General features: G+C 37.3%; 5 protein-coding genes and 1 long non-coding RNA gene across 8 annotated transcripts in view; 5 read left to right on the forward strand and 1 right to left on the reverse strand.

Moving 5' to 3' along the window:
* The first annotated feature begins 228 nt into the window (after positions 1-228).
* LOC143444134 (sushi, von Willebrand factor type A, EGF and pentraxin domain-containing protein 1-like) lies at positions 229-14,223 on the forward strand. Its single transcript, XM_076943262.1, has 54 exons — positions 229-471; positions 711-796; positions 884-979; positions 1,116-1,236; positions 1,580-1,723; positions 1,905-1,991; positions 2,120-2,233; positions 2,375-2,464; positions 2,776-2,889; positions 3,112-3,204; positions 3,343-3,453; positions 3,616-3,708; positions 3,799-3,909; positions 4,025-4,117; positions 4,223-4,333; positions 4,441-4,533; positions 4,619-4,729; positions 4,976-5,068; positions 5,196-5,306; positions 5,393-5,485; positions 5,561-5,671; positions 5,738-5,830; positions 5,921-6,031; positions 6,146-6,238; positions 6,348-6,458; positions 6,551-6,643; positions 6,732-6,842; positions 7,103-7,195; positions 7,281-7,391; positions 7,484-7,576; positions 7,701-7,811; positions 7,965-8,057; positions 8,133-8,243; positions 8,424-8,516; positions 8,596-8,706; positions 8,827-8,919; positions 8,993-9,196; positions 9,284-9,394; positions 9,604-9,696; positions 9,871-9,981; positions 10,073-10,165; positions 10,333-10,443; positions 10,730-10,822; positions 10,985-11,095; positions 11,242-11,334; positions 11,416-11,526; positions 11,656-11,748; positions 11,883-11,993; positions 12,123-12,215; positions 12,385-12,570; positions 12,902-13,010; positions 13,128-13,270; positions 13,356-13,516; positions 13,751-14,223. The coding sequence occupies exons 1-54, from the start codon at positions 408-410 to the stop codon at positions 13,928-13,930; spliced, it is 5,868 nt and encodes a 1,955-aa protein (XP_076799377.1). The 5' UTR covers positions 229-407; the 3' UTR covers positions 13,931-14,223.
* A 952-nt stretch (positions 14,224-15,175) lies between these two features.
* On the forward strand, positions 15,176-21,758 carry LOC143444135 (NXPE family member 1-like). Of its 2 annotated transcripts, XM_076943264.1 has the most exons (3): positions 15,176-16,715; positions 17,791-18,685; positions 19,322-21,758. In XM_076943264.1, the coding sequence occupies exons 2-3, from the start codon at positions 17,808-17,810 to the stop codon at positions 20,280-20,282; spliced, it is 1,839 nt and encodes a 612-aa protein (XP_076799379.1). In that variant the 5' UTR covers positions 15,176-16,715; positions 17,791-17,807; the 3' UTR covers positions 20,283-21,758. The 2 variants fall into 2 exon arrangements, with proteins under 2 accessions (XP_076799379.1, XP_076799378.1); XM_076943263.1 differs by lacking the exon at positions 15,176-16,715 and having other exon boundaries at positions 16,750-18,685.
* Positions 21,759-32,443: 10,685 nt separating this feature from the next.
* LOC143447321 (uncharacterized) lies at positions 32,444-47,015 on the reverse strand. 2 transcript variants are annotated; one of them, XR_013114077.1, is made up of 3 exons: positions 46,886-47,015; positions 46,572-46,654; positions 32,444-32,546 (listed from the first exon to the last, which is right to left on the reverse strand). It is a non-coding gene; the product is annotated as an uncharacterized LOC143447321 (long non-coding RNA). The 2 variants fall into 2 exon arrangements; XR_013114075.1 differs by lacking the exon at positions 32,444-32,546 and adding an exon at positions 38,449-38,676.
* Positions 47,016-52,423: 5,408 nt separating this feature from the next.
* LOC143447311 (fibroblast growth factor receptor substrate 3-like) lies at positions 52,424-58,391 on the forward strand. Its single transcript, XM_076947364.1, has 6 exons — positions 52,424-53,693; positions 53,887-54,027; positions 54,493-54,627; positions 55,523-55,711; positions 55,954-56,045; positions 56,535-58,391. Exons 1-6 carry the CDS (start codon positions 53,591-53,593, stop codon positions 57,456-57,458), a joined length of 1,584 nt encoding a protein of 527 aa, XP_076803479.1. The 5' UTR covers positions 52,424-53,590; the 3' UTR covers positions 57,459-58,391.
* A 3,548-nt stretch (positions 58,392-61,939) lies between these two features.
* LOC143465458 (rab proteins geranylgeranyltransferase component A 2-like) lies at positions 61,940-69,796 on the forward strand. Its single transcript, XM_076963779.1, has 14 exons — positions 61,940-62,448; positions 63,212-63,376; positions 63,670-63,769; positions 64,769-65,192; positions 65,520-65,677; positions 65,800-65,885; positions 66,429-66,654; positions 66,784-66,887; positions 67,089-67,225; positions 67,374-67,467; positions 67,596-67,712; positions 67,882-68,045; positions 68,335-68,538; positions 69,452-69,796. The coding sequence occupies exons 1-14, from the start codon at positions 62,400-62,402 to the stop codon at positions 69,521-69,523; spliced, it is 2,100 nt and encodes a 699-aa protein (XP_076819894.1). The 5' UTR covers positions 61,940-62,399; the 3' UTR covers positions 69,524-69,796.
* A 1,156-nt stretch (positions 69,797-70,952) lies between these two features.
* The window catches only part of LOC143464543 (uncharacterized), a 4,638-nt gene continuing 4,340 nt past the window's right edge, over positions 70,953-71,250 (forward strand). Inside the window, exon 1 of the mRNA XM_076962379.1 lies at positions 70,953-71,250. This exon is cut by the window's right edge and continues 1,078 nt beyond it. The gene's annotated coding sequence lies outside the window, so the exon portion shown is untranslated.

Raw genomic sequence — 71,250 nt, forward strand, 5'->3', positions numbered from 1 at the left:
TTTCATGCAGACAAACACGTGTAACCGACTTTTATCTAAGAAAGATCAACTTGAAGCCGCTTAATTTATTTTGTAAAATTCTAAAACCTTATCGACTAAGAGATTGGGCTGAAAGATAAATTAAAACCTTCCTTATATTTTGGCTTACTTGGTTGTTGGTGGGTGCTTTGGTTACGCGTAAAAGAGGCTGTAGAGAAGAATGTAGAGCTGTCACTGGCAACGCATGCAGGATAAAAATATGCGAGCTATTCCGGCGGCGACGTCTCCAGTGGTTTGCTGGTGACGCATATAACAATCGCCGCCCTTGTTAATTGTGTATCATTTTGTAACTTCATTGCACGCAGAAAGTTTTGTGGAAAAAGTTAAAAAGTTGAGACTTGAATCGAGTTGATTTAACACCGACTTTCATGAAAATGAAATTTCTAGTTTGTTATATACTTTTGATATCTTTATTGCACCGACAAATAAGCGGTAAGTGTAAAACTAAAATAATAATTGTCAAGTTCTGTTTAACTTTATGCAAATTAAAGAAAGGCTTATACTGAACAAGCATCTATAGTTTTTATCTTAACGCAAACTGTGTAAGTTGCATGTGCTATTTACCTCTTACGGTGTTTCCAGAATTGCTTGATATCGAATATACTTAGCGATTTTCCAAAGAAATGCAAAACCAAAGGCGTGAATGACTATGAGTTATGTTTATATTTCAGCACTTAAATGTTGGCATTGCCACGACCAACCTACAAACGAAGCATGTATGAGAAATGGTTATTTGGAGATGTGCTTGCACAATCAGGTACAGAGTGAAGTCAAAGGGAACTACATTTGGTTTCGGGCATCAAAAGATAAGATTTAAAATAATTTGTGACTTTTCTTCCTGCAGGATGCGTGTGAAGCGGAAATCCGGGTGCACGACCATGTTATGACCGTCAATAAACGCTGTAAGCAAGCCCTCGCTTGTGGAAACAATTACATGCAGGTGATGAGATTTGCTTAGAATAGCATATTGGGTGTTTATTATAGACATTTTATTTGGCAATGAGCGAACTCGAAACTAAATTAATAACCTGGTGAAAGTTCGCCTTATTTTTACTTAAAATGCAATTTTTCATTAGAATATGCAACCAGCTTGGTTTGGAGAGCAATGTAATCCTTCCGCAAAAAATACGGTATGTCGATGTTGCTGTTCCTTCGACATGTGTAATCATCCGGAAAAGGAATGCATGCGAGAACCCGGTATTTTGTGACTTGTATGATATAGTCGTAGCTGTATACATTTATGTGGAAGAATAAAAAGCATTGCATTTGTTTCCCAAGATATATAAATAAATAGAAAAACATTTCAAAAATTTTTATTTGTTCCATGGACGTTTTAACGAGGAATTAAACCCGTAAGCAATCGGTCAACTTTATCATTTAATCTTGATTATATTATATCAATGCATATTGTAACTTATTACTATATACTATATTAATATTATTTTGTTAGTCCTGTTAAAATTTCTTTTGTAATATTCTTTATTTTGTATTATTCTTTATTCTTTTGTGTTATTAATATTATTATTATTATTTGTATCAGTTGTCGAGAGGAATCCAGAAGAAATTCGCCCTCCCTTCTGTACTGAACTTTCGAGATTGGAGAACGGGAGAACCATATGTACTCCAGAATTGAATAATGGCCAGGCCCTACCAGAAACGGTCTGCCATTTTATATGTGACGAAGGTAAAGTAATTCCAATTTTTGTTGCTTTTAAACTTTGTAACATTTTCTGAGTTTATCGGTTTTAACTTCATAATTACTTTGCTATTTTTGTTCATTATAATTGTTATTTGCTGTCAAATGTTTGCCAAAACATTTCATTGCTGCAATGCACGACATCATGGAAAGCTATTTTTAATTTTAGGATACAAAGTGGACGGGTTTGAAAGCAGCACTTGCGTAGGTTTTTCAAGCGGATACGAATTTGACAACCCGGTGCCAGTATGCCGAGGTGACATAACAAAACTAAACGTGAAAACGTGATTAATCAATGGATTTTGTTTTTCCTAGTAATTCATTTCAAACTAATCTGTATCTGCCAAACTCCGTTACCGTTTTGCATTATTTTTAACGCGACAGCAAGTCCCATGTGTAAACCATTCGCTCCTCCTGCAAATGGAAAAAAAATTTGCACGCCCGATAATGAAGGAAGCGCCGAAGTAGGAACAGTTTGCCGATTTGAATGTAACCCAGGTAAATTCGTTTTTTTACCGTCAATCTGCGTCTAATCTTTTTCAATTGAACTTTTGTTATATAGGCTACTTTACTTGCTGACTAATTTTAATGGCTTCAGTATTCAGATACTTGTTTAACATTTTCTACGACTTCACGCAGGTTATATTTTACGTGGATTTCGGACGAGAGTTTGCAAAAAGACAAGTCCGATTGTCGCCGTCTTTTCCCGCAATACGCCAATCTGCCGACGTAAGCGTTGCGTTAGCTTAACATTAGAGAACATAGGACCTATATAGTATAGTAAACCGGTGAACGAAAATAGCACAATTTCTCGTTAGCCTGATGCTATATATGTGGTCGCTCTCAGAATAATCTTTTTATAGCCCAAAGGGTTTGGTTTAGTCGCGAAAGTTCTTGCACGTCACGGCTGCATTGATTGCTATACTATTCTGTCAGACATGCTGCTTTGTATGGCATCACCGTTACTTTGCGTGTTTGCGCTACTCAGATCATCTTTATAGTTTTTTTAATGCATGAAATTACTTAAATATTTTACGTAGCTAATCCCCGTTGCCCTCCTGTTGGTATTCCTGAAGATGGAAGCGCCACTTGCAGCAGATATGTTACCGGGGGAGTCCCTCCTGGAGCAACTTGCACATTTTTATGCAACGAAGGTTAAGCAATATTTTTAGACTTGCCGTTCTGGCTATTTTTTTGCCAGCTTAAATTAGCTTACATGATGTCATAATGCTCTTATGACGTTGTTTATACTTTAATTGCTTTCATCAATGCAAAAGCTTGTATTTACATTGTTGCGAATTTAGCCATACTGCAATGTCATGGCATTCGTCTCAGCAAAGATGTTCGTTTGAACACTAATTCTTGCTTTTGTACAGGATATAAGCGGAGAGGTTCAAGGCAAACCAGGTGCCAAGTGGGAAGGAATCCAACCAGTGCCAATTACAACAACCCGGTTCCAGATTGCGAACGTAACTATTTCTAAAATCTTACTATCGCCTTTGTCATTTCACTTGTTAAATGTTTGCGCTTCAATGTCGCCACTTTAATGCTCAAAACGTTAAAAACAATGTTGACTAAACAAACTTTGTTGCACTTTGGCATGACAGCAAACCCACAATGTAAGAAGATCGAAACTCCTATCAATGGATTTAAAGGTTGCTCGCAAGAGGGCGACCGGGTTGACGTTGGCACTGAATGCTCATTCCGATGTAAAAGAGGTAAAACCACTGCTTGCTTATTATAAGTTACTGGTTATACAGTAGTAACTACTTCAAGTTGTAGTCACAGCAACCAGTCAAATTTTGCAGTAAGTTAAACTTTTCTCTACGAGTTTTGTAACCGAAACCGGACTGTTCACGTTTTTCTTTTCTATGGTGAAGGTTTCAAATTGGTTGGAGCTTTGGGTAGCACCTGTATTGCTGGACGACAACCAAATAACGCACTGTGGGACAACGAAACACCAAGATGCAGGCGTGCGTATAACGATGTTTCAGTTTTATTCATCTTTTGTTTCCAGGTTTAGCCTAAAAGCTTTGAGACTAGTTCTCATTTTTATTTTGTAGCTGATCCAAAGTGTAGTGCGTTGGAGACCCCTGTGAATGGTAGCAAAGAATGCAGTCAAGAGACGGAGTTGGTGGATCCCGGCACCATCTGTTCCTTTAGTTGTGACGTTGGTACGACAAAATATTTTTGAAGTTGATGTTATTTGTTTTGTCAATGCGACAAGCTTCACTTTTGAACTACAGCTGTATTGCCATTAAAACGCTGAAAAATGTTTTGCCTGCTTAGGCTACTTGTTGATTGGAGGACGGAGTAGCACCTGCAGAATTGGTTCGAATCCAAACAGGGCCGCCTTTGATTCCTTGGCTCCAACATGCCGACGTAAGTTAATTTCTATAATGAATATATAATTGACAACAAAATCAAGCTTTTGACGTAAATAAACACGTTTAAATCGTAATTAAAACTGTATAAAATATATTCTAGCCAACCCTAAGTGTGATAGAATTTTTGCGCCGGAGAATGGCCGTATCAGGTGCTCCGATTCGAGAGCTAGAGTGTCTCCTGGGACCTTTTGCTCATTCACATGTAATCCAGGTAAATGTTCGTGGTTTAACCTGTTACAGCATCACACACACACACACAATAATAGGAATCCGATAATTTCTCGATTTTTATTTAAAAACATTTTCAATAACCATCAGGTTATGTAAGAGTCGGTCCGGCACGAAGCACATGCGGAAGAGGGAAAAATCCCGTGGAAGCTGCTTTTAACAACAAGCCTCCAACGTGCTGGCGTAAGTGGCAACATTTTAGTAATTTACTGTATCACGACTTTCTAATGCACAAGGCTGATTTGGAAATTGTGTCACTTCCGTCTAGCAAACCCAAAATGCGATATTCCTGAAACACCAAACAATGGAACTAAGGATTGCACACAAACTGGCAGAAACGTTGACCCGGGAACAATTTGTAAATTTGATTGTGACGAAGGTGAGATGCTTAGAAAAACCTTTTCCTCTATAAGATAGTACTTTATTATGATAAGTATAGAAGTGCATGAAAAAAATGTAACAACTAAGTTATGGCCCTATATACATAGAGACAAAATTTTTTTTACAGCTGGTATAACGCATAGGTATAGGCCTAATGTAAGCCTACAGTATGCAACTATGCATGCCGGTATTATACGATTTACAGTCCACGGATATTAATTTAGTGTGCTATAACCTCTGCTAGGCTACATGTTGCTCGGGGCTGAGAGAAGTACTTGCAGGGAAGGGGAAACGCCACTTGATGCTGCATTCGACAATTTCGCTCCTGGTTGCGTTCGTGAGTCTTTCCTTCATTCGATATACAAAAGAATTGAATTTCGAAATATATGAACAAAACTGTAATATTAAGTAAGATTAGTTACTGCAAATGATGGACTGACCAGAGCGCAAAAAATCTTTTATAGCCAATCCGAAATGTTACATCATTGAAACCCCAGAATTCGGAAACAAAACTTGCTCGCAAGAGGGCGACAGAGTGGACCCGGGAACTATCTGTACCTTTGAGTGCGATAAAGGTATCTTAATGTTGGCAACATAGGACACACAGTATAATAACTTAGGGTAATTTGTTAAAACATTATAAAACAACTCTTGTTTTTAGATTACAAGCTGGTCGGTTCTCAATTCAGCATCTGCGTGGAAGGTACAACACCATTTGAGTCCGCATTCAACAACAGAGCACCGAAGTGCAACCGTACGTATCAAGGAATGTTTCAACGTTGTTTTAGTTGCCAAAAAATGAGCTGATATTAACTTATTCTGTCTTTAGCCGATCCAATGTGCAATGTCCCGGAAACTCCTGATAACGGTAGGAAGACTTGCTCACAAGCTGGCGCTAGAGTGAAACCGGGGACTACCTGCACTTTTGCATGCGATCCAGGTAAAGGTGTTGTTAGTTACAAATTGTATTTTTGTTTTTAACAATGGATGTGTTTTATCCCGGCAGGTTACCTTGTTGTTGGACACGCTACTAGCACTTGCATCCAAATTGGCAGACCTACTGAGGCACGATTCAACAGAGAAGCAGCACAATGCCAACGTAAGCTTTTATGTAAAAAAAAGTAAAACATCCAACTATGTATTCAATACTTGTAATGAATAGACTTTAACGAATTCTCAAAATCTGTAGGAAATCCCAAATGCCCCTTGATTGGAACTCCCCAGGATGGCACAAAAAATTGTACGCAGAATACTCCTCTAGTCGATCCAGGAACGAGTTGTATATTTAGTTGTAACGAAGGTGATTAAAAAATTTTCAGCTGATAAACGCTGGATGTGATTTGTGCACTATAAATTTCTTGCTATTACCATAGAATGAAGCTATAGAACTGATGATACTAAATGACGTTTTAAGGTTATTTGCTGGTTGGTGCGAGACGTAGCACATGTAGAGAAGCTGAAAATCCGTTGTACTCAGCCTTTGATAACCGAATACCTGCATGCACACGTAAGGAATATAATATTACACGTGGGAGAATATGCGTGTTTTATTTTCCTTTGCAAAAGAAGCAGACCAATCAAGAATAAATATCAAAAACTCTTGCATTGATTTACAGCGAATCCAATGTGTCCTGTCATCCAGACTCCCGAACACGGTTCCAAATCTTGCACACAGGAAGGGGATGTTGTAGAACCGGGAACAGTTTGTACATTCAACTGCGATCCTGGTACGTTAATAACTGCCAAGGTGTAAGTTAATTTCGTAAAAACTTTCGCACGTTAGCAAATTTTGTAAAACCAATTTCCTTGTGGTGTTCAGGTTACATATTGGAAGGACCACGCAGAAGTACTTGTCGCGCAGCTGATAATCCACTGAATTCTGCATTTGATAATGAAGCGCCGACTTGTGCCTGTAAGTTGCAACCGTAAATAAGATTATCCAGTTGAAATGATACCAGTTTGGCTAAACAAAATGTTAATTTACAAAAACTTCCTGTCAGCTGATCCACAATGTGATATAATTGGAACCCCAACCAACGGCAGAAAGTTTTGCACTCGACGTGGTCCCAAAGTTCCACCCGGAACTGTGTGTGTGTTTTCCTGCGAACCAGGTGAGACAGTGACAGAACGCATAGTCGTGATATTATATAGATGGTTTCTACGAATTACATTTGTACTTTTCATGTACGTGTGATCAATATCGCTTTACTGCAAAATACAAATTGTTAAGATCTTCATAAATCTTTGTGAAAGAATAAATGTATACATGCATTAATTATTGCAACCATACGGCATTGCTATACGTTGATATAGGCCAGAAAATTTATTACAACGTGCATGCAAACTCATCAAATATTTGTGAAATGTTCAGGGTACTTACTTGACGGTTTGTCGCGTAGCACATGCAGGGAAGATGAAAATCCACTGGATTCGGCGTTTGACAATCCAATGCCATCATGTGCAGGTAAATATAAAGAATTAGTCACACAACCGATTACGTACAAACTTTCTGTTGGCGCACACAAGTAATTCTGTTATATCATTTAAAGCAAATCCTCTTTGTGCCTCTCCTTCGGCTCCTGAACACGGTTCCAAAAATTGCACACAAGAAGGCTTTTTAGTTGTGCCTGGAACAATTTGCACTTTCAGCTGCGATCCTGGTAAGTTAAGAAAGGCTAAATCATACCAGTAAAAGCTCTGAGCGCTTTGTATGTATGTTCACAATTTAATAAGTTTTTTGATATTTTTTTAGGTTACCTATTGGAAGGCTCGGAAAAAAGTACATGTCAAGGTGCTGAGAATCCTCTAGACTCTGCGTTTGTTAATAAACCGCCAGTTTGCATTTGTAAGTTGTTTTGGTCATTTTTTTTAAATTCAATGACAACCTTAAATTATAAACGAGTAAGGTTCTAATTAGGTCTGAGAATCTGGACTACACTCTAACAAAAATTCCTTCTAATCAAACGCAGCTGACCCGAAATGCGCCTTGATCGCAACGCCTGAAAACGGGAAGAAATCTTGTACTCAAGATGATTCCGAAGTTCAACCTGGCACCGTTTGCACCTTTGCTTGCGACCCAGGTGAGAGAACGAGACAAGAACTCGATACTTAACAATGCAACACCTGCAACAAATGCACAATGGTGGACCTATTGCTTTCTCTACTTTTTGAGAAACATCGACATTGCATTTTATCTAGTGCTTGTACTGACAGACTCTTTCTCACTTTGTCAGGGTATTTACTTATTGGTAGAAGACGCAGCACATGCAGAGCGGCGGAAAATCCCTTGAATTCTGCTTTTGATAATCTGGTGCCGACATGTAGACGTAAGAAATATTGCTTTCACCTAAACTCATTATAACTACCAGAAAGATCGTTTTACGACAGTTATATATTTACAGCAAATCCCTTATGTCCAATAATTGATGCTCCTGAACAAGGCTCAATATCTTGCACACGCCCAGGAGATTTAGTTTTGCCGGGAACCGTCTGCAGTTTCCGCTGTAATCCAGGTATGTTATTAGACCATATATTATATAATAAGCTGCGCTAACGCTGCTCTTTCTATAAGTACTTGCCACAATCGATTTCTTGCATTCTTTTGTATGTGTTAGTTAATTTGAGAAACAGACTCAATTGCAGGAACTGTACATAATAACTATTTAGTTTATCAAAAAATCTCTTTGATTTAGGTTATATTATGGATGGTTCGCGCACAAGTACATGCCGTGCCGCAAAGAACCCAATAGATTCTGCCTTTGACAATGCTATTCCGACTTGTCTTCGTAAGCATTTTACTTCAGATTTTTTCCGAAAACCATTGCACAGTATATAACATCAAAACGCGTTTTAAAATTATTTCAGGGGACCCGAAATGTGAGTTGATTGCAACGCCTGACAACGGTAGAAAAAACTGCACGCAGAGCACACCTCAAGTTACTCCTGGTACTCGGTGCACTTTCGGTTGTAACGAAGGTAGGAAAAGTAAATGAAAAGTTACAAAAACTAAGCATTAATCGTTACCTACAACCTTATCGTTGCAATTTACGGACACATCTGTTTAATAAACGCGTAAAAAGTATATTTGCCATGAAGGTTATTTGCTGATCGGTTCAAGACGAAGCACTTGCAGAGAAGCTGAAAATCCTTTAGCGTCCGCTTTCGATAACCGAATACCTGCATGCACACGTAAATATTATTTATAGGAGTCCAAAATGATGAAAAATGTGTGACGTCATGGTTAACATCCATGTATTTGCAGCGAATCCGATGTGTCCCATAATCCCGGCCCCACAGCACGGTTCCAAATCTTGCACGCAGGATGACGATTTTGTTGAACCGGGAACAGTTTGTACTTTCAGCTGTGAACTCGGTTACATTCTGGAAGGTTCGCGAAGAAGCACATGCCGCGCTGCGGCAAACCCGCTGAACTCTGCCTTCAACAACGATACACCAACTTGCGTTCGTAAGTCGCACGAATTCGGTTAAACCTGTTGATGAAATTGAAACCGCTTGTCAAGGATCAAGCAAACGTGTTATCTTTCGCCTTTAGCTGATCCGAAATGTGACGTGCTTTTAACACCTGATAACGGAAGGAAATTCTGCACTCAGAACACTCAACAAGTCCAACCAGGAACCAGGTGTTTCTTTGAATGTGACGAAGGTGATTAAGATAATAATCTAAGTTTTTGAAAACAAACATAAACTGATAAAAATATTCTCTGCTTTCTGTGTTTTGAGCGTTTGATTTTCGATGTAGGTCAATTGCTATATCATGCCTGTAGGCCTTATGTAGCCTAAGAAAAGCTTGTAAACTCATTACTTCACAAACTTTCTTTTTAAACTGTAAGAGAACTTTCTTTGTGTCTTCAGGCTACTTCATAGAAGGAGAGAGCATGAGCATTTGCATAGAAGGAAGAACTCCAATAGAATCCGCTTTTGATAACGAGGCCCCGGTCTGCAAACGTAAGACAACCAAACGTTTACAAAACACTGAATACAAAGAAAAAATAAATGCAGCAAATACTATGCCTATAAGTCTAAGAGAAACACGAGTTGAAGAAGTATTAACATATTGAAGAAATAAACATTAAGGAGTATTAACTAAATATGACTAAACATGGGTAAATATTTGAACAGCAAAGCCAAAATGCAAGACCATTGAACCCCCCATGTTCGGTTTTGTATTTTGTTCGCAAGAAGGAGATGTTGTCGACCCGGGAACTTTCTGTACATTTGAATGCCAAGGGGGTAAGTGCTGCGCAATTGTTTAGTTTTAACTTATCATATTATTAAAATAACTAATGTTTTTTGCTTTTCTATCTGTGAAATTTTTCTCCAGGTTACATTTTGGAGGGAACCGGTGAAACTGTTTGTATCGAAGGTTCGAACCCCAATGAATCGAGATTCGATAGCCCGACACCGTCTTGCATTTGTAAGAAATTGACTTAGCGTTAATTTGTTTAAAGCTTATTTAGGTCGTGATATGCAAACGCTCTGTTGTGTGGATCGGTATGTTATACTCCAGAGTAAACACTTTTGTCATTACAAAGATATATTCTTCAGAACTATGCTAAAACTAAAAAGAACATTCTTATGCAGCCAATCCCAAATGTGATGCGATCGACGCTCCAGTCCACGGCTCGAAATCGTGTACGCAAGATGGCGTCACCGTTGATCCAGGCACCGTCTGCACATTCAGCTGCGAGCCAGGTACATCTTTTTACAGTTATTCAATTAAATCTTTAAAATGGTATTTGCAGGGGGTTTTGTAATCGCATTAGCCTACACGGTGAATCAGTCGTGACGTTAAAAGTTTTGTAAATAATTGAACTTGTTCTAGGCTAAAGCGATGCTGGGCAGACTGCGTGTTAAAATACTTTTTAGCGATTTTAGATGTAACTGCTTTAGATGATGCTAACTGATGTACGAATAAGTTTACGACATGTAATGCATTTCTACTATTGACTACCTTATTTTGATAAATATTTTCGAACAGGTTACCTTCTTCAAGGCCACGAACAAAGCGAATGTCTCTCGGCTCCAAATCCACTGGATTCGAAATTTGATAATCCAACTCCAATTTGCTCACGTAAGTATCAATCAAATTTGCTCCAAGCCCAAAAACAATTTTTACACTTATAACAAGTACGTGTTGTGCTCCAATAGCTGCAACGTACTCGAGAAAAAAATATTTTTTTATGAAAGTATACACTCGTGGTTTGTATCACATTCTTTTCATTTCCCATCACAGCGAATCCTATGTGTGATTTCATCGGGGTGCTTAGCAACGGAAAAACGGAGTGCGGCGAGGAAGGCGACAAAGTTAACCCTGGGACAGTTTGCATCTTCATTTGCGATGACGGTAATTCGATTGATTTTAATTGTTATATAATGCTATGGTTTATTAGCTGTTTTCATTGCTCTATGAACATTCGTAATATAAATGTAGATTTTTTTAAAATAGACTGTGGACGAGGTTAACTATGTGTGTAATCTTTCTCAATCTAGGCTACCTTCTTTTTGGAGAGGCAAGAAGTGAATGTAGAACTGGTGCCAGGCCTATCGAAGCGGTTTTTGACAACTCTTTGCCTGTTTGCATTCGTAAGTGATAACAGTAGTTGACTAAACTATTGGTAATACAATCTTGCCGATCTATTAGTACATTGTTTCTATCTTTTCCAGCAAATCCAAAATGTGAGATCATCAAAACACCTGAAAACGGAAGAAAGGAGTGTACGCAAAATGGCACTGAAGTCGACCCGGGAACAAAATGCGAATTTTTCTGCAATGAAGGTTAGTTAGTTCTTATAACTGTGGGACGTGATAAATTTAATTAACTTTAATCAGAATAGATTCAAACGCTTCCTTTAATTAGATTTCAATGAAAACATATTGTAATTACCAAGTTATACTTTTGTGTAGGTTATATATTAGAGGGTGCAAGAGAAAGCACTTGCGTTGAAGGGGAATCACCATTGGACGAAGCTTTTGATAACCAGCCCCCAATATGTAGACGTGAGTATTTTAAATAGACCCATTTATTATTGAGTACATCGCTTATTTAACTGATTTCAAGTGAAAACATCATGTCGGGTGTTATGCAGTTTTTATAACAATTTTGTTTTATCATTTTGTCCACATATTTGCAGCCGAACCTAAATGTGATCAAGTTGGTACCCCTGCAAACGGCCGAACAGTATGCACTGAAAACGGTGCCCAGGTTTCTCTAAATACGGAATGTCGCTTCTCGTGTGACGAAGGTATATAGCCTATAAAAGGATAGTAACAATTACGCACTCTGTTTTGTTCATTAAGAACTTAATAAAATACCACCACTGGTGTTAACAACACATTAAACCATTAACAAGAATAAACAATCTTCGTGTTAGAATACGTTCTCGTCGGGTCGTCAAGGAGCGTCTGTGTCGCATCAGAGGATATGCGAACGGCTCGATTTAACAACGACCTTCCCTTCTGCAGACGTAAGTGGTTTCGCTTGGGGCTATTTGGCGGGAAGTTGTTTTTTAACGTTAATACGTCAGAGATGGGGACGATACAAACACCATTATATGCTCGTTTTATTTTTATTATTGTTTTCGTTTGTTCTGTTTTGGTTTATTTTATTTTGCTGAATTGTTTATCTTTGTCCAGGTGGGGAGTGTGACGAACTTGAGCCTATCGCCAACGGAAGAGTAAGATGCTCTGATAAGAACAACCTCAACTCAGTGTGCAACTTTAGATGCAGAAATGGATTCATTTTGCATCCTCCGAACCGAACCAGCACCGTTTGCGATCCAAACACTGCCTTTTGGACCAACCCAAATCCTTGCTGCATCTGTGAGTGTATTTGTGTGCATGAGATTGTTTCTGTTTCCCTTACAAGAACACTCACTCAACAACGGCATCACAAAGTTAACTGCAATTTAGTGTTTAGATACCTCATAGAGGTCAGATTTTTTGCTTTTAAGTCAAAATTCAGCCGCCATAAGTTTTAAAGACATTTTAATAATGATTTTTGCCAAGCAATACATATCTTGAAACACTTCTTATGTGCTAATTAAAACATTCGGCATAGCATATATGACGTGTGGTATACCATACGTCGTTGGTTTCAAAAGTTCGAATTTTTATAACACTCTGCTTTTCAATTCTTTTTTTTTATTTCCAGCGTCTTGTCCAGCAAATGAAATGGATCTTGTTATGATCCTCGATTCCTCAGGTTCGATCGGAGCAGAAAACTGGGAAATCCTCAAATCATTTGTCCAGGGTCTTATCAAGTAAGTGGTCCCGTCAAAACCACTTATCTAAATTTTTTGAAAAGATTAAAAATAGATATTTAGTTTTTTGATAAACTTCACGAAATTAATTCGTTTCTTTCTCGCTCGCCAAAACAGCGATCTCGAAGTGCGGTTCGGTGCGACAAAGATGGGCTTGATAATGTACAGTGACGTTGTTGATCCCAAGCAACAAATACAATTGACCTTTAACAAAGATGCCGTGCTTCGACTGGTGGGAAGTCTACAATGGATGGCAGATGGTAAACTTGGCACTCCTCTGACGTAATCGGTAACGTAATACAACGACGTATGGTGTAAGTTAAAACTGATTATTTGTGCGTGAAGAAACCAACACGGGTCTGGCGTTACGATACGCAAGGAAGAGGATACTTGGTGGTAGGCAGGACAGGAAAGATATTCCCAACGTGGTCTTGGTCATGACTGACGGAAAATCAGACGACAACGCCGCCTTCCAGGCAAATAAACTGAGAGAAGATGGCGCCATTGTAAGTAATAATAGATATTTAATACTTGATCATACTAAGCTTCTATAGACTCTATACAGAAAGAAATAAAACATTATACTTCTGGCTGTTCGGTTTGCTTTTATATAATAAGATATTTCAAAATGAAGTGGAAATTTTGTTGAATACTTTGAGGTATAGTCCACAGTTGTATTGGATTTGGATAAGTTATAACCTGGTCGAAACGTACACACCAAATGGTACCTTGTCTTACAGGTCTACACCGTCGGAATCGAGCCCAGTGGTTTCAATTACATCGACATAAACGAGCTGAACGCCATAGCTGGATCCAAGGAAAGAGTCGTATTTGTCGAGGAAGGTTATCACAAGCTTAACCAACAGATAGCTGAGGAGATAAAGGAATTGATTTGTGGCAAACCGTCATGCCCTGAGTAGAGAGCCGGGTAATGTGGTAGTTTTGTTGGAATTCTTCCCAGCATTATTCTTGTACGTTTTTGTGTTTGCGCTTATTTTTGTGCGGTAATTTAAATGATATTCTTCACATTTTACGTTGCAATTTTTGTGTACGTTCACTTAACTGTTTGACGTGCTTGGTGAATTATATGCCATTATTTCACGCTCCTTTAAAATGTCACTGCTTCTTTCGACGTATTATACTTATTCGTTTTCCCGCCGTATATGATAAAACATTGGTGTAATACAAGGAATTTTGTTGAATTTTAAAACAATTTGTATTGTCGATAATATTGGTTGGTGCTAATGTTACAACTTACAACCCTGCCAATGAGGAAAAGAAACCTAGCTAGACTTTGCACGTAGATATCTAAGACTTGTTGATTGTAATGGTCACAATATTGGTCAGACTATAGGCAAGGTCAAAATATGAATTAAATATTCTTGGTTATTAATTATTCGAATTGTTGATTATGCGCGTAACGATAAACTCTGTCAGCAGATGTGAAAACGTGATCTAAAACATTCCGTTAAATGAATGACGCATATAGACTACCTGAGAAAATCAAAGTATAACGCCAACATTCTTTCTTCACGATTTATTTTTAATTTAACGAAGTTCTCTTCAAATGCTTAAGGCTTAAAATGTTTTGGCACTCCTAGACTTTACAATTTCTGAATGAAAATCTGTTATTTATATCCACAATGGATACTAGATTTTAATTGATACTAGATACTAGCTAGATACTAGCAATTGATACTAGACTAACTAGAGGATTAAGGATTAAAATTATTAAACACTAAGGATTATCTCGGCGTAAAATATTTTTATTTAAGCGTTTTTGAGATCGTTAATGTTGTACTGCTCGTCATATTCCAAAAATTAAGAGAAATCTATACGAGACAGTAATGTTTTTGAAGAGTGATGAGTTGATGTACATACATTCGACATTTGAAAGGCTGTATGTGCAATTTAGCCAGAACGATAAGGATTCTTTAAAATATTCAACGTAGATTCTAGATCAGATACAGATGATTTAAAGAAATTCAAAGCACACGCAGGTAACGCTATGCCACAGCGTTTTAGGCTAAAAAAGAAAGGTGATTGTTAGTAGATAATTTTAAACAGAGATGGCGATAGCACAGCACAAGGTTAAACAAAAATCAACATATAATATCGACGTATCTCAGGTATACTTAGGTAGGTAATTCACTTATACGATTCATTGGCGAGGTTAGTATTGAAATGCTTTTCGATTGCTGTGTAAAAAATTAAAACCGATATTATAACATCTTTCGGGTGACTTATTAAATTCCGTTCTTTGATCCAGGCCCAAGGGCAGTACAGGAATATCGTCATTAACAGAAAAATAATTGTTCTCGGACAGCAATGCTGTGCTGGAAGTAAACCATCCGTTTCGCAGTAGAATTGGATTTCAGAGTTGCGGCGTGAAACGTGCGGAAGTTTCTCTTCAAATAATTAAAAAAACGCGAATATGTAGCTTGTAACTTTTTCAGCGTGAGTATATGGATTAGAGCGAATTTAGATCCTCGCAAGTTGAGGTATTACAAACACGACTTTACCGAAAGTCACTTTTCGGCAACATTGGGTTAGGCCAATTTATTTTACTCGAAGTTGAAGGCAGATCATATCGCCATATAACATTTAAGTCGTTAGTGCTTTTCAAACAGCGATGACTTTTTTCTTAGTTAGTGCGTTGAAGGTTAAGTTTTATTCTACGTGTGACGATGTCAAGTTTATGACATTACGCTGTTGCTATATACTGCCATCACTGCGAAGTCTTATAAAATCACTTATAATGAGTAAAGTTTGAAACGATTTTATAAGAACTTTATTGATCTATAAGCAAAGAAAGTAACTACTAGTGCTGCTATCAAAGATTGCTGTGTCATTCGGGTTATTCATGAAGTAATTTTAGGTGAAAAGTTGTCTTGGGTTTAAAGGTTTTTTGACGAGTACAGGAATATTTTTCTGCTTCAGCGTTTACAGTTCCTAAAATATTTTCGACTCAGCGTAATGTGTCACGTTAATTATGCAGCTTTTTCTCCGATCTTTTTCCCGCTATAAGCTGGAAATGACTCAACAAAAATAATCTGTACCTAGCCTCATCAAGCCGGAGATCCATGTTTCAGCATTTTCGCAATATGGCAAATAGAAAACTTGTTGACGTTAGAAGTATTGTAATTTGTATCGTGTTGACAAAAATTGATTGTCATAAGAACCTTGTTGACCTTGAAAGAAAGTAATTGAAGACAGTTGCCAGGAATGTTGTCGATAAAACAATTCTTTCAGTAGTATTTTGTAATTAAGCAGTTATTGGCAAAGATGTATCGCAAATTTTGCGCTAATTATGATGGCAATAAGGTTAATTATGAGGCCAGAACGTAAAATCACCATGTTTGATATCCGGTCTTTCAATCAAGTTATAGTATGACAACAGCTAGCTAGGTAAGCTAGCTAACACATTTTGGACAGAATACAACCCTGTATGTAAGCGATTAGCTGCAGGTGATGTTTTCAGCATAAAAGTGTCACAGGTGACAGTAAATGTATTATTCTAGTGAAATATTCGTGTCTTCGATAATTATAGGTACGGGACTAGGCAGTAATGACTTGCAATGGGACCAAAAGAGACCAAATTCGAATAGATTCGCCGAATATTGCGTGAGTGGAAAATTCTGGCGAACACGATCAGGCCTGCTAGCAAATAAGATTAAGGAACCAAGAATACTAAGAATGTCACCTGTAAGTACTACATATCGACTATGGTGAGAAATGACGAAGTCGATTGAAGGCTTGATACTACAAAAACCGTGTATATAGGGCAGGCCTTACAATTAAGACCATTCACGAAACGACTTAAGGTTTGTCAAAACAATGACCATTTACTTATGTGCTTATGTGGCGACATGTTACAGGCAAAATTTGACAACATACTGATGAAATTTATTGTTTCCTGCCGATGCAAACGGGTTCGGGATTTGTTTTTGTCGACAAACATGATTTTCGAGTTCGTACGAACTGAGTAATTTTCCTTGCGGCGTTTCCTTTTTGATGACGATGACGACCAAGACTGAGACCTGTTAGCTATTAGCCATGTAGCTTAACATCACCTTTACCAATTTTAATACACCAACTGCAAGTTCAATTAGGCTGTTAGTTATTCTTATTATACACTTAAGTACGTATCAACTATGCCTAATTCTCGTAGCCTGTATAGGCCTACATGGTTACACGAGATTCATAGTTGCTTCAAACACCAGCGTTATCCACGTGATTTTCACCGAGTGATGTAATAATTGCCATTATGTTTGCCATAACTAACGCAAAAATTGCATTTCTCGCGACACATTTCGGCAACAATTTCTTACCGCTAAATACTTTGCTATAGAATATTTTTCCGAGGTATACTCACTTAATATCGACAACTCTTCGTTGGATTTAAGGTCAATTCATTTCACTTACCGCTCATTCTAAATGCCTTGAGCATTTTTAATTCGAATTTGATTAACCATTTTGGTTATGACAGCTACAGAATGCTTTAAAAGAAGTCGGGATTAATGTAGCATATGCTTTTTTACACATAACTGCTATTTTGAGAGATGTTGCTGTATGGTTTCATTCGTTGATGTTAATGAATTTTTTCGCATTACACAAGTTCCTTAGTTGTAAATTACATTTAATAGGGTAGAGTGTAAACAATAATACATTTTGTGCTATTATCAGTACCATAATGGTAGTTACTAATGATTGTATAACTTTGCCGATCCTTGTTTTAAGGATACTACTTTTTACCGTAACAAAAGGTCTTAATTTGTAGGCGACAGCTAGCTAGCGATGGCTTCAAAGCGATTCTTTGTACTTCTCGCCTTTGGATTTACTTACATTTTCGTACATCGTTACAACAGTCTGTCGAAAAAGACTTCGAATGCGTTGTACAACCTACAAGAACAATCTTTGGCACAGGACCGATTGGCAGATAATAGAATGACCATCATACTCCAACCAAAAGCTAATGGCAACAACAATGTACTTGCAGTAGGCTCAGATGATTTGTTAGACAACGCATTGGCGAACGATGAAGTGAGTTACGTGAAAAACTTTTCCATCCCGTCAGAGACTGTTGATCCAGATTCAGCGTTTTTTGCCAACATCTATAAGGATGCCTATGGACTACCTATACGTGGCCCAGGGTTGTATACTTATGAAAAGCCTGATTATAACTGGACTCAGTATTTTCCTAGTGTCATATCTTCCCTGACGTCTCTAAGGGAAATTCAGCAAATTAACCCCATAATAGATCCCATGTCTTTTACCTCTAAACGCTCAACTGTCGAAATAGATGTCAAGGATAGTTACAGGGTGGGTGATGTTCTGGTGGCCAATATTCAGGCAAAGAACATTCTCGGTGAAGACAAAGTGTTAGGCGGTGATTACTTCAGGGCCAGGTTGATTCAGAAAGACTTGTTCGGTAAAATTATCGACGGCATTGCTTGCAAAATCGAGGATCACATGAACGGAAAATATACTTTGAGGGTTCCTCTTCTTTTTGAAGGGCGCATGACACTCGAAGTTAAACTTGTTTTGCCATTAGAAGGAATCGCGTTTTATTTCGACTACACCTCCATGCGAAATCACAAAGGAAATTATTTCAATGCAACTCTGCAAACCAATGAAACAGTAGAGTGTAACATGGACTTGAACAACTTTGAAAAGTAAGAAAATTACATTGCTTATACGAATACGAATTTCTCCATAACGTCAAAAATAATATTACTTTGGAGTAAATAAAGCAAGGAACAGAGAAATATTGTAAGTTATTTAAAAATTGCTGTGTTCGTTTTTAATAAATCCAAAACCCAAAAGTGGAATGAGCCGGACGAGTATTTAATATCGCTTATACATATAACAGCAGAATCGTAACCAAATCAAGTCATTTACCTTTTAAAATTCAACTCAAATCGAGTCGATTAATATTCGAAACCAAGCCAAACAGATAGAAAAAATACCATTTCTATCAACCACAAACGTTTAGGATTAGGCCTATTACAAAACTTGCTTCATTTCGATGCACCGTACGCTGTCGTAGATAAATAATCTCATTTTAAGGTACACTTTAATTTATTCGGACCAAATAATAGAGATTTGTTTTACTTTAATGTTGAAACGCAATCAAAAAGAACTTACTCGAACGATGACTCTAGTCAAGTCAAGGTTTTTTTTATACTTTTTTAGAAAGGCACTGGAGTCAAGTCGAGTCTTTGAAAAAAGTGACTCGAGTCGAGTCATGACGATTCTGCGTAATGGACTATACTTTATTACGTATTATATTTCTTCGTTTGTTTTTGTAGGTACGATAACAAGCCAACTTGTGACTACGGCAATCCCAGGACTGGAGATACTTGGTTTTGTGCAGTGCCGCCATCTGGAAAATGCCATCCGATAACGTGGATGATCGCTGAAAAAATGTTTAGGGTTTCACCGTTTGATTATAGGGGTCGGGTTCGAAGACTTTTCGGAAATATAGTGAAAATTAGGGGATCAGGTGTTCAAATCGAAATTTTGGCTAAAACGGACGAGGCTCAGATTGAAGAAAAAAAAAGTACAATCACCTCATCTGCCCCATTTACTTACCTCCAGCAAGAGCAGTGGATTCCGACGCAGCATTCGATGCACTGCCACGACTTGAGATCCTGTAGCGAATGCTTTTCAAACAAACGTATTTATTTTATCGGTGACTCAACGATAAGGCAATTTTTCTACCTCTCCGTTACAAAATTTCGCTTGGAAATGCACGGGCCAGATCACAGTAGGATATGGCAACAACCTAAAGTAGCCTGGAGTACTGACAGTAGCAGGAATATCAGGATTTACTACAGAGCCCACGGCCCGCCACTGAGAAATCCAGGTCCACCAAACACACGGCCCTACTTAAGTGATTTTCTTGGCGTTGTACCTGGAGGCCCTGAAGTGTACATTGTGTTCAATGTCGGCTTGCACTTTCTCGAATATGAGACTTCAGTGTACCTTCGCCGATTGGTGCTCATCAAAGACGCTATCTTGCAACACCAGCAAGCGTTTCCAGGCACAAAATTTATTCTCAGAGGCATGAACGTTGTTGAGTGGCCGCAGGAATGGCTTATCTTCAGACAAGAAGTTATCCTGCGAGAAGTTTTCAAGAATATTCCAAATTTGTTCTATTTTGACTTATGGGATTTTACTACAGTATTACCTTTAAATGATTACCACCCATCCCGGCCTGTTTTAGAAAATCAAGTGTTGCTTTTCCATAATCTGCTTTGCGATATGTAGTCCTGTTGAAAATGGTAGTGCTATAGGCCTACACGACACCTATGCATCACTTTGCCTTCTGGGCTACATGCGTATTATTTGCCAATCAGACTGGCCGCAGGATTCTTCGATTTGCTTTTCTGTTCTTGGGCTGACATGATGTTTTTACCTAACATTGCATAGTTCTCGATTCTTGTAGTTTATAACTGACGTCATATAGTCACTGACACTCATATTCGAATGAGCCGTACGTTTACAGTTTACAAAGTAGCAATGTGGACTTCCAAAAACATTTTATAGTAGGCCTAACATTTCTTACAGAGTTTCATGATTTTTCAAGACGTGGACGTGTTGTTAACCAACGTCCATCGAAAAAAAGGCTAGTTTAGCTAGCCGTTTTCAGTTAAAAGCAGAGTTGTAGAATTAAATAACCGATGTTGCAAGTAACAAAGATGGTTTGTTTTGGCCAATATATTAGAGTTCCTTAACGCTGTAGCCACAGGCCCTCGCAGCTTCTAGCTGTTCTAGCATATAAGGTGAATTAACATGTATAAAAAGCGAAAACGTTGAAATGAAATTTTAAAAGAAAATGACTTCCACGAAATGGAAAAGTGGGCTTTGTTTTGTAAGCGAACAGCGACTAATTTGTTGTTCAAGTATACTAACTGGCCAATATCAAAAAGTGACTAATTCAACACATGTGATTACGTTGCTCGTTGTGAGGTAGTCGATGGGCAGTTTGTTTGGGAGAAAAGACACGTACATAAAGTTGTTTTATAGTGATTTAGGGTTTAACATGGTTAAATTTAGATTAGAAGATAAATTTTCTGGTTATTTTGATACCATCAGGTTCATGTGAATGCGTTGTCTGACTTTTGAGTTCGTATGTAGGACTGAGACAATAGCTTCAAACCTACAATGTTTTCCGAAATAATTGTGACAACCTATTTATTATTAGGCAAAGTATAACGCAAAATGGCCAAACGAGTCATTCATTTTATTCTAGTGCCTTATTATATCATGATTTACTGTACTATTTTACAACCTTTTTGTGGTGATATGTCCTTAACAGAACATTTAAAGTCTTAGCCTACAGCTGTACAACATGGCTGTGTGCACTGTGCAATATATGTTATAGCAGCAGCAGACATATTTCCAGCAAAAAAGAACGTTCTGGTAGAAAACAGCGGACTTCGTTTTATGTGTTTCTGCCAACATCACGATTAAGTTGATTAGCTTTATATTTCAAACTTTTGGAAGATCAGCATTGGAATATGACATCAATGCACGGTTGCATGTATTTTATAACTTTAACAGGATTATATAAAACGGAAATTTATTGCACCTTTTCTTATCAACAAGCGTGGTGATGATGATTTTTTATTAACTATAAAAGAAACCTTGCTATCGCCATTTAAGCTATTCAGAGTTTTTTCGCTTGTGTACATAGCTTGCTATATGCAACGATTATATTTTTAAATAAAATTTGTAATCATTTCCCTATGGTTATGATTTGTCAAATTTAACTTTGAAAACACATCGATTAAAGCAACTATTTTAGAATGTTTCGCTGAATCGTTTGGGCAGTTCAACAACTTAGCTGTTGCTTGGGATAGCCTAAGGTGACTATGAAAAGGCTTAATTTGCTCAACCGCGTAAACAAATATGCCACATATATAAATCACTTCAGTGTCATATAAATTGAATATACCTTGAAAGTTTACTGGTACTGTTAAACGTGACAGACCTAATGAAGCAACTAATCCTGAAAGGTCACAAGCAATCTTTATTATGCAGAGCTTATTTAGCCACTTAATGTAAAAAGAGAAATAGCCTATCATATTCCGAAATGACATGTTCTGGATTTAGCGTAAACTCTAATTTGATAACCAACCAATATCAGCAGCATTAATCAGGTCGCTGGATTAAACAGAGTATATTACTGATACCTGAAACCGCAACATTTTATCATTGTCTCTCTTTCTCTCTCTTATTTTCTAGGCAAAAAATACTTATAGAAAACCATTGGTTATTGTTTGTAGTTCTTACAAATTAGAAGTTAAAATTGCTCTTGATGGACATGTACAGTATACGTGTCGAGCTTATTACGATTTAACCTAATATATTTTAATCGCGTCTTTATTTCAAGATACTGTGAAAGTATTACCTGGACAACCCGGACCACACAGGCTGTTAAAACGTAAGACGATGGTTATTTCTAAATTAATAAAACCTGTAACTTTGGAATGAATTTCTAATGGCTGCGTGGCTAAAACTTCAAACTGATGTAAAGAACAGAATGTGAGAAAATATGACTCGTGAATAGGCCTATGACTATAGCTTGTAGCCTACAAATGTTTAAGGCGTAACTTGAAGCATAGGCTTTCTCGGTAAATAGTAAGCCTTTTTGTCGTGAAAGGTAGAATTCGCCTATATCGTCACCTCAAGGGGATGAAGAAAAAGTGTCGATATAGGAGAAGTGTCGATTATAGACGAATCAATATATATAAATCAATATAAATTGTTTCTAAATTCCGGTTTTAGTTCAATGTAAGATCCTGGTAAGGGTTAAATGTGTACTCTAATCAGCACTGCTGCTTAAGTTTATTTTTTTGCGTACACCACGGCAAAGAACAACACAAACAAGATCGTGAAAAACAATGGTAGTTGTATTTACACGTAATACGAACGCAGATGGTACTGATGCGGAGCAATACGGCGTTACTACAGTAAGGTACAGTGGAGTATTTACTTCCTTGCAAAAAATCGCTATTTTTTTCTGTTTTGTTTTTGCGACAGCTTTGTTCAACACATGTTGCTGAATTTTTGTTAGCGAATGTAAGACTTCTTGGTTGTCGTCGCTGCTTTAGAGATAGCGACATAGGTAGCGCATTTACATGTTGATATAAAACGGAGTAGTCAAATTCGTCGGTGAGAAGAAAGAGACTCATCAGCCGAAAAAGACGATAGCCAAACTAAAGACAGCTATTCAACATGACAATTTTTGAACACTATTTAAGCCGTAATAAGTCGTAGTGACATCATAATTACGTCAAATACGACTAGGCAACCTAAACCGTCATACGATAACGTCATAAAGTCGTAAGTTGGATTACGTCCCGGAGTGAAAAGAAGAACTAGAACTGTCACTATAAACGAACTTAATGCTTTGGGTGATCAAAAAAGGGGTTGGTATACGCGAATTCTACCGGCATAAAAGCTAGCATAAAAACTTTCGTGTCTTTCGCTTAATATGGTGATTATACAAAAAAGCTCACAAGGCACCGTAGGCAGGCTATTGCATAAGATACCTGCCTTTACGTTTTGTCTGTCACTTGTTAAATTGTTACAAATAGTTTTGTAATTATTTGTGCATTTAACTCGCTTAATATATTTCTACTGTATTTAGGCTATTCAAAGAAGCTCAGCCCAGCGCAAATCAGACCAAAGTTACCGCAGATAAATCAGGTTTGGTCTATTTAGAAGTAAGGGTAAAATTGTACATTCCTAAACCACGCAGAGTTACTTCGATGTAACGATGCACAAAGTGGCGTATAGCTATCAATGAGTGGGGAAAGCGGCCACTCACTTTGGACATATTTTTGCAATTGGCTCTTCATCAATATGTAAGTATTTCTAATCCTATGTACAAGTAGGCCTCCACGATTGTTCTAACTTCGATAAAGTTCAAATCCATCTATTTTAACTGCGTAATCTTGCAATAACATTCTGGAGAAAAATTACTGTTAGCGTAGGTTATTTCATTTTTTGTTTTTCAGTTTCTACTCAATCTCCTGAAATGTGTTGGTATCAGCTGTGCATTATTAAAAAACTAGCAGCAGCTTTTGCCGGACGTTAAGTTGTTTTGTTGCGGCAAGTAGGCTATTACGTATTAGTATATTTGGACGTAATTTTACAACAAATAGTTGGTAAAACATACGTTCTTTTAGTTAAAATTCCCAATAATAACAGTTGTAGCGGCCTGGGTGGCATTTTTAATACCATTACATCATTCTTGGAAAAGAGTTTTCCAGTTATTGATTGGAGTTTTGTTTTTTGATAACACTGCAATTATCGTTGGATATTTGAAAAATTGCTCTGAATAACTTCGTGTGAAAGCTCCTTTTAGTACGTTATCAGGTTGTTTCAAAACGCGCCAGTTTTAACTGAATGTAACCTCCATTGCCAACGCATTGTTTTTCTCGTTCACACGTTTTGAAATGTTCGTGCTTTATTTGTCGGATATTTCCGCTCACATCGCTCCACGTTTTATAAGCTCAAACTTCTACGCGAGAAATCGTCAGACGGAGAGATACACAGAGTTGTACGATCGTACTACGTTAGTCATGGTTATTGCAATTCAATAGACATCTTATTAGCAGTGGCATTACTATGTTTTTGGTTATGCGTAATATTAAGAAAGTGTACAGCCACTACAATAAAAACCTTTTCTGGTAAAAAAAAAAAAAAAAATGCCACCCAGGCCGCTACACAGTGATATTTTTTTACTGCCAAATATACAGGCAACAGTTTTGTTTGCACCAATAACAGTAGGTTGTTATACCACTTTTATGAATGATATAGTAATAATTCATTATCACACGACCCGTTGATTTTATGAGTTATGTTAAATACTACGCCAATCAGCATTAACTGCCTATAGGCTTACACGCTGCACAAACTCTTATAAGAAATAGTTGTAAAAAGTGAAAACCTTTGCAATTTTATAGCATTACGCACCTTTTATCTTTGAAAAATGATTATATTTCAAAGTCTTGTAAGTCTTACATGTAACTATAGACATGATACATTAGATCGCACTTGTTTGCTAGTTGAAGTTGAAGATTCCCGCCAAAATGCGCTTGGGACCCAAAAACAATTAAAGATAAGCGTCAAAAAGCTGAAAAGAATGCTTAGAGTGTTAAAGGTGTAAAAGCACTAAACAAAATTTCGGTAAGAAAGAGATTTTGATTGCTGAATAATTGAGTTTTAGGTAAAAAAAGTAGGTTGGAAACACTGTCAGAATTATCGATAGGCTAACCTATATTTAAATAAACAGTGGTATCGATGTAGCTTATAGCCTACAGTTTTTCGTGTCTTTACACCAATTAATTGCTGCATGTCAATGAGCTGTGCTTGTGATCAACTTTGCTGCTGTTGTGCATTGGCATGGCCTACATCCTGTCTAGGCCTATGCTTGCTACTTAGGCTACAGTTTGACAGTTAATGTTATGGTGAAAAAAATGATGACCTATAAAATATATGTAGCCTACTTCTCATCGATGCATTCAAGCTACATAAAATTTGCACGTAACACACTATTTTTTTCCTTGTAAACGAAAACCCGCTTATTTGTTTTTCATATAACGTATATGTACACCTTTGAATAAGATCAAATACTATTTCTTTTTTAATTTTATGTTGAGTATGTGCAAGCTGCTCAAACCTGCACTTTACAACAACAAATGAATCTTCATGTGGTTAATAGGCTTACTTGTTTTATTTTTGCAACAGATTTGAAGAAGGCATCGTTTTCTTCGTTGCAGTAGTGTCACCTTCAATTACAGTGTAACAAAATGTGCGTCAAAAATAGTAGGTTCAGCCTAACAAACAGCGTGAAAAACCTAACTCGTAGTGGTTACTTATAATTGCCGCAGTAAAATGACAGTAAGTTATAAGGATACATTGTTGGAGTCGTCTTCACAGTCCACATTAATCTCTGATGCTGATGAGATATATCTATTTAAAAATTAAAAGATATGATTTACTGTTAACAAAGTCACAAATAAACTTTAAGCTGTCAAACAATTTTCTCAAGAAAGTAGAGAAAATCTTTAAAAAGAATTTGTTTGACCATTATCCTTCATAAAATCTGATGTTATTTTTGAAAGAACGTTTATTGACATTACCTTTCTGTGAGTTTGAATTTGTAGTTTCTCTAGTCCAAATCTTGCCTATAAAACATGTACTGTAATTTGCTTTTGCAATTTTTCGCTTGTGATATCTATGATTCTGTGTTGTGTTTTCAACGTTGTTGTTCATGTGCTCACTTCTCACAAAAGCGTTGCGTTTTCATAGCAAGAACAGAAAAATATCACAATGGAGTAAGTTCAAAATGCCTGAATAATTACATTAAAGTGCGTGTATCTTTTTCAAATTTACTAACTGCGGCTTTGGATACTTGATCTTATTGCATCCCTTGCAGATCCAGGCTGACTTTTGTAAGCGAATATGGTTAATGATTTAGTTTCTGTGTGCCGAACAGGCGGACAGAAAGTTGTTCGTTTCTTTAAGCTGTATACAGTTTATACGGGTATACCCGTATTGGAAAAGGTCTGTCGACTAATTAATACGTTTCTTGGTTTCAAAGGATTAGTCATCAGTGTATGGTACCGACACCGGTATTTCCTAAAACTTGAGGGTCTTTTGTCGCCTACTTTTGCACGTCCGACTTGAAGGCTGGAATGGGAAGGAATTATGAGATAATAAAAAAGAAATTATGACGTAATAATTTCTGTATCTGTCAATAGTCGATCCTAATGCTTATAGGAGTGCAAAAGTAAAGGAGACCCGAATTTGGAACATATAGCCTATATATAGGCTACAAGATTTTCATAAAGTGTAGTTTAGGTTAGGTAGCACAGCATGGACTAAATTGCTTTGAATGAGTAACAGCAGCAACAGCGTTTTAGAGTTTCTGATTATAGTAATAAAGACCAGTTTAGCTAATAATGATTAAACAAAGAGTTTAGTGCATGCCATCACGCCAAAATTTTCATCTTTTGACGCTTGATTGGGGATTTCAATGTAATTTATCTCAAAACTCAAGTGTGTAATACATAAGTTTTTAGCTGCATAGTCTAGGTTATCTCTGCTTTCCACTTTATTTTGCTCATGTTAGGTAGATTTGGATCAAACAAAGTAATAATAATTAGTAATACAGTATGCTTTAATATTTATTTTACATATAAATTATTTAACTCAAAGACTTGATGCTTCATTGCATGCCATCATGCCAAAATTTGCGTCTTTGCTTGCAAGACTTTTTGTCGAAAACTACCATGCTTTCCAGTTAAGTAGCTAAGGTGCCATATTAAAAAAAGGTGCTGTTGTCTGACTTTCGCTTATGGTAAACAACAGAAAGCTGTAAAATTTGAAACATTTTTGCCAAATTATGTAAAAAGTTTGCAGGCTAAATTACAAAATTCTAAGTATTTTTGACTTGCCGTTTAGCAGCTAGGGTCTCTAGATTATTATTTAACTAATATCTGAAAACACATTATTATCTAAATATATTATATTTATGTTTTTAAATGCACCTTACGTAAGGTTAATTGTAAAATGTCACAAAAACATGTTTCACGTCTTACATACTGATTACTGACAAAGTTACTAGTGTACTATATACTACGGACTAGTTGTTCTGACAAACAATCTTTTTTATTATGGTTGATTGCAAACAAACACTGACCAATAATGACATCTTATTTTTTACCCGTGAATCAGCAGTACATCGCAAGTGGCAACTGCGTCCGATGCTTGCAATGTTTGTTGTGCTCTATACAAGCTTGGGCCGGTTGCAAAGTGTTATAAACCACAATCTGATAATGAACATAGGCTAATTCTTTTTTAATATATTCTGGAAACTTTGTGTTACACACCAAGTTGAACGCGTTTGTAATTAGAATCTTTAGTAATTGCAAGAAGGCTTTCTCACGCTTGCTTTTAGGATTGGAGATAGGAGAAACTCCTAAGATAGGAAAAATCCACAGTGCATTTATTTTAATTTGTCAGGTAGCAATGCAAAAACGTCTGTTGTTTTATTGTGTTCTTAAAATGTTTGTCAAAACATGGAAAACCGTTTTTGCTATGTTCCTTCTTTCAACATTTCTGGTTTGGAGAATTTATGTTGTTTTTGTATGAATAATTTAATCTGAGTTTTTTTAGCTTTATAAAGGTGCTGACACAGAAAATGAATTAGTTAAACATCTAAATTTTATTCTCAAAGCAAAAAATACATTGAACTGATAGAGCTTCGGGAGTCGTGGTTGTTCGCTGTTGTTACTCCCAATTACGTTCTACAACGTAAGTTTACCTGTTCAAGACAACTTAAATTTGGTCCAAATGAAAAACTGTTTGGATCTGATAGAGTACAATTAAAATATTTTGGTATTTTTGTGATTCTGTATATGCTCATTTTACTTAATCAAAATATATTTATACTTGATGAGGAAGGAAATCATCCTTAATCTGGTTACTGTGTTGGTCAGTAACAGTTGTTTGTTATTGTGAGTGCAGAATTTTCCTATTTTTGTATATATAGCATATACATATACAGAATGACTTCAAATAAATGAAATTGTAATACATGTGACCTGCCAGGGCAACTCAAGTTCAAGGATGTGCTATGAAAGATATACAACCTGTATATCCACAAACAACAAATATTTATACTTTAGCCTATATATTTATATTGCAATTTTGATGAAAAGAGTTATATTACTAAATTATCATAATTTCCTAAGTATGTATTCAACATATATATATATTTATATATGTACCAAAAACAATATAAACTACCAGTTTTACTTTCAACGTATATACAGTATATATATATATATACCTAAATTTTACTTAATTAGTTTGTATACTTTATATGGGGAATATGATATTTCATTGTTCTTTAATAGGCTCTACCTCCCAATATTTTTTGTTTGTACATATGGTTCTTTAAAATCTTTGTCTACTTATGCAGCATATATAAACCTATTTTAGATTGCTGTAATGAAATATTATGACCTTTGAAAAATGTTAATTAGTACATTTTGCAGTGATGTCATTTGTAGGAATCTCTTCACTTGTTTAACTGTTGATGTGAGCTGAGTGTTAGAAATCGAACACTTTGTTTTGCTACTACTTACAGGCTTTTTAGGTGGTCTGTACTCACAATAGCCACTTATCGGCCTTTCTTTTGTTTTGATTATCAGCCAAAGTCTTTTCAAAGGAGACAACATGATTTAGAGGAGATAATTTTAGTTGGTGATTATTTGCAGATCATGTTACTTATTTGGTCGTGCAATGATCTTTTTCTCTTTAATTTTATTTTCTGTGCAAACCACCACATTGTATGTGGTAAGTTCACATCTTTTCGTTAAATCTTTTATGCTTGACCATTCGCACTAACCCTCGCCAGTGTGAGCTTCCGAACAATACCGCTGAAAATGTGCTTTGATTGTGGGCTGGTTCTCATACATGGGCTACCATCCGTAACAAGAATTGAATGGCTTTCATGAAATTAACAGAAATGTAAACAATCACCTCTTTGCCGCTCCTCTTTTGTGTCATGCTCGTTATTGTGAGATGATTTTAGGTACAAGTGCACAAAAGAAGTTTCCCATGTACTTACTACTGTTTGTAACCTTTTCCCGCTCCTCTCTTTTTGCTTTACGGAGATAAATTTAGGTTTGGAGTTCAGTCTGAGCAGTCCGTTTGTTTGTTTAAGTGGCAGATTGTTTGGCAATGTTTGCTGATAAATGCTCAAGCTTGCAACTGATTTTGAGGATCTTTGAGCAGGTTGCATTGCCGCAAGTATAATGTCTCTGTGTTAATGTAAGGTTGAGTTAAACCATGTTGATGTTGAGGTGTAATATTTCACACACTAGGGCTTTGTCAGTCTTGTCCAGGTGTAGAATGTATGAATAGTTGATAATTTCTTTTAAACAATGATCTTGTCACATGTCATCATAGAAAGATAGAGCAATAATTCATAGATATTTATATACAGGGAGTTTCCTACTTAGGTAGGGTAGCAATAACATCACAGTGCAATCATCATTTGCGTCATATTTTGTAGGTGAGTGGTAGTTAAGGGAAAAAGTCCCACGTTGCAATTGTTTGTTCAGACATGTCAAGTGTTGTTCTGTTGTCAAACACACCTATAGTAGTGTAATATGTGTTCATCTGCCTTGGTTTGATTGCATTGTACGGAAGTTTTTGTGGCTTAATGAGTTTCCTATTGTGACAGAGTGGAAAGTATGTGTGACCAATACTACAGTAGGTATGATTGTGGAAGCCGTGGCAACCACTGTCCACTTACAACAACTATGAACAGAAGAGGATTTACAGAGTTTGACAAAATGTGCTGAGAATTTAAACGGTTTTAATGAAGGCATAATTGCGTAGACACACCTAGTGTGTTTTTCAAACTTGCCAGGTAAAGTTGGTTGTGGTTCCACAAAGAGCTTAGTTATGGTAACTTGAATGATAAATTACTCCATCTATCTTTCCCCTAAAGAAATGTAAAAACTCACTGACAACCTTATTCTGGGTTTACACAAAAGATTTTGCTGTCCTCAGTTATCATAATCTGTCTTTTGATAGTTCTTCTGGTGCATTATCCAAATTATTTTTAAAGCTGTTTTTAAACCAAGTGATCACTCACATCCAAACTTCACGGCCTAAATTTAGTTAGGCAGCTCACGCAATATAGGCATTCAAATATTTAACGGTAAATCTCTTCTATCACATACCGAAGGGTCAGATTAAGGCCACAGTTTACTGTTTGTTCTTATAGGTTTTAAGGACCACAATACCAAAATCATATTGCAGTAAATGGTGTGACGACGTCCCAAGGCTTTATACAAATTACAACTACCTCTGTATTATAGGGTTATTATTGTTGTAAGCAAATGTATCTTCTCTGACATTTCAGTAATATTAGCTTTAGTAGAAAACTTGACAGACTAGGAGAGTTCTTAAATTATTCTTTTGACAACTTATAGAACTTGTTCCTTTGGAACTTATGTGAGTTTTATGGCAGTTATGTGATTAATAGAATTATTTTATTGGACGTCTTTCACGCTCAATAAGATTTTTGCGCTCCATTAGACATTGAAACTCTGGTTGTCTGGTGTTTATATCTTACCGTTGAATCGTCGCTGTTATGAAATGCGCTTTATTCCGTTAAGTCCAATTTATTAAACGTGCTTTTTCCCTCAGTTGTTTTATTAAACCATTGCTGTACTTAAAGAACAATTTGATATACTCGATGTACACAACCCCCACACCGAAGGATAGGCGTTGTGTACTTAAAGTGTATTGTTTTTACGTGACACTCGGTCAGTTTACGTTGAAGGTCTTTGTATGCTTTACAGCTGGCCAAATATCGTTCTCGTACAATGTACTGTACAATCTTGCCGAAAGGGTGTCTGTCTTAATCTGGTCATCCAGTAGTTTCAAATTTTACCTACTGTCAACTTTTGTTGCCGCCCGGTACTGGCGGCAAGGCGGCGCCATGCAAACTTACGGCCGAATGTAATGCATTAAGCTGCATCCGCATGTCGTGTTGTTTCACAGTATAATCTTTAAGTTGCTGATGTTTTTTGTGGATTTATACTGAAAAATTTTACCAAAATATGCAACGAACATGAATATCTTCAAACGCCGATGCACTTTGGGCGTCATTAAGTCTAATTATATTCTAAACTAATGTCAGAATTGTACTGTGCTGTAAGACCACGTTTTAGGCTACCCTGTAATCGTCGATTACTTACAATTTTTGGATGAAGCGTTTTTTCCCATTTATACACTAGGAATTTGTTGAAGAACTCATGTACGAGCTCACTGATCCCCTTAATTGTTTTCTGAGCTTCTCAATTGGTTGTGAGTACCTGCCGAGCGCGCCCACTCTGGCCTTGAATTTAATTGCCCCTGAGCGCGGTTCCACGTAGTTCAGCTAAAATTCTATTACTGCATTAAAAGATCATAGGCGTAACCTGAGGTTTTCATATATATAAACACTTTTTGCTAAATTTACACCGTTTGGCGCCAATATGAACATAAACTGCCAAGAAACATATTAATAATTAATTAATGACGCTTACACCACACCAAATTAAATACCCTACCCAACATATGTGCAAGATATCGAGTTCCTTGTTACGTAATTATTCCCTAGAAAAATCGCATAAAATTATTTCCTCCGTTTTTTCTATGTTTTAGTTCACTCGCATATATTTCTTGTAGGCACTGACGATAGTCGTCAAGAGTCAAGACCACTCGCCCAAGTCAGTGATTAACCCGCGCAGAATAACACCATTCCCACTTCAACGCTGCGCGAACCAGTCAAGTGTCAGCTGAAAGAGCATTCCAGATGTTTTTCACTTCAGCGGAGTAGAACTATCTATGTCGAAAGTTATTCCTCGTTATCTCTTTTGAAGAACAGGTCATAGGGACAACTTGTTGTCGGACTTTAATGTAGCGTAGCTGCCTTCAAATTTCGGAACCCTAAAGTTTTGAACTAGTTTAGAAAAAGATGAAAACCTTTAGCTTTATAATATAGCTACATAGCCCTTGTTCTCTGAGTATGCCGAAGGAGTCCCTTGTTAAAGTTGACGGACGTTTGTAAAAAGGGCGCTGTGTTTAAAGGTTTATTATTACGTGGGTGTAAGAAGTTATTTATTGCACCTTGCCTTGCCCGATTGAGTGATATTTGTATGCGCTCATTATAACAACAAGGTGGAGTTTAGATTTTTGTCACTTTTGCTTTGAATGATAATTTTTAGTTTATTTTTCGTTTAAAGTTTACCGTTTCTAACTCGCGTTTCATTTAAAAACGTTTGAGCCCGTTTTACCTTCTTCACTCTCAACTATATCATATGTTACAAATTAATTGTTGCGTCTAAAACTACTTACTGATTTTTGGTAAAATCAAAATCGTGCGTACGAAATTTTTCAAGACCAGACGATCATGTAACTTCATGCGGAGTATTTTTGACTCATTACATGGTATATATATATATCTACATCTTTTAACTTTTTCCGCAAACAAACTAGAAACAAATGTAATTTAATTACTTCTTGCGGTAAGTTACGCGATCCCTGAACGCAGCAGCGCATAAAAAAACTTTGTTGAGGCGTGACGACACCCCACGTCATCGAACTTATCCCGTTCCTCTGTATTGCCTGTGGGGGCATCGGCGGAAAGCTACGTAGCAGTTTGACGCCAGCCGGTCTGCTGGTAACAAGAAATTAATCATGTTTTTGCTGCCGCTTTCAGCCACAGATTACAATCATGTGAAGCTTTGTTTAGTTCTGTTAAAGTGCTATATTATGATTGCGTGTAGATCACTGCGAATAGAAATAAAATACAAGAGCAGTCGCGGTTAGCAGCAATGGATTTTAACATTCCTCATGCCTCGACTTTAGGTTAAAGTTTTGATATAGTTGTAATGTTCAGGTTTTTGGAAGGTTGCTACAAGCAGTTTATTATTTTGGAATTTCGAACGACTGTTGTAGCGCCACTCTATGTGAAATAAGTTTTATAAGCACATTTCTACAAAACAGCGACACATGTCTTTGTTTTTGTAAAAACTGCAGGCATGAAATTAATGCAAGCTTGCTGGGGATATTAGGTTTTGTATGAAGCATCCAGTGATTACAAAAGTTAGGTAGGAGGAAAACAGTTGGAACAAAGTGGTCATGTATATACATCTATGCAAGACTGCAGCGGTTTCAGCGAGAATACAATACGTCATTACTCATTATACTTGTACGTTGTAAACCCCATTTGTTGAAAGCGTGGCTCGTCCCTTCTGAAATGCGCAAACAAGGGAATGTTTCTAACGCAAGATTCGATTAGGTGTTGTCAATGATGCATAATTTATGACGGGCATTAATTTGCGACGTATGTTGTCATTTACAACGTGCAGTTCCACTTTAACTTTTAGACGGCACTGACGTGAGGTACTTTCCACCGCTTGTCGCGAGTTTCCTATTTCGTTTCCGATTACAACTATCTTACATCCTGCACACTACATTGTCACAAGTTAGTTATTTTACTAGTGGCCGACAATGCAGCTAGATAAATCTCCCCAGTGGGTTGTTGTTCCGTGAGATAGCGACCCTCGACTTGGTCACACGTTTATTGTTGAACGGCAAAACACTCGTTTGAATAAACAGAAACAGCATATCTACGCGTAGATCGCTACTTTGCTTGGTGTTGTTCATAACAACTAGACAGGTTATGAGACATGCAAATCAAACTCTGCATTGAGTGTACTGAGTTATCGGCCTTGACAGCGCCGAGTTCAGAAATACTTGGATCATGTTGATGTTGAGTCGCTTTATCTTTCTGTTTCATTTTGAATGGCCAGATTCAAATAACTTGCTTTCTGTTTCATGTTGCTTTCCAATTTCAATTTCATTGGAGTTATTAGTAATATACTGCATTTTGACTTGCAGAATGCACCAGTTGTTTCTGTTCATGTTTCTTTAGCTTAAATAGTTTCGTTAAGGTTAACTATTATGTGTATCGAAGTATGTTTTGCACAGAATACGTTTTCATCTAAATATACTTGTAACGGTATTCGCGATCAGGGCTTTCAGAAGCGAATTTTACGCCAGCATTACGAACTAAGAAGATATCAGTTATTTAACTTCTTTACTGGTGCGTAGAAGTACTATAGATTTTAAGTAAACAGGGCTCAGTGTCTCTATAGGTCACAGTTCAAGCGAAAAACAAAGAAAATTCGAGCCTTAGATTTGCGTTCTCGTTAATCAGATCTGCGACCTGGTTTTAAATTCAATCCTATTCTCCACGCTTCCACGAAATCTTCATAGTAAAGACAATTCTTGAGTTTTCGGCCATTTTCGAAACGATTATGCGACCTTAATCCATGTCAGATCGCTTTAAGTATTTAGTTTGTGGTTGTTCGCATTACAGAAATGTATTATAGCATAGCAATATAAGGATTAAATCGTCGTTTACAAGGCAATACTCGGTATTAGATAGTGGATAATTTCAAATTGCTTAAGCCCAGCTATTGTTCGAGGTTTTGGAGGCAAGCGGTGTATGCAAACTTGCATTAGTGTTTATCAATTTCATTTGTGCATTTCTTCGTTTGCATTCCTTTGAGACTCATTCTCGTTATACGAGGTACTTAAGCAGCTATCGTACTATAGTCAACTATTTGTATGTTTAGGTTTGATTACTAGAATAGTCGCACCCAACAATAACATTTTTCCATCCATTACATTGTGTCCATCTGACGTAAAAATCCCATTCGGGATATATTTAGCACAGAATAAAAGATTTGCATGGTTGATGTTTTGTTTACTTATATTTTGGCTTAGTTTGCGCAAATGCTGTCTGGTATGCTGAATTGAAATAAAAAAATAACAAAGGTTAGTGAACAACTATTTAGTAATGGTATGCAAACTACCGCACTATCTTCAAATAGCAGCAATTGCTAAAGGTTACCGATGGGTATGTCTTCTCGGCATGCACTAAATTTACTTTCAAAAATATTTACTTTGAGCGCGACGATCAGATTGTCTTGGCCGCATTGCTCAATTATAAATTTCTTTGCACTTCTCATTGCATTTTTGGCAATTTGAAGGTTATTTTGGGATACTGCTCAATTTGGAGAAAACGGTGAGGAGTGATTGCACTAGCAAAGAAAAAGGCCGCAATAACTTTAACCTTCCACGATCCACGGATAAAAATATCCCCTTCTTCAACCGTTCGATTCACACAACGTGCAACTCACAGTGGCAAGTTGGAAGCAATAGTGGTTGACTGGTTGGCATAAAACGGGGAGCACAGTCGGTTTTATCTTCTCTCATGCACTTGGTAGAAACAATGCATTATATACTGTGCAATGTTCTGTTGGTTACAAGTTAGACCATAAAAGTTGGTCGAAAGTACAGTAGAGGAGGTCTGTGCCACCAGTCATTCGTATCAATTGCGTGCGGTTCATTGTTTGGAATGCAGCCGTAATGGTTGCCAGTGGTTGAATGGATACTTCCCTGGAGAGTTCATTCGACTTAGATATGGTTAACTATGCATTACCATCATGACATGTTTTTACAATGCCACCGCTGCAGCAGTCGCTGAGCTGGGATTCTTTCACGCCTGCTTATAAAACCAATCATTTAATTATAAGTAATTGCTGAGTTTTGAATGCTAGGGTCGTAGTAAAGGCGTGAACAGTTGGTTTTAGTTGGTTAAACGTGCTCAGTCGTAGCATTCTTTGTTTCAGTTACTTAGAGCCAGAACTTGGGTGGCATTATTGCAGGTAATAAGAAAAAAAGCCTGTCTTATTATGTTAGACTTTGCTCTTTGCAGCTTATCTATTTGTGTGTGGTCCTCCTAATATTGCAGTTGCTGTAATATGTGTTATGTAGAAGGCGTATTTAAACTGAAAGTTTTTGTATTTTGATCTGTTGCGTGATCAGTGGAAAAATCATTACTTCTGTTTAATAAATTAAACTGCTAGATTTTGAAATTAGTTAAAAGATACCAGAAAGCAGCAGTAATACTTTTGTATATTTGGAGTTTCAAGCAGCAAAAGATAGCCAATTCATATTTTTGTATGCTGTGCTAGATGATGCATCCACTTTATCTGAAGCACATCGTTTTAGAACAAAATGTGTTTTACTGCAATGTGCGAGTCGCTCTGTGCAGTGTTTTTGGCTTTTACCATGTTCAGAAGCTTCAATGCATGGGTCCACACACCTCTTTTGTGTTGGGTTAAATTTGTGCCACACGCCGTTGAAAAGTTGCCCATGTTTACTGGGATTTACCGATAGCTGTTTCAGTTTGTCCATTATCTACAGATACGTTATTTAGTGTAAATATATCAAATAAAGCTGATCGGTTGACGTCATTCCTATTTTTGGACCAGGTTGTTGCTGTTGAACTGTATTATTCCCTACAAAATTCGTTTAGCTCAAAAGAGAGCTCATCTTAAGTGGAACTGATCGAAATGTATCAAATTAGGCCCTTTCTTTTATTTTTGATCTCGGCACCTCCGTTACGAGCTCATACTGAATCCTTAAGGCTGTTCTGAACTAGCATAAACAAAAATCTTTTTCTGCACCGCACTCATCCGTTCAAAACATCTTTCTGCGTATTAGGCACCTAAAGCTAATAACAACGCTGGCACAATAAGTAGTGGTTCATACTCTTGGAATTGCCTACAAGTTGGATTAGCGACGGAAAAGTTGTAGCGTAAAAAATGTCTGGATTTCAACTATTTTTTAGCTGAAGTGGATTTAGTTCAACCACGTTTTAACTTTTAGTTTTTCAGATCATCGTAGGATTGTGGTTGCATGTTTTTTCTTTTTTATGTATTTTCAAGCTTGAAAGTTTAAACCGGGCCAGGTTGAAACTGCCATTGTAGGTACCAATCGCTGTGTATCCTAATAGACGGCATAAGCCATAGAGTTTTATGTTTATTCAATGTAGTTTGCTTAAATTATGCTGATGCGTGATGACGTACAAGATATTGTTTGAATATTTGTCCCTTGCATGTTCTATTTCTGTGTTTGCTTTAAAAGATATAAATCAGTGGGTGTGTTTGACAAAAATTTATCGCGACTCCAGTGTCAATAAGGCTTTTGTAAACTTTATATAGGGTGCGAATATGTAAATACAGCTCCCAAACCAAGCAATTGCAGAAGCAGAATTGTTCGCTACATTTTTTCTACGTAGCACATGTGTTATTCGCCAAGTTCCTATTGTTTATTATTGTTTAGTCGCAAGTATCATTATGAGACAGTCGGTCGCCCATCGTTTCAACACTTTACCATTTAGCACCTCGCCAAATGGGGAAGATAAGTTTGGCCGATGGCCCTGTGACCTTGTTTCATTAAAGCGTGAATTCTTTCGCCTATTTTAGCCAGCGAAAAGGCTAAACCAATTAAAGACAAACCCAAAGATTCCTTTCTTCTAACTGTATCGCACCACATCATTTCACGTTCTCGTTATACAACAACAAAACGCTTAATACCGCTCTACTCTTTTAATGTTACGAGTATAGCGTTTAACCACTGAATCTACTTCACCTGTGCACGCCAACATGAATGAAGTCCTGAGTCGAAAAGTTATTATGACCTTGCAATCTGTATGGCCTGCATCAGTGATCTTGTCTCAACCTGTTTTATACGGTGAGAATCCAGTTTCGGATTTACGCGTTCATCATACCACGGGGTTTTAAAACAGTAGCGTATTCCCTACCACTGCTTTCCACGCCAGTGTCAAACTTTGATTGGCTTGCGTCAGGTGTATAAATTACTTGCTATTATCCGCGGTTGCAATTTCGAATGGAATGTTGGGAAGCCACTGACATTCTGTTTTGTCGGCAGTCAGTGAAACCATTGTCACGACTATACTTAATTGCTTGCTTGACGAACAGATGAAAATGTATTGTACTAAGCAAATTAAGTTGTCTAATACCTTAAAGATTGCCTAACCTATGGTGTAAATGCTGATTAATAGAACATTTTTCCGTAACATGGTTTTTTTGGTTTTATTTTAGAACTCACACTCAACGTCATTGTGGAGGTGCTAGCATTTGTGGTTGTCGTTGATTGTATCAGCTAGCCAGATCAAATTCCAAGGGTGATCCATTTTCTAAAAAAGTTGCGTTTTTCATTTTTTCTGTTACCATGTTTGGCTAAAAAGGACCGGGGACAGTTTAATTAAAGGATAAGAAAGCTTTAGAAATCGGTTTCACAACCCTTATCGCTTTTCGCGCCTGTCTGTGAGCAGACTGCAAAGAACGCCAACGTTCAGTAGCTGAACTGATTAAATATTTGGACTCGGTGACAGTGTTTAATTACGCATTTTGCACCAGTAAGTCGGCGAACATTAAAGTACGAAACAGATCGTTATCATGAGCGCTGCGTTTTGTCTACCTTTCTCCATATTTCAAAGCGTTTTATAACAATGTTACATCAATCATATGCCTGAAGAGCTTCGTATCGTCAGTTCAATTAATGAGAGCTAAAACCCACCTATTGTGATATCGATGGTCGGTTTGTGTTTGGTTATTAACAAGCGACATCGGGTGACATTGAGCTAAGATAGATTGCTCTTTAACGCCGTGCCATAAATCAATACCTCGCCCGCCCTCACCCGAAGAGACATTAAAAACAGATTAATTATTTTGACAAACGAACTGGCCAAATAAGTGTGTGGATAAAAAAGAAAAATGGCGCCACACCTGGCCAAATACACCACTTGGCTGTCGCATTATAACAGTTCAATTTTTCACTGAGGTAACGTGTAATTTATGTAAAAAACTGACTGATTCATTGCTATTCTTTCATTTTTGCAGTAAGTACATAAGATGGGCAGTAGATATCCATCGTCCACTAAACACTTGGTAGCAAGTAAAAGTGACAGTTCTGTTTCGGAGCTTGATAGTGAATTGTTTTGTCGTTTGTAGGGTAAATATTTTTCCAGGTCATAAAATCCATTTCGGCTGATAGCCTGCGTCGTAACGATAATTATGTCGTTACAGCATTTTCACCTGTTTAAACCTGCCCAGAGTTCGCAAAAGTTTAAAGCTTTTGCACTCTCAAACCAGTCTCTTATGCTTATTGATTACCCTTTCCCGCTCGATTGTTACGCTTTTACGAGGTCGCAAGAAGCTTGCAGCGTTTGTTAAAAAGTTTACGGTTCTTATATTTGGAAAGTACGAGCAATAAAATGAAACAAAGCAGCCCAGCACGAAAACAAATTTACAGTTGTTTTGCAGTTCGAGAAGTTTCGCCGAATTCGTTTTAATCGTTATGTGTGGTCTGTCGGTGGTTATGGTGTGGCATTGAATCGATACCAATTGCAAGAGTCGTCTTGTTTTTCATTACATTTACCTTTGTGTGTGTTTAGATAACAAAATCCCGTTATTTTGTAAATGGAACGGTTTCGCCATGCAACGCGACAGCATTCTTGCAATACCTGCAACCAAAATTCAAGAAACTTCCCCGAACAGGTTTAAATTCCAGGCCCGTAAAAGATAGAAATTTGTGGAGAGGTCACGCATCTTGGAAACACTTTGCGCGAATGGCTCGTTGGTGGTCATGCATTTCATGACTTGTAGAGGCTTTTGTTGACTTGCTCGATCATGTTACTTTTTGACGTCATTAGGCGCGCCCGTCATTACGCTCAATAATATGCGACAAACGCAATAAGTTTTTCCAGAATGTTTTGTTTTAAAGGACTTATCACCGGCTTTTATAGGCACAGTGAAAGATCAGTATGTATATGCGAAACTGGTGAGTGCAAGCACGCCGGTATTAAGTTTGATTGGTTTCAAGCATAGTTTTTATTATATCATCTTTATCTGTTCATCCTATCTTGAGGGGATCATTGTTTCGTCACGCTCTGCTAAACTTCATGCGTGGCTGAAATCCAGCTAGAACGCCAGAGCCGTGCATCAGCCATCTATTTGCTGTGGCAGAGTGCCAGTTGTGGAAGTGAACGTAGCGGTAACAGGAGGTTTGCTCAACAAGACATTCACTGAACATTGCTCGAGTGTATTTGATTTTGTTTGAAAATGGTTTTCATAATTTGTTCCAATTAGTTTCTTGTTTTGAAGGTGGAAGAATTTTGGCAGATAAGTCAAATGTAAGCAAACATATTTCGAGTCATGTTTAAAATGATTTATTTGATAATAAGATTTGATTTTAGAAAAAAGCAGCTGTAGCAACGGACAGCAGAAAAGTTTTAGCCGATTTGACAAAGGTGTTAATGTGAAGTAATAAATGTATACAAATCTCTTAACAGTAATTTCTTTTTCATAAAGAAACTAATATATAGCTTACAGCTCTGTAATTATGATTGCTAAAAATTTTGATGAACATGGCGTTTAAATTATAATTTGTAGGTCTGAGTAAAATTAATTTTAGAAGATATTTGCCATTTCGTGCAAAACTATTCGACCAAAATAATTAGTTATTTATTCGAAGACTCCATGTGATGAGAAAAGTTTGTTCTTTAATCTTTTAGCATTTTTGGAGGTTTAGATGTTTGAGCCACCGACGTTTTTCTTGCTGAAGTAGCAGACTGTAATTGCCACAACCTTCACTTTTCAATTCTAAGTATGCATTATAACCACAACCTCAAGTGTTGACAACTCTTTGGCTGAATAAACGAAGTAGGCGAGAAAATGTAAGGGTTTCGGGCTAAAAATAAGTATTGTGCGAACTTTATTACCTTGAATTTTCCACCTTAACAATTATTTCCAAATATAGTGCGCGTAATTTTTGCATAAATTTAAATTGGCCAATCTAAAAGGATTTTCAACCGACGTAAATTACTCTGATGATCGTTATGAGCTACCCATTTTCATGCCTATTTGTTGTCGCAAAACGTTTACATAGATTGAATAATTATATCTGTTGACTTGGTGATATTATTGAACTAACTTATTTGCAGATGTAAATCCTTGTTCTGTCGCAATTATTTCAATGCTAAAGGGTTTAGAAAAGTTTACCGGTTTATGGAAATTTTCTGTTGTTTCAAAAACAATGAATAACCCAGTTATAGTCACCAGTTTCCTAACAATGTACCGGTATATTCCTTGTATGGCGTTAAATAAACATATTTGAGTTGAGTTGCTCTCAAAGATAACCTGACGCAGAACCCTTTCCGGAAGGTCGTGTTGTGTATACTTGTTATAACCAACACAACAAGGTGAAGTTCAGCACATAGGTCTCTTGGCGTATATCTCAGGCAAGACAACACGTTCTGGCCATGTTAGTTGGGGTTTGTTTGCTGTGTATATTCGCTTATCGCTCCATAAAAGTAGCGATTTTGGCATTAGCTGATTCTGGTGTACATATATTAGCAACTTTTGCAAACAACAAAGTGTTACTATGTCTTTTTCGACTGTTGATTGTATAGATAAAATGCTTAACCTGCTGTCTTCATCCACGATCACGCCAATGCGTGTCGTCGGAGTAAACAGAGTGGTTTTCAATCCGCTAATCAGCCAACAAGTTTGCGGAGATTTTCTTCCGATAAAAATCTATTTCTTAAAAGCTTATGAGCGATACACCATTCTGTAATCCCTGCGTAAAATGCACATATTGCCAAACCGGTTAAAATTTACGGACACTGGGGATTTGATTCGGAGGAATACTTCCATAGAAACACTTAAGGCTAACGCAAAATGTTGGTTAGCAAAATCACACTGAAGTTTTACATTTAGGAATTACAGTGGCCAATTTCTTAACTGTTTATACGTCCCAGTAAGTGCGACACTCTACAATTCAACTCCAGTCTCCCAGAGCAGAAAACGTTTTGTTGTTCTTCGTCTTGCAGTAGGGGACTTGCTGACGAAAATAGGACAGAGCATAAGTGAAATAAATCGCCACGTCCTTTTTAAGTCCCTTGCGCGTAGTAAGTGGTGCGATGCCAACACATCAATTTGCTTCACACAGCCATATATACTTTATATATGTATCTTCCTTTGCTGTGTGGCACATAAATCGTCCCGTATATTTGAACACGTCCAGTATATCACTATAATATGTTGAAACTGTATTTACTTCAATACGTATCGTTTATAAATTTTCTCAAAAGAAAGCAAGAAGTTTTCGTGACGACTATTAGCAACTTGTGACGTAATTAAGCTGTGACATTGTCGGGTAACTTTTGTCACTCCAAAATGCAGTTCTCAAGTTGCTGACGCAATTTAGGTGTCGGGTTGTCATCATTCCGAGTTCCAAGTCGCGTTTTTTATAGGACGAAATCTTCGTTCGTCACATTCAGGCCTAAATTGAGTGCCGAAAGACGTCCCAGATTCTTAGCAAGTTACTAACAGCAAGCTTTTAGCAAGTTTCCAACCGGAAATTGTGCCGTTTCTTAAAACAGTGCTAACTTAGCAATGCAAAACCTTGTGTAAAAGCATGTGAGGAGACAAGTGTTCTAAGTATGGATAAAAATACATGACTAAGTTAGCCAGCGCAGGCGGTTTAAAGCCACTCCAGAAACACTACACCATGCAGTCTTGCTTCTGAGACAAGGTCGATTGCGTCGTTATGAAAATAGCTTATGTAATCGCATTTGTAAAGCAACTGCAACAGCATGTAGATGCATGCATAGTACTATTTAGTATTTTTCTGTATTGGATTGAAGCATTTACTTCATGTGTTAATTGAATATACTTGATGTTAACAAATTATTTGGATGCTGTTTAAAAATATTAACATAAGGTTGATGTCATTTTATTCCGCTGGAATAGCCGTAGAAGTTTCGTGTGGAAGAACCTACAGTACATGTTGGAACCTTGACGATAACTTGTCGCTCGTACGTTAGTAATTGCGTAGTTCGCTCCGGTTCAGCGGACTTGCCGTACCTTTGCTGCCGTGTTTCAGTTTACTTTTACCTGTGTCCAAAACAAGTTCTCCAAGTCACTAACTACTTTGCCGTACTTTTAGCGAGCTTATTTCGATAAAGGATACATTTTTTTCTTCTAGCTCTTTCAATCCGACCAGTAACACTCCACCTCTACGACATACGACATACGACAATCGAAGTAACGGTTATTTTTACAAGTCGGGTCTGTTTAAGATCTGCCTATCTGTGGCTAGCCTTTGCGGGTATTTATCGTTGCTTGAACTCGCGTTACCGTGACATTGACCACCGTTTCGCACTTGCCTGTCTCGCGCTTGGCTTTCGCTATGCCAGTTATTTCAGCGATAGCTGGTTGATTTTAACTCATGGCTTGGTTTCCTGAAAAGTTGTTTCCCGCGTCTAATTACTTCTATTGGAAAATATTTTCAACAAAGAGAAAGGAATAATCTGCAAAATGTCTACTACGCATTTTTTCTGTAAACAGTGATTTCAGAGTAAATGTTAACCTTGCCAAAACAATTTATTTTACACTAAGAGCCAAGCATATCAAAATACGGTAAAAAGAATGTTGTGTACCTATAAAGCCAAAGGACCCCGAATCGGATCTTAAAGTACGTTTTGTGTGGTTTTTTCATAACAGGTCGCGTGTTAATGTTTTCTTTGTTTACGTAGCCAATTATCCATTCACTGTCTTAGCTTAATCCGAATTTCAGAAAAGCCTGATTTGTAAGCACGAAGCACAACTGTAATGAAACGTTACCTGCATGTCGTCGTGACTCTGACGCCGATCAGCTCCAAGATCAACCTTCATCGACGCATCGTTAAATTAACGAATGTTAAGCAAACTACGCATCTAGCATGGGCGCTCCTGTCCAAGCAACCTTGTGTATGTGCGCCAGTGGTTGCTCGTACTTTGACCCGTACTTTAACAAGCAAGCTGTGTTAAAAACCTCGCAGATTTTGTTTTCTTTGTTTGGAGTTGCCAGGATTTGTAGCGACCAGTTCTTTGTTGCAGTAGCTTGTAAGACTGCCCGCGTTAGTAACCCAACGTATCGTGTTTGCTGAGAAGTGCATCATATAGTGTACCATGTGCCTAAGTTATATTGTACTTTTAAGTTGTTGCTTTGTAATACGATACCACGCTTCATCATACGTTGAAACATACATATGTGCGATGATGAGACCTTGTTATACCTTTGTTATTTCAGTGCGTCATACTCGCTTTTTCTCAAACTGACCCTTACATGATATGCCGTCGTATGGGGACCGTCTCCAGATAAAATTTTTCAGAGCTTATAGCATTTATTTTGGTATCCGTTCGCATTAGCCAAGTTGACCGGTTAGGGAATAAAAGGTAGAGTTGATTTTGGCAAAACAAGGGTTAAAGTGGTATCAGCCCCCATGGGGTTCACCGTTAATTATTATTTACTAAAAGCACATCTGTGACTGCTCCGATGTTTCGCTGAGTTTGGGCGACGAGCGCGTTTGATGATTCATTTATTGAAGCGGCTGAATATTAAAAACACTCGTTTGAGCGGTACTATCATCGTGGTGTGTACATTAAATAGGTTTATGCGACGTATTGTGAAAAACATACACATGAGTATAAGTTGCGTAACCGTTTGCAATGTCATGGTTTACACTCTACAGTATTGACTCGAACTCAGTCGTTAATTTTTCCCAAAAGGAATATCTGCCCACCCTCAGCTGTTTTTTATACGAACGCATTCAATCATTTTAGTCTTCTTAGTGAAATACTACGGAATGCCCTAAGTACACACAATCCCACGTCCCCAGCGAGGTCACCTGTCATCAAGTTGGTCAACGATGGTTGTATTCCGAGGCTCGCAGCGAATTTCTGTCATTAACATGCTTTGTTGTGAAAAACGGTCGTTAAGGACGTATCGTAAATGAGCCTGAAAGATCAGGCTCATAGACCTAGTACCTTTAGTAAGAACTTTTTTATTGTTGGCTTCTAGTGAGAAACTTTAGCTCTGTGTTTAGCTTAAAATGCACTGTTCCTTTAAAACATGTAGACTTTTGCCAGAGTTGGAGATGCCGAGTCCTGAACAGAAAATGTGTTTCTCCTATAAATTTAATGCTGAGATGCAGGTGTTTTCAGTGTGTCGGATTACTAAGGCCCAAGCCACTGTTTTCACTACAGCTGCACACAACAAGTTAAACTTCGTTGCTTGTAGTGTTTGTTTTAGCGGACCATTTCCAACCCATCACGCCACTTGATTTGCGATTTTTCTGAAACCCACAATTACGGGGCGGACTTATAACAACAAAACTTGTTTTTCTAGTTCCAAATCGTCCATAGAGAATTGTTTATCTCTCTTCTATTTTAGTTCAGTAATCTTAAAACAACTGAGACCTGTTTTCTTCCAGGCTCAGCGCTCCTACATTTACCAAAGCTCTTATTATGGCCATGTTCCCCCTAATTACTGACCCCAAAGTCGTCCAAAGAGCAGAAAGAGAGAAAGAATGGTTGCAATAAATGTAATGCAGCGTAGTTATTTGTAAGTAAAAAAATAACAGCTTATCAAAAGAGAAGATGCCAGATCAATCACCTGTCACTAACACAAACACCCGGACTTTTCGCACATTTTTTATCAACTTTGAGGGCTTTCACAAGAGCGGAGATGTGATTTTTGCACAAGTTTCTCACACTGCCCAAAGTAATAACCGCTTCGATTTGAAATTTGACAAGCGTTTTGTGAAGCGTGTTTGTTAATGCCTGAAAACTCATATTACTCCATGATTATGTGTTAAATAATTACATGGTAGGAAAAGCTGTGTTCGCAATCATGATAATTCTTATCGTCTCTTTAATGGGAGTTGATGGCAAGCCCTCAAACGCCATTGCTTGCTGTGGTGTGTATAAGTCTATGTCGACATGTTAAGCTTCAACGTGTCACAGGCCGTGAGCGTTTTGAAACGGTTTATAATATCTCAGACGTAATGCCTACAAGCGCTGAACTGACTTGAACATGTAACAGGCATACCTGTGGTTAATTTTGGGAGAAAATTTAAGCCTTAATCAACGATTATTCGCAGACAGAAGGCAGCCATTGCGTAAGTAAAAAGGTTAAACGTTAAACAAGTATAACAAGGTCTTAATGTGTGAGATTTTTTATGTACCTTTGTTGTTTAATCCTTACCTGTCATCAGCAGATTGATGGCATCAGTACGCTTGAAGTCGCCGAATAGTTTTAGCCAGGCCCGAACTGTACCGCAACCAATTCTAAGTTAAAAATGTACTAGAATGAGAAATAGTATTACGAGACAGCAAAATTTCAGAAATATGACGATGCAATAGCCAGTGCAAGTCAAAGCGAAAATTAAAATAGTAACCATTAAGAACATCGTTTTTATTTGTACTTGAAACCAGTAGTATTATGGTTTCTCATTCATCTGATTCATCATTAATCTGCTGTAGGGAATTTAATTGAATACTGACTTTGTTTTAACCGACCTATTTTAATATAATTGCCAATTTCGCAGTTATTTTCTCAAATCCGTTCTGATGAGTTCTAGAAGCTGAATTGGCGTTCGTTTATCTGTAAACAAAACACCATGTTGTTTGCCAGCGTTTTCTGAAAGACATGTTAATCTCTTGTCTTTTACGCGATAATGTTTTTAATAAGCTTTGGTTAAATCGCTTCAGGCACGAAATTTGAAACGGCCTGTCCACACACCGGCCAAGAGCCTTCGCTGACCAAAAGTATGATGTACGTAATTTTCAACAACCGTTTTTCATATCGTTTGAAGATGATAACAGCTTGCCACTTTACATTGAGTTCAAGGTCGCTCTACAGTATATGTACAAAAATGGACGGTGCTGTCAGACTTAATCTTCCCAATTAGATAGTTTATGCAAACACGTCACCACTTTTTTATGACAACATAATTACGACAGCGGTCGTCGCCGATTGGTTTTTGAAGTGCTTCAAATTCATAGTTTTCAAACTTGACCCGCTGTATATTTCGCTGAAATCATCGATCAAGTGTATTTATGTCCATACGTCAATTCTATCTTTTTTAGTTGAGTTTTTAACAAAATAAATCCGCAAACCAGTTACCGCGTTTTTTTCTCCAAAATAAAGTCATCGAAAATGTAATCAAGAATTTTCGACGCTCGTTATAAGAAAATCACATTTCTTTACAGTTAGAAGGGGATTACCATTCAAGTCATCTCTGTAAAAGCCGCATTTTTTTACCACTGCTCGACTAACACAAGTCTGTTACCTAAAATTCACAAAGCAAATAGGTCCCGATTATGTTGCGCTAGATAAAGAGATTATCTTCGAAACTAATAGACCGACTGTGGCATAACACCCTCAAAGTGTTTCACCCCTTGTACAATCGACTTTTCTATGCGTTGGTCTGGTAGCGTTGTTATGCCTTGTTGGTCTGCGGTTTCTTTCGGCGCTATTGGTGCCTTCCTTCAAGAAAGATAAGCATTCAATACTGTCACTTTATCAGCTAGCCAAGCTGCCCCAAATTTTAAAACTTTCAACGTAAATTTCCAAATATCACAAAGTGAATATTTCATTTGTGCATTGGCATGCATCCTTATATGTACGATTTAGTACATTGTAGTTTTCTTTTTCCAATTCAAGACCAAGTTTGGATTCGCTGTTGTTCGACTCCCCAGAAATATGTCTTTTCGCGTCTAGTCGCGTTGAAATTTCTTTGAATACGTGATTATGTGTTGATATAACCATATACGGGAAGGGTTGAAGTTTAACGTCGGGTTTAATGCGAAACACCTGCGCAGGTTTAGCAAAACCTTACAAACGACTTGTTGAGTTGTTTTGTCAATATTCAGTCAATCAGCTGTCAACTAAGCAAGGCAGTGAAAATTATTCTTAGAGCTAATTGAGACCTCCCTAATTATGAAGAATCTTGGGTGGTCGAACGTCATCCCCACATCTGTTTTCATTTCTTTCAAACCCCGAGTCTGTTTATCATGTCACTAAGGCGCGTTCGGTGTGTCAGTACTGACGGTAATCGCCTACAATTAACTTGTTTGAAGCTATGTCAAGTAACCTGAAAATCCAGACATGCTTTCAAAGTGAGCGAATCAACATAAAAATTCGTCTAAATGTGCTTTATAGTGCTTAAATCAGGCCAAATGACGATGTTTTGTATATGATACTGCCTCTAAACTCTTGGTATTTGAACGCTAGCACCCACCATTACAGATAACATGTGAAGTACCGGGCACCTGCGAAATAGTGTGGGCCGGCGAATTTTGCCGTAAATTTTATTGCTCTTTTTGAAATTCGAATCCGCGCTGTTGTTCACGACGTTTTAATATCCCTCGCTTCATCGACCATTCAATTGTTCTAGATGAGAAGATAAACGTATTATATGACGTCATCGAGAAGATACCTGATAAGACGTTTAGAGTGTCTACGCCTTCTAAACTCAACCCAAACCCTTGTTAGTGTTGTTTAAATGAAGATTTTCAAGCGAGCAAATGACAATACAGTAGTGGTAGTAGCGGCACTGGTATATTAACGGATGGTCACTTAGTCTGGGTCAAGTTCTGAAGACCCGCCCCGCCCTATGAGAAATAGTGCACAGGAGTGCCAACGGAAGTTAAGCAGTTTTGACTAGTTGCAGTTTTCATATTCACCTTCCTGCTTGCTACATGTAGCTAGTCAGAAACCGTCATCGTCCTCATTGAATTTTTATATCGTGGGAAGGTAGCGTTTTAAACTGCAGCATATGTTCTGTTGTTTTATTGTAACGCTGTAAACTTTTTATTAACAACTTTCATAAACGACTCGTTTGATGTCGCCTTTAATGGCATGCCTTTCGACTGAGTTGCACATGTGGTAGGCAGTTGTCTGTATTTGGGCGGGAGAAAGTTGTTTCTTTATTGTTGTCTAAGAGAAAAGATTTGCTCGCCCTTGTCAGAGTTATTGTTGTTAGAAGAAGGCCGAAAGCCTGACGCTGGTTTGACCTAATCAAGCAAAAAGTCGAAGATTACGCTTTTTATGGCTTGGAGCGTTTACGAGAAAAATCACCAATTTGCTTTGCTTCATCTCAACTTGAATGTCACAGTTTGATGTGCGCTGCTCGTCTTTCTGTTTTCGTCGTAGGTCGAATGCTGTCAGTGTATATGACTTGGCGCACAAAGAAGTTGAAACTGAAAATTTTACACATCTAGTTTGGAGAAAATGACATATTTGGCGTGGGTCATCCGTGTAGTATTTCGAGTTAAGCAGAACAAAACGCACGTTTAGCGTTTTGAAGTTTAAGCTATACACATATGAAAAATTCAGTGCAAATATATAAAACTAGGTGACCGTCTACATAGCAAAGTTTCTTGCAAATAGTGATCGCAGTCTATATTAGTTCCTAGTTATATGTACTTGAGTTTGTCCAGCGTTTGAATGCGAAGCCATATTGTTAGAGACGAGCTATTTGGAAGAATTATTTATCTAATCTAGAGAAGGTAATACTAAAATAACTTATTAAGAATATTTAAGTTTTCATTACTGCTGTGTAGTGTAACCATAAAAATATTAAGTTTCTTAGCTCTTAAGGCTGGTACATTAAATGTCTGTAATATTGACTCTGGGGTTTACACAAACTATTGATGTTGACGTTGACGTTGGTCTGTTATTATTCGGTATGACATGGTCGGAGGTCAAGTCACGTGTTTATTATTCTTTGGCGACCCTTCTGCTCATTATGACGTCAGATAAAATAAAAGCGGCGAGAGCAAATTTTCCAGGTCAGGTCTCGTTAATTATCACTTGCATTTCGCCTGCAGCGAATTCACGCCGCTGTGCGTGCTTGCTTCGTCTCTCGTCCTTTTTCGAATTGTGTTTTTCGCGACCTGTTTCATAGTTGCATGCTCAACATTTATCTTACCAGTAGTTTTGAAGTGGTGAAGTACAATGTATATCACTTCAGCTGTAGAGATGCAGTTTTATCAGAGATTTTTAGTCTTTATTTCAGTGCAAGTAATGCTTGCTTTCTCAGTTCGCAAGCTTTAGTCTTTCTACTTGTCATTGCTATACCTTAAATATCTTATTTTGTCTTATAAGAAAGTTGTCAGGCATGGGAGAAACGCCGCCATTATCATTGCAATTTCATTGTTTTTATAAACGGTTCATGTTTCAACAACGCAAGGGTTATAAAAAGTTTAGTGAGCACAAGTAAATGCTTGAAGACATAAATTTGAATGAGACAGTTCTCGACTGGTTAGTTGGCATTGTCGGAATCACGACAAAGAATGACGTTGAGTGAGACAAAGTGTGTGCCAAGACCATCAATACCCACACACTGTCATTGAATATTTAGCGAATATTTTTCTTTCAACACTACAGGGGGTGCCTGTTGTTACGCTACAATAAATCCCCTTTTGTGCCTGGGTGCACCCGAAAAGTAGATAACTTATGATTCTTTATTCGGTGGAGGACAGTGACTTCCATGTACGCTTGCCTTCGCAGTCTTTCCAAATCGCGTTATCCGTTCTTTTTGAGCAGAAAATTTCGTAACGATTTTCCTCTAAGAAGAAACTTAATTTCGTAGCGTGTTCTGCATGATAATAATCGTGTAGAACAAATCCAACGTTTAAATTTTTAAACGTCAACACATGGTTACCGAGATGGTTTAAGAAGTCCAAGAAATTACTAAACCAAAGCTGGTTATACTCAAACGAATCTTCGCATATCCTCAAGCTAAGAGTGTATTTATGCTTATTCTTTGATTGAATAAAGCCTTTATTTAAAAATATTTAGTGCTAAACAAATAGTTGTACTGCTCGAGCAATTCAAGTCAAATTGACGTTTATTGCAAGCTTTTTGCAGCAATGTGACAATGCGCACAATACATTGGTTTTTGCGAGCTTTTGTGGATATGAATAACTGCTGTTGGTGATATGGACTTTAGTGCAGCGGAAGTCCAGTGGAACGTTGAAAATGCGACCGATTTGCAGCAGTGTGCAATACAGCGTTCAAATCTTACATAGTGCGCTAGTTATTTGTATTTGCTCGTAGAAGACCATGTCAAACGACAATAAAGGCAATTTAATGACAGCTTTAAATGGTTGTAGAGGTCGTTATAACATAAAGAGGTTTCTTCTATGTGTCGAATGTTGCTGCAGTAGTATTACGGCCATAAAAACGTAACCGCGCAACGTTTTTGCATAACCATGATTAATTTGCTATTTACTTATCAACATACACGAGACGTAGCTAAAGAATTCACACAGGTAATTTATAGGCGTTTTGGCTTAAACAAATAAACCCATATAGCTCGTTTAAGATTAAATTCGATATTTTGGATGGAGACCGAACCGCTTTTGCGCTTTTACGGCCAACAATTGAGCAGTAAAACGCGAATTGCCAGTTTAATGTATTGCCATTGTGGGATGCCATAAAACTGTTAGAACGGTATACTAGGGCCATATAATATGTGTCTTGCAAGTTTGAAGAAAATACATCCATAGAGATAGCGCTGTGGGGTTGGTAGTTGTGTTAATGGCTTGCTAAACACTGTCGAGCCACAGCGGTTACGATTTGGCGACAGTTTGATGGGTATACAGCGCAGGTGCGATTTACTGTCTCGCTTAAAAGGCGACGATAAACAACGTGACTAAGACTGATATAACAGCAGGTACGTATTTAGAAACTTTCTCTGCTGCAGTTTTTTCTAAAACCCCAAACCCCCCCTGGTCGTTGTAACCGTGACTACCTTGGTATGTCTTTGGATGCGCGAAGTCAGTTGCAAGTCTTGCCATGTATTTTGACTAGCACGCAACATTTTTAGGCGGCATGCCAGAGTCTTGCCGCGGAAAACTTTTATGTAAGCAGCGGGTTTACGTAAGGTAAGAAGAGGTAAAAACAAGTACCGTACTGTGTAAAACGCTTCTACTCAAAATAAGAAAATAGGATAGTGCGTGCTAGAGATACGAAAAACCGCGTGCGAATATTCATTCCGAAGCCCAGTGTTAATGCAAAGTGACGATACTATTTGCGTTTTTGACTCAACTTTTCTCCGCCAAGACATTAAAAATAGTCAGTCACCTTTCTTGACTTCATCTTGTGCGGCGAACACAGATTGTAGTCGCGTACGAACGCCGGATTTTTTGTTTTACGAATTTCCGAAAGCTTTAGAAACGCAAGGAAATACTTTTCTTCTGTCGTCATAAACCTTATAGGCTTCGCATTACGTCACTGTTTTTAGTAAACTAATTCGGTCTGACTTGCTTCGGATTGTGTACAATGTAGTGTCTGACGCTCATAGTGTATTTATGCAAGTCTGTGTCCTGGTGTCCTGAGCGCGCCTTCGTTTCCCAGACAACGGGTCGAGTCTTTAATAAAAATCAGTCTTACATACGCTATTTCCATGCCCGTGTTAATTTATACCTTTGTTTACTCGTTGTCCCCTTTGTTTGCTTGGCCGCTTACGTAAGGACCATGGTGTCGTTAATGCTGCATTTAATGGATTCAAAGCAGTTGGATGCTTTTATTCCTACTGTTCATAGCAATGGGTTTAATGTTATCTTTTAACTGAGAAAAGTGATACGTATATATTATTTTTAAGCGGTGTGTGAACTATGAAACAACTTTGGAACTAGAACTGGTGAAAAACTCAATCAGGTAAATTTAGGAGTAAACACTTTTCTCGTTTGTGTGACATTCTCCGGCTGCGCGCACTTGACGATTTGAATTTGAAACTATCATTAGTAATCCCGCCTATCACGGGCCCCGATATAAAATATTCATTTTTAATTAGTCACTGCCAAAGGCTTAACAAGGCCTGCCATATCACCACTACAACGTTTCTTATCAGGGCTAATATTTGTCTTTTAGCATACCAATGCGTTGTTCTTTGTTGCTTTTGCGTTTTAGACCACTCAGCACAGTAGCCCGACTACCGCTGTCTGTGTTAGCAGACTTGAATTTTTTCTGATAAAGCACATATTCGTTGTTATGTTTGAGTGCTGTAATTAAACTGGCTCCAATTGGTACCAACTACCAATCTAGCAGAACAGCTTGCCCTAATGTTACCATGTATTTACGCATTAAGTTTAAAATGTGCACGTTCCTGAAGGTATAAAGTAAGTTAATATGAGATAAAAAAGCACCGAGCTGTTTAACTGAAAAATTGCGCCGTGAGAAAAGGCCGAAGACTGCAGCATTACCCGCATTTCATGATGGGTTGTGCTCATAGCATCCCGGATAACCACTCCAACCTGTTTAAAGCTAGAAACTTGAACGACAATGATAAATCTGTGAATGCAGTGCTTCTTGAAGGTAAGTTTTGACTTAGAATGGTTGTATTATCTGCAAAAGGTGTTGCAAGTTTGCAAATCTATAAGTTTTACTTCTAAGCGATCAAAGATGCTTTAAAGATAGCATTAAACTATCAATGTGGCTCATCTTATACGTTTTCAAGCGATTATTTGCCACTGTTATTGTATGCCTAATTGCACGGCTTTGATTTCAGTCCAAAACTCGAAACTCATCGTCCATAGCCGAAACAAAAAAGTGAAGATGGCCTCTTGGCCAATAAGATGCTTGCGTCGATACGGATGTAATCACGATGTCCTGTTTATCGAGGCTGGAAGTGGATGCGACACAGGCCAGGGTAAGAAAACGTAATTCAAAACGCGCTTTTTTATGCGTTTGCTTGTACATTCATGTATTTATGCTACACCGCTGTGTAATTGAAATGCATATATATGTTGTTTTGATTGGTTTGATATATTTCTATCTTTTATTGGACAATGAGAATCTATACTCTCGTTTCCCCATAATTAACTATACAATGACGAAATCTTATCGCCGTTATGATTAAAAAGGTGCGCGAAATTTGTGATTAATTAATGAGGTTCTTTTACGTTTAATCGCATTAAATTCTCGACAAGTCTAATGCCATGTGTCTTGGTTTAGCGGAGGCTTGTCAGAATGATTAAGCGACGAACATTTCACAGCCATATACCTTAATTTGTTACCAGTTAAGAACGATTAAGGACAGATACCATAGCCGTACATTTGCTGCTTTTTAAACCTTGTTTCACTTGTTTAATTCACGTCATTTTATGTCAATTAGGTATGTACTTGTTTAAATGCGCCCGCACTGAGCAGATCTTTGACCTGCTCAAGAAGTACTGGTCTGACCTGCAAGCTCAACACGACGCGTTTGGACCCCATAACATGGGTTTTCCCCCAGTACCCAGCCAGACTGGTATGTTTTTCAAAGTTGATGCTTGCTGCTATAAAAGCATGCGGCAGCTGTTTATGTCAAAGTGTGTACTTGTGTATTCTTAAGTGTCTAATTCTTTTAAACAAGATATATCAAGAGTTACAACCAGATAATGCGTGAAGTTCTTCAGCGTACTAGGTGCATACAATCGATTTAACAAATGTCGCTAAAGTAATCAAGCATTTATCTGGGGTTTTGCTCTGAGTGTTGTGCAGTCTGTAGAACAGTCCTAGCTTGTTAATACACGTCTACGTCTAGGTTAAAAAACTGTTTGACAACCATAGCAAGGCCACCCTAGTAAATTATTTACATTATGTGTTTGTTTAAGGCTAAGCCATTACAACACATAAAGGTGTCAGATTTTATTAGAAATAATTTAAAGCATGCCAACCGTCATTGCTGTACGTCGTGGCCCACTAGTTTATACAAACCTCCATTTTAAAAGCAGGGAAATTGCAAACGTTTGAAACTTGAAGTCCACTGAGTGTTAACCTTCTTCATAATCGTAATTTCTGCTTACTTAGTAGCCTACTAGCTGTGTCAAGAATTGGCATACTTGGCGATATGATCGTAGCCCGTCTTGAAGTATGATGGTTATCTATTTACATTATAATCAGGGAATTGTTTATGTGAGCGATGTTGAAACACGATGTTATCAAATCGGTTAACGAACCAGGAGAATTGCGCGAAAGATTTCGCAAATATTTTTGGTCAGCTATGTTCAAAGTGCAACTAACGCTGTAAACAAAGCCGATGAAAAACTTGAACACGGAATAAGTGTATTACGCAACGGAAGAAATAGTTTAAGGTCATTAGAAACCTATCACAAGAGTTCGTGATGATCATTCAACAATTTTACAAATGCGTTTTATTTTAGTTATCTCAACGACAAATCAAAATCAAGAATATTACAACATGAACAATTCAAGCGGAACCCACCACCTGATACCCAATGGTAGTACCGCAAATTACACCAACGGAAGTGTTAGGGTTCCTTCCACATCCAGTACCCCGACCCAGGCCACAACTCCTGCCCCGAGGGGAAGCACCTCGTCTCAACATGGCTGTACGTGAGCTATCTTCTTAATAATTGACTTCAGTCGACATATACAAAATGTACCCGAAAACCCATTCGATAAATTTTTCATACTCATGAATGTATAGAACTAAAAATTGTAGCATAATATGTTTTGGAAAACGAAAAATGATTTACTGTTTTAGATTGTTTTATTTTAGTTTCCCAAACTGCAGTGTAATGCCAACTCTGTTGATCAAATAGCTTTGAATTAACGTCTAATGTCATTTTAGCAACGTTAGCTGCTCTACCCGAGGAGATGCCGCTGAGACTAGAAACTCCCGATCAACCTTTCGTCCTTCAGCCTGCCCCAACATCAAGACAGGTCAGTTTTGCTCGCCTGGTTAACTCATTAACTTATATTAATAGATGTTGGTTGTTATTGACGTGTACCTCATTCGTATATCTCATTCCATTGATGTCTAACAATGGTGTACTGCTACAAATACGATGTATCCCTGCCTTAATCGCAATAATTCAATCTCTGTTAATAAAATAAGAATCTTAATTTTAAAAAAGTTTTTTGTCCAAATTTTATGCAATTCTTTTGTCCCAACTGACCCAAACTTTAAAAGTTATTCGAAAATTTCAGTTTACAAGTTACAATTTTAGTCCTGCTATTTCTGGTATGGTGGGATTATTCTAGTGTAGATATATCGATATGTTTCCAAGGCAATGTAGCCAGAAATCAAGCTGAACTGTACGCATAACCATATTCCGTTCTAATTTTAATCCACCTGAGTATTAATTACTGTTATTGTTATTAGTTATTACCATAGATGGATTCACTTTACTAATGTTAATATCTTTGTAGGAAATAATTAACCGGCGACGAATCAACAGCGACATGGCTGTTGCTCGTTACAGCAGAAAAACGGACCATGTCGTAATCAGCACACCTCAGCGACGTAATAGTGAGAGTGCCAATTACGAAAATAATGAAGTTATTGGGAACACCGTCCAATCTGGGAGCTTCCCCCGACGTCATCGGGTTTTTTATGATAAGAACAGCCAAAAAGTAAAACTTGAATCAACGCACGCCACGTCAACGACGAAATCGGGGACGGAAAACGGTGACGCAAACACTCTATCCCCAGACGGGGTATCCTCTGTAAGTCGTAGTATGGCGTCACTACGTTCAGACTGCGAACTTCTACTTACTCCTGGAAGTAAATCATCGGGAATTGGAAGTTTAAATGGAAATGGAGGTTCGCTGTCGTCACAAAACCCCCCTCCCATGCCCCCTCCAAAAAGTGACCCATGGAAGCGACGGCCCCATAAGTTTCCCAACAGACATATTTCACCCTCGTACGTGCCCCATTCGGCGAGGGAGTATGTCAACACGGCCAACGCCAGCTTAGACGTCTCTGGGACCCCCCTGCCCGCCACAGCGGTCGACCGAATCCATTTTAACTTTGACTTTGACATTCCAGGATTTCCATTCCGTTCAAAACCTACTTTGCCCGACCGGTCCAGGCAACTCAATTATGTCCCGGTTGAGGCTTTCAAAAACGGAGATGACTTTAATTGTGGGGCTTCTTCTGCCTCTTCGGGAATTCCCGGCACGCCCAGGACTCCCAAAACTCCAAAAACGCCCCTAACCAGTCACCTGGCTACAGACTACGCAATAATAGACCATAATAAAACAAGAGCCTTATCAAACGTTAACCGTGCTAGGCAACGTCAGAGAAAATCACGTCACGGTAGTACGGATGGACCAATTTTAAATGCTGCATAATGTCAATCAGGTGATGTTACCATGCCGTTTGATGATGTTATCGTGGCGTCTGTTTTAAGTTTTGCCAAAACAGGTTTTCGGCTGCTGTAACGTTATGTTGTCCATAAACACGCGATTTGCTTACCGGTGCAACCTACAGCTAAGGTTTCTGTGTTCAAAATTTTTCATACTTCTTACAGTACTGCCATATACTAATGCCCTGCTTCGGTGTGTTTTCCCTCTTCCGTCTCTCCAGGCGAAAGCGTCATTTGCTGCTCTTTCTAATTTCGCGTTTTCTTTAATTTGGTCTTCTGTTCAAAGGCGCTATCTCATCATGTTCCTTTATACTTTACACCGAACTTCACCCAAAGTCTTTAGGTGACGCAGAAACCTTTTTTCATACTCGATGCTTTGAGTTTACAATTTCAATGTACCTTTATTTTTTATTGAAACAATTTAGCGGATTTAGATCATTTTTTAATAAAATCATTAATAAAATGGATAATTGTGGATAGAAGTAATAATTTGTTCTTTTTTATCATTATGGAATACGTCATTTTCCCTTTTTGATCTTATTTTAGTAGTTTACAGTGGCTTATTGTGATGTCACAGTTACCTCTGTTACGTATTAAACCATTTCTAACGTAGGCCGCCTTCATTAAGCTTTCGTCTATCTTTGGATAACCAATAAAAGAATCAGATTAACTTTCAAGACGTTGAATTTCCCCGTCTTGGCTAGTTTGTCCAAGATTTGTAATGAGTACAGATCCGAAAGCATGACTTTCAAAGTGTTGTGTCCTCATATACAAAGACGATCAAGTGCGTCGGCTTTTTCTTGCTTCTCAATCCTTCGTTGGCATTTTCTTTGCAGTTATAAAGACTTTTTCTATTTCGATGTAAATTTTTATCGTCGGCTTTCCTGCCTTTTGTTTTAAATAAAATCATTTCGTTTTACTCTGCGTCTCATACATTCATCTGGATACTTAACTTTTACATTTAGTCCACGACGGGACGATAAATCGCACCTAGTACTCTATGTGCTACAAAAGTTTGCCTCAGTTACACTGTAGGTTGTTTGCCAAAAAATAAACACCCTGGGCTACATAACCTATTCCTAACTTTTATATAGCAACTTAGATTTAAGGTAATCCTTGGCGTCCCGCAGTAGGGGTAAAAATATATGGGAGAGATTATGAAGTCAATTCTGGGCTTGCTAAATTTTCGCACTATCTTTTGTGGCTACCTAACCCCCGATTTTAGAACTTTGTAATTTTGGGTTAAACATGTAAATTGTTCATTGGATGTCGATTTCAATACATTCGTTTATCTCAATACCTGTAGAATGTAAACTTTACACTACATTGACTACAGGCAGCATTAATTAAAACAGACTATCGAGAAGAAATCTCGTCTGCCTTATTTCTTAACAAGCAAGTCACTCATTGTACTTGCTAAGTTATTATTTAAACTAACTTTGTAAGTGGGTTTTAACCATCGAGCTGACTAAATCAAACAAAAATAAAATCCACTCGCGAAAATCCTTGATGGAGATCCAGGCAGTGCCTGACAATTTTTTTTGATACGGCGAAAAACATGGCGGCATACATACATTAATTGTTTCTATCAGTTTGAAACAGGAAACTCGTGAATATATAACGCCACCTATATGGCGATGCGCAAAAAAGAACAAGAATCTATCTTCTTAATTTTCTTTTATCGACTATGATTGTCCTGGCCTTACGTCTAAGATAAACAATAGATGAAAAATAACCGACCACCTGTTAAGTGGCCTTGATTGATTAACATACTTGCGTTATATATCTTGTCATTTTCATATTGTATTTTAACCTTTTATATCGGTACAATTATAGCTGGCAATTCATGGCGTATAATTTTGAAAGCTCACCATTAAATATAAATGTCCTAGGTCATAGATAGCTGATAGGTAATCGGTAAATGCACGCACAACAAAATGCAATACCAGTTTTAACATGTTAAAGTTTTCTCGTGACGTCACCTCTTGCAACGTGTTATTTTTGAGTAGCGCCCTGCAATTGGTCACGATACTCGGTTGCTTATCGGTGACCATGCTATTGGTGACATCACGTAGTGGCTGATTTTCTGAATTAGATAGGGTCGTATTGTATTGTTTATTTTTCGTCATTGTCTGAAGGGCAAGCGTATAGCGTAATAAAATAACAATTAAACATTCCACCATGAAACAATAAGCGTGGAAAGACAAAGCCAAAGCCTTTAAACGTGCAAGAATACTATAACCAAATTATAAAGATAAATAATGGTTAGTGCGGCCACTAAATCCACCATAAAAATAAGTTAAAAATACTACAGCTGAACATTACTCACAAAAACAAACATATAATAAGTTATATAAAGTAGGGTACTGAAGAAGTGCAGAACCAAGCTAAAAGTAAGCTGATAAGACAGTCTTTTAGACTTTAGACAGTCTTCAGATACACTTTTAGTGGCATGGTAATCAGAAGAAAGACTGTTATTGTTGTACAGCAGCCAACTATTTTGGAATAGCACACTCTTATTGTTTTTTGCTCAGTAATTGACAAACTACTGTTGGTAATGTCATGTGTAACGCTAAGCTTCTGTTCATGACGTAATGAATAGTAGAACGAGATTTCTCGGGTAGCACCCTGCTGTTGGTTGGCGGTCTGAAAGTGACAAGCTGCTGTTGGTGACGAATCACCGTGCTGCCCTTGGTGACGCAATGAACAGCAGACTGTGATTGCTCGAGTAGCGCCCTGCTGTTGGTTGTTGCTGAAAACTAGACAGCTTATAGTTAGCTTTTACTAAGGGTGTTCAAGACGTAAGTACTGTATCGTATTGTTTATTTTTCGCCATTAACTGTGCGGAGCGAAAATTACGATGCTTACCGTTGTAGTTATAGGTTATAGCACAATAAAATACGTGCTCATGAACAATTAACAAGCAGGAAAAAATGGCAAAGTTCGAAGGCTTAAGACATTTAAGATAGCAATAAGGCAATTGTACTATAAGATGGTAGGTTAGCATGGCCACCAAACCCACAAAGTAATTCCTAAGTTTAACGAATTTAAGGCCAAAATAACACAAACAACGGAACAGCTACACTGTTGGAAAATGTAGAGGATGTGTTCCCTAGCATTAAAAATACGTATTTTAATAGCCTAAATAAATATATAAAGTGACATGGTTTGATTAAAATGATAACAATAACTATCTTAAGTGCACAACAAATGGATATTTAAGGAAAACCGCACAAAAGAAACGCCATCCTAGGGACCGGAATCCCATTCTGTAAATATAACTTACGCTACTCTCCCTCATACAATTAAGTAATCTTAAAATATTTCTTTGTAAAAACCAATGTTAACAATTCACGTAAAAATTATATCAGTTGCTTACTTTGCAGACAAACTAAACTGTTGTTGATTACGTCACAAACAGCGGTATGGTGCTAAATCACCAACAGCAGCCTGTTAGTAACCGAGCAGCAAGCAATAGTGTGGTGCTATTGGAAAATAGCAGGCTGCAAAACTCGCTCCTTTGTTTACGACCCCGCCTCACAAAATGCAATAAACGAAAAGAAATAAAAATGTGAAAACGCCAACGGCATCAAAAATTATCTTTGTGAATAGTGATGGCCCAATGCACTCTTATATGGTTGAGCAAACATCATTACCCAACCTGATTGTGTTTTATTGTGCTATAACTACAATGGTTAGTATCGTAACTGTCGCTCTGCCAAGTTACTGCTGAAAAATAAACAATACAACACAAAAAAATTACAATAACCAACTTCCAACAGTTGTGAACCCAAATAACAAATTTTACTTGCACACTGATGCATTGTGGATATTTGAGGCTAAAAAATTATTACAATACAGTACTAAGAGTTAGAGAATGCTACTTAATTGCCAGCATTAATTTTGACATTTTGACTTTGAAATTTCAAGCTTTCCTCAATAAAGATAACGATTATGGTACCATTTCCTACCAAACCAACACTATACCAATCTTGCTAGTTATGTCGTCTACTAGTAAAAGGCCGAGCCAATAAAAGCTGAGTACGTGCCATAGCAAAAGATTAAGTTTGAGTAAGACAATCAGAATAATGTCTGACTTACAGAAGTTACTAGTAAGTTGCATATGCTTATTTTCGGGCTGCAATTTTTTTGAGACTTTGGCAGTGCAATCATCAAAGAGCACTGATGACCTAAGTCGGCTGGCCCAATGAGTTAAATAAGTTAAAGTTGATGCTCAGCTGAGCTGGAAGTAAGAATCTTGCCGAATTTAAGAGTTTAAGTTCTAATTTTTGCTAGCTGCTGTTTTAACATGAAAATTGTTTTATATGTTTAAGTCGATTAGGGATATAAAGATTTCTATGAGGAATATCTTTTAGATTATATATGGGTAATCACCTAAAGTCTGTTATCGCTGGCATTTAGTAATGGAAACAACAAATAACCTGCACAAAATTAAGACAACTTTTAGGTTAGCGGCAAGGGTTTTCAACGGCAAACATTATAGATTTAGAAAGTGTTTTGCTTGAATGTTAATCTTTTCTATTGCTGCAAGTGGTTAAATAGGCTTACGACCTCCACGACTCCACAGAATCTTCACTGAAATCTTCATGAATTTTTGATCTTCTGTATGATCTTACTGTCTTACCAAACAGTATATACATTTGTCATTGGCTAACAAACCAAAAAATTTTGCGTCTTTCAACAATTTGGTTAGTTTTACCATTAGTTTTTAAAAAGCTAGTTGGCTAGGCTATTAGGCCCAGATTGGAAAGTTTGCTGTTTTGGGTGAGAAATCCCTCACACAATGAAATGAAACAATAGCCTTTAAAAGAGCAATTAATTTTAATCCCCAAGCACTTAGCACACTTTTAAATTTGGTATCAGGTTACTCTAAATTTTTTCAGTGTTTGTAAATTTTGAAATTGTAATGGATGAAGTTTTACCAGAAGAATTTGACGTTATACTGATTGGTACAGGTAAGCGCCCATTCATCGTTCGTTTATTTTTTGCTATTTCCTATGTGGAGTGGAAATTTTAACCAAGTGTTCTTCTGTTGAATGAAATTGGCGTTATTAACCATTATAGCAAAATAAAGAATGTGCTCACGAACAGGTGGCAATAATGTGAATTGTGGGTTCTATTGGAACTGCATACACATGAAATTGCACTCATGGAATTATTACATACATGCTCATAACTTGATAATTTTTGGTTTTGATAATAAAAATCATAATCAGCTTTTTCATGTAATGTTTACAACTGAACCTGTAAAAATGGTGAAAAGAAGAATTAAATAGAAATGTATTCCACACAACAAAGTAAGTTCATAGACCCTAAAGGAAGTGAGGCACTTGCGTCAAAGAGACTTATCAACGTGCACACCAAACCTGTTCATCTTCTTGCCTATTTATAGTAAATAAACAAGTCAAATTAACAAGTTTGAACACTTAGGTATAATGAATAAACAAACAACTGAAGTCTCAATGCACTCCATCACCCCAAAATCGTGTATTTGAAAGCACTATTTTTTGTCAAGAACTGCCATACTTTCTAGTCAAGCAAGTGCTGAAGTAAATGCAATAAATTTTGCTTATTAAAAACCATCTCAACTTTGTCATATTGAATTTAATTGCTTAAAGTTCATGGGAATAATTACACAAAATATTCACTCAAATTGAGAACATGGAAATGGTTGTGGGTTTGTTTGTCAGCTTGTTCGTTGTTTTCTGTTGGTTTTAGGTTTACCAGAATCTGTGCTGTCTGGAGCACTTTCCAGAATTGGTAAAACTGTTCTCCACGTTGACTCAAACGAATATTATGGTGGAAGTTGGGCATCATTTAATATTAAAACATTTGATAAATTAATGTCTGAGACACAAATGCATCAGGAAGACAACAGCAACCGTAAGCTTTGCTTATGTTACTAATGATTTGTTAACAAACTCATTTAAAAATAACTTCAACAAAATCTTGATTTTACTAAGATTACATATAATCTTGCATTCTCTTAAATTATCATTCCAGATAATCTTAAAGCTTGTTGTAATTTCACTACCGAAGATTGTTATTATTTCGTTAAAATACATGTTAAACTAAGTAGAAAGTATTTTTATATGCCGAGATCAAACATTGTATATGCTTCTGAACTTATGAGCTAGCAAAAATTATTTTGCTCGTCATATTTATGTTTTTCTTAGCTGTCAACTTGGAGGCGCTTATATCTGAAGATGAGGAATTTCTTTTAATGTCGGCTTCGCAACAGAATTTGAGTAACTGCCAAAGTTATTGTTATTTGAGGTCAATGTTGTTTTTTATTCATATATGTATAAAATGTTTTTATTTCATCTTTTTACATACACTTTCAATGTTTGTTGTTTTTCTTGGTTGTGATACTGTTAAATCAGTATTTATATAATGTTTATGAAGGATTTTGATAATCAGGAAAGATTAACGTCAGAACAGAGAATTGTGTTTTTGTCTTGTAAATAGTGTATTGCAGGCCTAGGAGCAGGAATACTGCTTTTACTTAATTAGATTAAAGTCTACTTTGACTACATTTATGCTATGTTTGAAATTTGATTATGATTGATAAATATTAGACTGTGATAGAAGTTAATTTTTTAATTAAATAAAAAAAATACTGTTTGTATATACAGTCGAATCCGCTTAATTCGGACACCGGATAACCCGGACAACCGCTTTATTCGGCCAAAATGCTCGGGAACGGAACAAAAGTAAAAATTGAACGTAAAAAAACTCCTGTTAATTCGGACAATTCTCCGCTTAATTCGGACACATGTTCGCAATTCCATCGTTAAGTTATGACACAATAAACAGTACTTCGTTCGTTTTAAGACAAGATGCAATTGCATTATGAGCGATTATGGTGAAACAATGACGATCCATGCAGTAACAATCGACAATGAACTCATATAAGGCCGTGCCAGCTTCATAGTCGCTTTTACTTCGGTACAATCGCGTCCATCTTGTAGGACAAAATTGTAAAGAAAAGTTTAGAAAAAAAAGTGAAATTGCTCACTAAAGTAAACGAAGACGTTTTATGCGATCAGTGCCAGTTACTGCAGTATAGCGCAGCTGCAATTCATTTATTACGCAACAGTACAGTATTTTAAATGCGTTTTTTGCCTTTATGCATTACCATGAAACGAACAATTGATTTTCCGCTTAATTCGGACAAAGCCGTTTCTCCGCTTAATTCGGCCAAAAGTGAGCGGAACCAAAGTGTCCGAATTAAGCGGATTTGACTGTATAACATATATCTTTTTCTTTCTACAGTAAACAACCAGTTGAACCCAATGTTGTTGCTGGACCTGATGAAGTAGAGATATCGGATGAAAAAGATGGTCCTGTGGATGTTGCCACAACAGCACCTACTATGGTACAAAAACACTCAGATACGGAAGACCTCAGCTGTAGGGATGTTGACTTTGAAGAAAGAAATAACTCTGACAATGATAATGAAAAACCTGGGGTCAGCGATAAACAATCAGGTGATCCTGCGAAAGAAAAAAGCACTGACAATGATTCAAGAAATGGCCAGGTTGATGCATTTAATAATGCAACGTCTGAAGAAAAGCTTGAAAATGCATCAGACCAGTCCAGTCAAGCAGATTTGCCACATAAAGAAACGCCCTTGTTTCCTTTTTATGAAAAGTTTTATGAAAATTGGAGAAGGTTTAATCTGGATCTTTCCCCCAAGGTATCTCTCATACTTTATCATATATAAATATTTTCCATTTTATCTGCATACTAAGAATTAAGTCCAAGTGACAATTTATCTGGCAAATTGCATTATTCAAGATACAGCGTATGAATTAGGAACAAAAAAAGTAAAGAGAAAAGACAGGATAAATTTGCCAACTTTTGACATGTTAAGTTTATGCTAGATCAAAAAAGATTGAGTTCAAAGCATAAATTTTATTAATGAAACAAACACTAACGAATTCAGTATCTAGTAACTGACGGTTTCCTGCATTACATCTGACTGTATTTAGTCATTGTAATGGGTTGTTTTCAATATTTTCAGGTTATGTTTTCAAGAGGACAGTTGGTTGAACTTCTCATCCAATCCAATGTTTGTCGTTACCTTGAATTTCGAAATGTTACTCGGACTCTCACAGTGCTAAGTGGAGAGAATCGATTGCAACCTGTTCCGTGCTCTCGGGCTGATGTTTTCAAAAGCAAGTTAGTTCAATTTAACTTGTCGACATTTAAAAAGCTGTTTAAGTTGAATAGCTAGATACTGTAACTTGCTCAAATTAGAAGACTACAGACTTACAGAGTAAGACGGGGTCAATTATATTTAGGTTTGTCACCGTAGTCGAAAAAAGAATTCTGATGAGATTTTTAACACTGTGTGCCAACTTTGAGCAACACCCACAAGAATATGAAGGTCTGATTAAAACATATGTTTTCTGACAAATATGTATGTCATATTGTTATGCACAAGAAAACAATGTAAGAAATTACTTTGCTTCATATATGTGATAATCTGATGTTAACAAGGCATGTAGTGACGTTGTCACTGACACTTTGAGAGTTTAGTATATGATTGCTTTTCTGTATTTTTAGGTATGACAGCTTTGTTTTCTATTAAGTTCCAACTTTCACTGTGATAATTAATTGTTTGTACTTTTTAAAATATCATAACATATGTTCACATACACATAGAAACGTTTCCAAAGTAAGCCATTTTTAAAATGGTGCATAAGCATGCTGTTTGATATTTTTCAAAAACTACAGTATGATTTATGGTTGTTTGAATTTGTGGGTAAATAACCGAAAACATTTTATTTGAAATGTTTATTCATACTACTCAATCTCGAAACATGAAGTTTTATTTTACGTGATTGTATAATGTATATGTATGTGCGTAGTATAAGCTAGTGTCATTCTGTTACTCCACACAACTCTTGCTTATATTGTTTTAATGCAGCTTACAAAGACAGACCATTTCAGGATTTTTTGCAGTCAAAGCACTTGAGCACAAAAGTTCAACATTTTATAATTCATTCAATCGCCATGGTTAGCGAGCAAACCTCAACTATGGAAGGTCTTCATGCAACTCAGAAATTTCTAAAATCTCTTGGTCGTTATGGAAGTAGTCACGCATTTCTCTATCCAATGTATGGTGTTGGTGAACTCCCACAAGCATTTTCAAGGTTTGTAAAAGAACATTGTAGTTAATGAATGCCCGTGTCTATTGTTATGGTTAGTGTTAGAACTTTGATTGTGGCTTTGCGATGTTCCATTTCTGAATTCTGTTACTTAATAAAGATCCTTCTTTACAGGCTTAGTGCAGTTTTCGGCGGAACATTTTGCTTACGACGGCGTGTTATTGGTATTGTAGCAGACAAGACAAGTCGTGCCGTAAAAGGGGTCATAGACTCCACAGGTAAGAAGGTTTCCAAACAAAATTGTTTCACATTAATCTGTGTCCATGTAATTATGCCAACAACTCAGTATTATTGCAGTGTCTACACTTTTATGTTTTCCTTATTATAAGAGCTGGTTTTATAGTTGTCACATAATTGCATCTTGTCAGAACTTGAGATTACTCTTAAATGTGACATTCAGTTCGTGTTACTTTTTGTAGGTCAGAGAATCAAATGTCAACATCTAGTGTTAGATGAATCCCACTTGCCTGATATTTGTCGTTCCGGGTTTAAACGTGAGGTATCAAGAGCAATTTATGTCACTAACAAGTCTGTGTCACCATCAGAAACGGAAGAGGTAAATTGCACCACGCTTCTAAACCGTTGCAGAGGTTCTAGACACATGATACTACGTTCAATGCCAACTCAAATCGAAATGCCTGTCTTAGCAAACATTGTTTTAAATAGCAGTTAAGGATAGACTCTCTCTAGTTTTGTGTTTACAGGTTTCACTCATTACTCTGCCTCCAATTGGGAATTTCCCTTTGTATCGCGTCATAGAGGCTGGGCCACTTTGCTGCTTAAGCCCAAAGAATTATTGTCAGTATCAGTAATACTTGTTCAGTAACTATTTTGCATAACTTAACTTGCTAAAACACTTGCATTATGTTGTTAATTTACAGTACTTTGTGATGTAGCACGACAATGTATTTCATTATTTGCTATAGATGTAGTGCATGCCCTTACTAAACCTTCATGTGTTGATGAGAATGCAATTGTGGATCTCAAAGAAACGTTTCACTCTGCTGAAAAGACAATGTTTGCTGGAACTGCAGCTGAACTGGGTACTGGTTGCTCATAATTTGTTGAGTGATTGAATTACATTATTCTCAAAATATGCGCACATACAGATCTATTGCTCACCCTCATGATTATTCTGTTATTTACCGTAGTACAACTACCTACAAACATGTAAGCCATATTTCTTGTAAAATCAATTTTCTCGCCTTACAGAAATAGCTAACAATAACGAATCGGACAAGCAAAAGCCAGCTGTATTATGGGCTGCTTACTTCAATATGATGAGCTGTGGAGTTAATAATGACTCTTTACCTGGTAACGTATATGTGATGAGTAGTCCGGGTTTTGAGCTGGGTTTTGACAAAGCTATGAATGAGGTACGGTCTGGTGCTATTTAGAGTAAGTCAATGTACACCAATCATCACCCATTATACTGAGTACTGTAGATATATGATAGTTATGTTGGTATTTATAACGTCATTGAAGCAAAATGTAGATTAAATTTTATCGTTATATTCAGTTATAGTTACCTTATAGTTATTGGTCAATGTGAATATACAACATCTTCCATGTGCAAAAAAAAACTCAATCTTAATCAATACAAGTTATACTTTGTAACGTTGCTAAAACCTTTTATATTAAATATGCTCTCAATTTCATGTGCAGGCTCGTAGAACATTTGAAATCATTTGCCCGGATGAAGAATTTCTTCCAAGAGCTCCAGAACCCGAGGAGATTGTTTTCGACGATGAAGGTTACAAATCAGAGAACAACGGCAATTCCAGAGAAAATTCGAATGAACAACCTGAAGCAGGAAACGGAGATTACATGGAGACCGAAGAAGATTTACAGGAAGAGGAAGAACCGGATGTAAGTTGTCGAGAATTCTTTTTACAGGTTTCTGAATAAGTCCTGCCACTGCGAACCAGGAATAGAAGTTACTTGCGAAATCGAAGCAGAGTTTTTTCTGCTCCGGTGAATGTCCTTTGCTCCAATTAAGGAATTTACCGATTTTTCAGAAAAATGAGGGAATAATTGTTAAGAGTTGCTAAATCATCAAGTTTTTTTACCTGTGTTTTATTCGTAGCAGCCCACCTCAAGTAATAAAGCAAAATCGCATTTTTCAGTTTTTAATTGAAAGAAGTATTATGTTCAAGTCCTCTTTAAATGATGTGCTTCGCCATCTTCAGCATCAAGGACGTAGGAAAATGCTAGCTCATTAGAATGAACTTTTTGAATTACAAAAACAACTGCATAACGCATTGTATTTATATTTCATACCAAATCCCACAGAAACTTTTCTATTTCTTCATGAATTTTGGAAAACTTGTGAAACAAAAATTTAGGAAATAAGGAACATTGATGTAGCATCAAAATTTTAGACGCAACTGACTATTTTAAGGTAATTTGAATTCCGTTAGGTACCCCCAGATGGCATCGATCATTTTCACAGAAATAAATACGTCGTTTTGATTTCGGTGTTCTCACAATTGACCAAATTTCTAGCATTGTATCAACCTCTTCTAGAATATGGTCGCATTGGCTGAAAATTTAACTTATATGAAGCTATTTTTACGAGCGTGTTTCGTCGCAGACTAATGATCTGTCTGAAAAAAATGGTGATTTCATTATTATTGAATATTTTTGCTTAAATATCGTGTTAGAGCGACAAAGTATCAGCTGCGGGGATTTGCAAAAATAAATTCTTCAGTGGTTTAGTTACGCCTCCGCAATCCGCATTAATTCTAAATAACGTTAATTTGGGCATCTGCGGTGTGTTTAGGTGCAAGGTCTCATTGACCAGGAACAAGGGGTCGGTGATCACGTGTCTGATGGGAATGGCGATAATGCTTGATCATTCTGCGGATGGTAGATTACCAGCTCAACCAAAGAGGGATAAAGATGTCGTCACTTTGTTTGTACTCGTGCAATTTTCTTAGTATTTATTGTTGTTGATGCAGCGGAGACCGCTGTCAAGGTTTCGCACAAGATTGATTTTACTGTATAGCACCTTCATATCATTAATGGACTTCGATGGCTCCCGCTTATCGCTTCACGTCAACAACGTTATAATTAGGATGCATGATTCTATAATCTCTTAACGAAGCATTAAATATGATCGTTGTCACTTGTGGTAAGACCTTGCCATTGTTGAAGCAGACTACAAAAAACAGAGACAAGGGCAGCACGACAGAAGCTTTTTGGTTAGGTAACACAACGTTGGAAATGTTTGTCTTAAAGCAAGATAAGTCATATCACTGTAAGACATTTAGCCAGGAGCTGTGTATTTGTCAGAGCAAAAGCTGTATACGTGAGCTAGCACTTGGTGCAATCGCAACGTTTATTGCGGCTAGTTTAACTTGTGACGTGGCACCTCTCCCAATTCATAACAAATAGCTATTTTGTGCCAAGATGAAGTAATCGATGTTCAATTTTGCCCAGTATTTGTACCCTAACGGGTTTCGATTTTTATTAGCGAAGGATTAGAATGCAGATTTATTACTACTCCTTGGACTCTACACTACTGCAACTCGTCTTTTCATTACGCGACCTTTACCAATTAATTAAAAAATTTCAAATCTTTTGTTTACCGTCGATCAATAAACTCAATCTTTTTCTGACAATGTAAAACAAAAGCAGCATTCATTTTAACGCCATTGCGTATGGCTTTATGGTATATCTAAATGGCGTCACTTACTTGAATAACTGGTAAATTCGATGCATTTCACTCTTTTATTTTAATTATGTTGCATTTCGTGAAAGATATGGCTTATCCGTAGTCACTTACGTATTTATAAACATAGGGACTAGATTAGATTTAAAGCGATTATAGATTCTATGTAGTCACTTATATACCGGTGTATAGTGTGTGAAAGTGTCTAGGATGGTTTCTGGAAAGCCCATACTGAAACGATGATGTTACGAACATTGGAGTTTTACGCTATTGTATAAGTTAGCCATGGTTATTAAACTGATTAGAGAAGTAATTAAGAGATTACAAAAAGTTACTCGTTGTTGCATGACAGTGATCACTTTCAAACATTCCTATGTATAAATATAGAATCACTAGTGAGAAATAGACGACTGATTAAATGGTACATTTTGGTAAACTTCGTATTAAAAAATTGCATAGCCTATATTTAAAAAAGTACTCACTAGGGTAAATGTTTTTTTCGTGGTGTCGGATTCTATTTTGTTGGTCCAAGTCGGCAATTAAAGAAAGTCAGGTGAAAAATCGCTGCTCTTGTCACAAAGATTTTACTTCATTTTTTCTCCCAGTTTCATTCACTGCGCTCCATTTTCCAGATATTTTTCAGATATGAAAAACATTTGGTTCGACACCTTAAAAGTCTTTGACATGTGAGCGGCACTAAGTAGCCTACTCGGCCAAAGTCCGTGGAGATTTTAAAGCCGCAGATATTTGTTGTTGTTTTTACACATACTAAGATGTTTATTTTTCGTTGCTAGTCATTCTTTAAAAGTTGGTAAGATCAGGTTCAAACACACCTTACTGTTGAAGTTGGTTAGCCTGTGGCTAGTTAATCAGAATTTCGTGTAACATGTTGTTAATGTTCCTTCGCA

Source organism: Clavelina lepadiformis, chromosome 1 (assembly GCF_947623445.1).
Source record: "Clavelina lepadiformis chromosome 1, kaClaLepa1.1, whole genome shotgun sequence".
In the NCBI taxonomy this organism is placed as follows: domain Eukaryota; kingdom Metazoa; phylum Chordata; class Ascidiacea; order Aplousobranchia; family Clavelinidae; genus Clavelina; species Clavelina lepadiformis.

Coding starts and splice junctions, on each gene's coding strand:
- LOC143444134 (XM_076943262.1), top strand. CDS start 408: ATGAAAATGAAATTTCTAGTTTGTTATATACTTTTGATATCTTTATTG. Junction 1,724..1,904: donor CCATTTTATATGTGACGAAG/GTAAAGTAATTC, acceptor TTTTAATTTTAG/GATACAAAGTGGACGGGTTT. Junction 6,032..6,145: donor TATATTTAGTTGTAACGAAG/GTGATTAAAAAA, acceptor TGACGTTTTAAG/GTTATTTGCTGGTTGGTGCG.
- LOC143444135 (XM_076943264.1), top strand. CDS start 17,808: ATGGCTTCAAAGCGATTCTTTGTACTTCTCGCCTTTGGATTTACTTAC. Junction 18,686..19,321: donor GACTTGAACAACTTTGAAAA/GTAAGAAAATTA, acceptor TTGTTTTTGTAG/GTACGATAACAAGCCAACTT.
- LOC143447311 (XM_076947364.1), top strand. CDS start 53,591: ATGATGGGTTGTGCTCATAGCATCCCGGATAACCACTCCAACCTGTTT. Junction 54,028..54,492: donor TGGATGCGACACAGGCCAGG/GTAAGAAAACGT, acceptor TATGTCAATTAG/GTATGTACTTGTTTAAATGC. Junction 54,628..55,522: donor CCCAGTACCCAGCCAGACTG/GTATGTTTTTCA, acceptor GTTTTATTTTAG/TTATCTCAACGACAAATCAA.
- LOC143465458 (XM_076963779.1), top strand. CDS start 62,400: ATGGATGAAGTTTTACCAGAAGAATTTGACGTTATACTGATTGGTACA. Junction 66,888..67,088: donor AGGGGTCATAGACTCCACAG/GTAAGAAGGTTT, acceptor TACTTTTTGTAG/GTCAGAGAATCAAATGTCAA. Junction 68,539..69,451: donor AGGAAGAGGAAGAACCGGAT/GTAAGTTGTCGA, acceptor CGGTGTGTTTAG/GTGCAAGGTCTCATTGACCA.